Source organism: Dipodomys merriami, unplaced genomic scaffold (genome assembly GCF_024711535.1).
Source record: "Dipodomys merriami isolate MVZ:Mamm:240054 unplaced genomic scaffold, mDipMer1.0.p SCAF_41, whole genome shotgun sequence".
Lineage (NCBI taxonomy): Eukaryota > Metazoa > Chordata > Mammalia > Rodentia > Heteromyidae > Dipodomys > Dipodomys merriami.
The window spans coordinates 5,117,858-5,189,946 of NW_027205715.1; positions in this window are offsets into that span (position 1 = coordinate 5,117,858).

Sequence of the window (72,089 nt, forward strand, 5' to 3'; positions counted from 1 at the left end):
TATTGAGAAAAAATATAGTATATACTAATTGCACATGCACTTTCTGTCTTTGGAGGGAAAGATGATACTGGGGCTTAAACTCAGAGACTAACAATTTCCTGTAGTTTGTTTCACTCAAAGCATGCTCTGCCACTTGAATGTCCAGATTTTTGCTGGCAAATTGGAGGTAAGAGTCTCTAGGATGTGTCTGCCTGGGCTGGCTTTGAAGTACATTCTCTCTGATATCAGCCTCCAGCCTAGCTAGGATTATAGGTGTGAGCCACCAGTGTCTTGCTGTCTGCCTCTTTCTGTGTGTGCGTTTGTGTGTGCGCACGTGTGCTCTCCCCCTCCTTCTGTATGTGTGTGTGCTGCCCCCATCTCTTTCTCTCTCACACACATATACATGCTCTTATGATTACAAACACATAGGGACGTCGCCAGCTTTTCAATACTATTCCCATGACCTAAGATGTTTCACTTAGGTTTATTTATGCTCACTGTTTTGGAGGTCTGTGATTGGCTGGTCCCATTTCTTTGGCCTTGTGGCAGGAGCATGTGGTGGAAGGAGACTGCTTGTTTTATGGTCAGGAAGAGGTAAAGATGAAGCAGAGGGGGCTGAGGGTTTCTTATACCATTCATGGGCATACCTCCCATGTCCTGAAGGCCTCTACTAGGCCTTACCCTTAAAGATTCCACCTCCCATTATTTCAAAGCCGAAGACCAAGCCTTTACTCCTGGATCTTTGGGGGACACTTTATATCCAAACTACAGTACATATATATATATACTGATTTTTTTTCCATTATGAAAAGTTGAAGTAGTAATTTCTATGTTTATGCATATTTTATGAACATAGAGGAAATTATAAAACTTCCTGACACCAGGTCAGCTGGTGTGAACTCTGGCACTTATAAAACAGGAGGTGTTTCTAGTGTAAGAAAAAAATAAACCTTAAAATAGTACTTAAAGAGCTAAGAATGATGGATCATGAGAATATTACCAGCTACTTGGGAAGCAGAAATCACAAGGATTCTGGGCAAAAGTTAATGCAACTCCTTTCAACTGAGAGTGGCAGTGTTGTGCTATTACTCAGATACCTGGGACACATGAAATGTGTCAGTCTGATCCCAGATAAAACACGACATCCTGTGTCCAAAATAACAAAAACAAAAACAAACAAGCAAAAAAAGAACTGGGGCTGTAACTCAAGTGGTAGGGAAAATACCTAATAAGTTTGAGGCCTTCAGTTCAACCCCTACTACTGCCAAACCAAAAAAAAAAAAAAAAGAGTATTTAAGTGTATTTTCCAGATTTATAAAAATAGAAGTAGAGTTGAGACTAAAATATTAGTCCAATCTACAGGGCTACCTACAAGTAATTCTTCTTCTGTGTATGTGTATCTGTGAAATGATACAATATGTCATTTCATAGTACGAAGAAAAGAGGTTGTCTTCAAGTGTCAAAAAATCTGGGCTTAAGTCTCTGGCACACTCTACTGTCTCTTTGATGTGACATATTTACTTAAAATTTCTGAGCCATTATTTCTTCAACTCTGAAAATAGATGATAATTCCAGCCTACATTTCTATAGTAGATCATTGTGAGAGTTAACTATGATAATGCTGAAGATATATATATATATATGAAAAGCTACAGCCTTCCAAAAGTGAACTACCCACATTTCTCTTCCCATTCAGCACATAGCACACAGACTGAAGGAAGCATAATTCTTTCATGTCCTTTATTTTGATATAAATTACTATTTTTTGTCAGTTATGGGGCTTGAACTCTGGCCTGGGTGCTGTCCCTCAGCTGCTCAGCTCAAGGCTAGCACTCTACCACTTGAGCCATAGCACCACTTCCGGCTTTTTCTGCTTATGTGATGCTGAGGAATCGAACCCAGGACCTCATGCATGCAAGGCAAGCACTCTACCACTGAGCTACCTTCCCAGCTCCATCAATTAATGTTTTTTAAACAAGGGGGTTTCAATTCAACATTTCAGCTTATGAGTACACTGCATCTTGATTCGTGTCTCCCTTTCCATCGATCTCCCCATCTCTCCTAACCCCACTCTGCCCCTCAATTTACCTAGTTCCATTTTCTCATATTTACATTGAGTACTATGACTTTAATTTCCCACATTTTGATGGCACTGGGGTTTGAACTCAGGGTCTCATACTTGCTTGTAGTTGCTCTACTACTTGAGCTATGACTTGCATCTATTTTTTGCTTTAGTTTTTTTTTTTTTTTTCAGGTAGAGTCTCAGGGTTTTGCCCTTGACTAGCGTGGGATTATAGTCTTCCTATCTATACCGCCCTCAAAGCTGGCATAACAGCCACACACTGCCACCATCCTCACTTTATTCAGATGAGGTTCTAGGTAACTTTTTATCCAAGTAGGCCTCAGAACATGATCTTTCTCTGTCTTTGCATAGCTGGGATTATAGGCATGAAACACCATGTCAGGCTAGATATACATTTTATTGAGGCACAATTTCCATATCATAAAACTCATGAAATCTAAATATAAAATAGATAATTACTGACAAATCTTTTTTTAATTGTGAAAATACCGTACAGAGGGGTTACAATTACATGAGCAAGGTAATGAGTACATTTCTTATAAGCATTGTTGCCTCCACCTTTGTTTCCCTTTCCCTTCCCTTCCCATCTCCTCCCCCCCCACCGCATCCCTCTCCAGCGCCAAAGTTCTAAAGTTCGTTTTTTGACATAACGTCTTGTACATCTCATTGTTGTAATGGGTCCACCTGTATCCCTATTTGAACAATTTGTTTTTTCCCTTGCCCTCCACAAATTATGCCAACATCAAATACAGTGAAAACAGGTGTTATACCGTGGGGGAGGAACATACAATGCAACAAATAAATGATCTTATAAATGTGTTAGAAACAATAGCAAGAAAGAAAAAACATTTGAATCCTTATCTTAGGGTTCATTTTGCCTAACATCAACTTATCTGACCGTTTCTGCTTGTCTCAGACATATACTAGTTATTGCAAATAAGGGAAACCATGGGACCTATGTTTCTTTGGGCCTGGCTTACTTCACTTAATATAATTTTTTCTAAGTCTTTCCATTTCCTAACAAATGGGGCAATGTCATTCTTTCTGATGGAGGAATAGAATTCCATTGTGTATATATACCACATTTTGTTGATCCATTCATCTACTGAGGGGCATCTGGGTTGGTTCCATATCCTAACTATGGTAAATAATGCTGCAATAAACATACTTGTGCTGGTAGCTTTAGTATGGTCTTGTTTGTGATCATTTGGGTAAATGCCCAAAAGTAGGATTGCTGGGTCATAGGGGAGCTCTATGTGGAGTCTTTTGAGGAACCTCCATACTACTTTACAAAGTGGTTGAACAAGTTTATATTCCCACCAACAATGCAGTAAGGTTCCCTTCTGGCCATATCCCCTCCAGCATCTGTTGTTATTAGAGTTCTTGATTATAGCCATTCTAACTGGGGTGAGGTGGCATCTCAATGTTGTTTTGATTTGCATTTCTTTTATGGCTAGGGAGGTTGAGCATTTCTTCATGTGTCTATTGGCCATCCTTCTTTCCTCTTCAGAGAAGTTTCTCTTTAAGTCTTTAGCCCACTTATTTATTGGCCAGTTGTTTCTTTGAGGCTTTGTTGTTGGGGAATTTAATTTTTTGAGTTCCAGGTATATTTTAGATATGAGACCCTTATCTGTTGTATGGCTAGTGAAGATCTTCTCCCAATCTGTGGGATTTCTATTGATCTTGCTATGTCCTTAGCCATGCAGAAGCTCTGCAATTTCATGCAATCCCATTTGTCCAACCTTTCTTTGATTTGTTGTGTTTCTGGGTCTCTTTTAAGACAATTTCAGCCTGTACCAAGGAGACCTAGGGTTTCTCCTATTCCATCCTGTAATGTTTTCAGAGTGTCTGCTTTGACTCTGAGGTCTTTGATCCATTTGGAGTTGATTCTGGTGCAGGGTGATATATAAGGGTCTTTGCTGACAAATATTTACATTTCATCACTTCTTTATAATAAATAACATTGTGATCATCCATGAAAGGCTCATCCTACCTGCCTCTCTTGATCACCTCTGGTCAGATTTCTGTCACTGAAGAGAAATTTTCTCTATTCTAAAATTTAATCTGTTACATTTTAAAAAAGCAAAGGTTTTCCTTTTTGGCAAACTCTGATTTGTATATTTATTTACTTATTAGTCCTATAAAATAATAATTATCTGTGCTGTTTTGCCCTTTGAAAAATTTCCAAAGCAGCTACCTTATTTCCCATTCCTAACAGCACATTGCTTTGCAGAGCAGTCTGTATTTTTCCTTCAAAATTTACCCTAGAGTTATCATCTGACTCAGACATCCCATCCCAACTATAGATGTAGAGAAATAGAAACATACACCCACGATAAAACTTACAAGACTCCTTATAACATCTGTATTCTTTCTAGCCAACAAGGGGAAGCAATTGTTTATGAATTCATAAGAAGACAGATAAATGTGACACATCCACACAATGGGAATATTTTGGGCCTTAGAAAGGAAGAAGACTTCGATGATGCAGATATTTCGAGGACATCACACAGGTGGTGTGTGGTGACCACGTATCATGTGCTTCTTCTTATGAAATGTCAGAGTAAGCATCTCCACAAGAGACAGCAGGACCATTCAAGTTGCCTGAGGCTAGTGGGGAGGACATGTTGGAGTAGATAGAATGGCTTTGAATGCTCTCAGCTTTGTTGTGGGGATGGATGATAAAAATGTTGTAAGACTGTGTTAATGGTAGTATGGCTTTATGAATATACTGAAAATCACTTAACTGTATAATTTAAAGGGATGAAAGACGTTTCATTTTGTTTTCTGCTTTTCCCAAATCAAACCTACAGCCCTATACATGTTAGGCTAGTGCTCTACCACTGAGCAACATTCACAGCCACGAATTATTTATAGTAGCTCAATAAAGACTGTTTTTAAAGTGCATGTGATTCTACTCCTGGATTATTCATTTATCTCCACATATATCCTTAAGTTGTAGCATAATCACACAATTACTATAAGGGTAAAGCTCTTATACCTTATTGTCTACAAAAGTGATTGCTGGAATTTCCAATGTATTTTCATTGAATCTATACTTTAGGGTGAGGAAAATGGTTGTCTTTATTTTTTTTTTTAGTCAGTCGTGGGGCTTCAACTTTGGGCCTGGGCACTGTCCCTGAGCTCTTCAGCTCAAGGCCAGCGGTCTACCACTTGAGCCATAGTGCCACTTCTGGTTTTCTGGTGGTTAATTTGAGATATTACTCACTTGGACTTTCATGCCTGGCACTGGTTTCAAACTGCTATCTTTAGACTTCAACTAGCTAGGCTAACAGGTGTGATCCACCAGCACCTACCTGGCTGAATAAAACTTTTAAGAATGAATATTCATATTTTGATCACAATTTTAGGGAGACAAGGTGATCTTTGACTATTATGTCTAATCTGTGTTTCCAAACAAAGTTGAATGGGTTAGATATCCTGCAAGAGGGCAGTGTTCTTTGGGACTATCTAGTGTTCTTCTGCTTTCTTTTCTTTAAGATACCTTAATCTTCATTTGGAAATGACTATTTTCTTCTTTTGAATTCCTTTTCTAGAACTGTCCATTGTTGGGTTGTAATTATTTGCTTTTGCTTTAAAGTTGGGCAAATGTCATCAGCCTACTTTATAGTACTACCTACCCTAACAGTTCACCCCAACACAAGATTTTGGGGCACATTTTTTAGAGGTGAGCTCTGGAGTTTCCAGCTTTATCAGCCAAGTCATTTCTTTTTATTTATGTTAATTGATTTTCTTGTATTTCCCTAGTGAACTCCTTCCTGGAGGTAAATTTCTGATGATGATATTACTACTTTCTTCACACTTATATTTTGTTCCAGCCCAGATCATAGTCTTGGAACATAGTTGACTCTCAGAAAATGTCAATACATTTAAAGGAATTTATTGAAATACAGATGTTGACTTCTTCAGGACAGAAAACTAGTCATTTGAATGGTCAGTGGGCTGATTGGCAGGTACCACTGAAACTTCTTCCCCCTACCACACCACACTAACTCCAGCATGGTCAACTAAAACACTGATCAATGAATATTACCCACTTGTTCCAACATTAAAATGAAAGTGCTCTTCTCTTTCACCAACTGCTACTGTGCAAGGATATATGAGTTGCTCAGAGAAAAAAAGCCTACAATTTTTTTCTTAATATAATTACTTTGAAGAGTCAGCATCTGGCCGAGGAGGGGCCTACCTAAGCTATAATGGGTGCTAAGTGATGACTAGGTGTGTTCTTCACATTTCTAATACTTTCAGTTCTCCGAGGGAGGGAGGAAGAAGGGAAAGCATCACCCGACCACTGAATATTTTAAGGCTGATGAACAAATGACTTCATTATGAAGAAGATTGCTGCTCCTCTTGTGTAAAGCTGTAACTTTTGGTATAATTCAGCTTTTAAGGGCTCTGTGGGGAAGGCAGAATCTCAGAACAAACTGCCATTAATATTTAACACACACTCCAAAAAATATTGGCCCCTTAAGCCTTTATGACGTCTTTATGGGGGAGAAAAGACAAAACTACAAGGGAAGTCACACTTTCAAATAAAAAGCAGCAGGCTTAACTACAGCAACTGTGGAGAGAATTAAGAAACAAATTCCAACTTGGAGTTCTTCTGTCTGCAGTAAATAACTATTTAGGTCCTTAGGAAAAGGCACTGGGCCCTTGTTTTGTATTCTATTTATTTGGTTGTGGGTGAGGCTACAGAATTCTGAACTGGTGATGTGACATCTGTAATGGCTATTACATATCATCCTGCAATATCTAGGCCCCTTTGTATAAACAGTGAACCATTTCTAGTATTTTAATTAGAATCCTGTTAAGGTAGCACTCTGGAAATCGTCTTCCTTTCTCTCCCACCCTTTAACCCAATTGACAATGTTGTCCTGCTAGATTTCCAGATACCACAATGATACCAAATGTCCTCTGTACCAGTCTCTGCGCCCTGGGCATCTTTGTATTCACTCTTGGCACAAGTCAGTCATATCCACACTGGTTCAACAGGGACAGGGAGTTAAATTTTAGATAACTGGTTTGGACTTTTATACCTGTACATGTAAAATTGTGTTAGGCAGAAAAGACAGTTTTGCTGAAGTATTGAAGGTTAAAATAAAGAGTGTTTTGTAAGAACTTATGCTCTGAGTCCCACTACTCAGGCACAAAGGGCCAAATCAGAGTGGAAGGAAGAAAGAACTCAGAAAACGTTCTAACGTTCACTATTCAAAATCTTCGGGGTAGAAGGTAGAGACAGATGGAAGATGAAGCAGCAGCAGATGGTAGTGGCTGAATCACCAAAGCAGGTGTCAAACCTGGACATGACCATTTTCTTTCTATCTCCTTTTATTATTTTTTAGGACTTGTGAAGTTGTTAGGAGCTTTTTATAGTGGATTGGTAATTTCCACTCCATTTATTACTGTTTCTTAATTTCTTCACCTGAATTGAGGATGGTCCAGCTGTGTGATTTCTTGATTCTGCAATAGTGGGAAAGCCATATAGATTTAGCAGAAGCCATACTTTAGGTTTAGATCGCTTCGTGGGCTAGTGAAATGATTGTCTCTTGCAATGCTGGGCACCAGCAAGGAGCCCCGGCTTCTAGTCAGCCTCAGGAACTCCAGAGGGAAATAATGAATACTTCACAGTGTACTGAACGACCAGTACATACTCCTGTATGTTAGAAGATTTGCTTAACTGTGGGCTACTTGTTAGTGTTCTGAGCATGTTTAAGGTATTGTAGATCAACCTATATGTGGCAGTTCAGGTGTATTAACTGCCTTTCTGACTTAGAATATTTTCAACTTACCATAGGTTTAATGGAATATAATTGCATTATAAGCCAAAGGGCATCTGTACAATGATATATACATCATTTAATTTTAAAACTCGTTCTTTATATACATGTTTCTTTTTGCCTTTTCGTAGACACATGATTCTGTTGTCTCCTTGATAGACCCCTCCTAATTGTCAAAATTATTATTTCCCCTTTTATAGATAATATTGAATACTACTATTATTTTTATATGTTTTTATTGTAAAAATACTGTACAGAGGGGTTACAGTTACATGAGTAAGGTAATAATTACCTTTCCTATCGAGCATTGTTACCTCCTCTTTTTTTTCCCCTGCCTATTATGAAAGCAAAATAAAATAAAAATGATCACAGAATGATTGCTGAGCACTTCTAAAGTATATAGCTAAGAACTTAAAGTTAAAATTAGGTAACATAATCTCCACTTCAATTTTGTGAGCTAGAGACTCACTTTCCTCTGGCTACAAAGGGGGCTAAGAAGTTGGCTCAGTGGTACAGTGCTTGCATTGCATGCATGAGGCTCTGGGTTCAATTACTCAACACCACATAAGCAGAAAAGGCCAGAAGTGGTGCTGTGGCTCAAGTGGTGGAGCGCTAGCCTTGAGCTGAGGAACTGAGGAACAGCACTCAGTCTAAGGAAAGAAAAAAGGCTACTCAGGATAATCAAAAACGTAACCAGGACCTAAGGATATGAGCTAGAGGGGTTACTCAGCCTGTGAGAGGCCTTGGGCTCATTCTTTAACACCATATTAAAGAAATCAATCAATAAGAATGTTACAGAAAAAGAACTTAACCAAATACCAGCAAAGCTATAGATATCAGGGCCAGGATTAAAATGTCAGTCCATGCATATGTCTTAGGAGTGAAGCCTTAACTATTACATCATATTTAATATTTAAGAGCTGATGCCTCTACCGCTATCCTCATTCTGCTGGATCAAGTACGTGTCTCTACACTTCATTTATCACAATCTATGTCACAATTATCGTTTCATTTTATTTTAATGTTTTAAACTCATTCAAGTCACTGAGGATGCAGGCTTAAGACAAAGCTCCCTTAAAAAAGTCTCATGTAAAGTCTCATGTTTCTTCTCAAGTTTCTTCAGCTACCTCTGAACTGATCTTACTTCCACTCTTTCCCTCTTTCAGACTGCTTTTTACACGGTGGCCAAAGGAATCATTTGAAAATGCAGGTCAAATTGTGTTGCTCTTTGGGAATGTCACATCATCTTTGGGAATGTCACATCCTCTTCCTTTCTAGCACGTCCCAGGTAGGTGTTTCATATTTTGTGTTGTGACTGATGCATGAATGTAGGTGCCATTGTACAGTCTAAGCCCCGAGAAGATGAGAACAGCATCTTTAAAAAAAATTTTAACCAATCATAGGTTAGCATGGTAACCACTCACTATGTAGATAGCAACCACATGGTTGGGCACATTCCAGAGGAGGGGTGTGGGATGTGGAGGGGTGCCGAGGTATAGGGACACACAGAGGAAATTCATTCTATGATTGACAACTTCTCAAGGGATGGCCCCTTGTCTTTTCTTATCTATCACATCCTTTTAAATATGAGAATAATTTTAAAGTCCTCTACTTAACATCCCATGGCTATTTGAAATTCAAGTGCTGTCATAGTTCTTTGATTAATCTTGGTAACTTTGATTTCATTGAGGCGGATAACCCACAGCCAAAGCACAGGAAAAGGACCTTTGACCCCCTCTGATTTTCCCACCATACCACTGTGACCTGGCTTAATGCCTGATGTCCTCATGGATAGTTCTGCTCTCATTATTTCATGCAGGACTGACATTACGATATAATTCATCACTTAAGAAAGCCGTGCGAGAACTGCAAGGCATTTGCTGTGAAGGAAGTCATTTGTGACATGAAGAAACAGATGTCACTGTGAGTGAGAAACTGGTAAAAATGTACTCACTTGATCCGTAGAGAAGACAGAGCTGAATACAAGGGCATATCTTTCCCGTGGAAACCTTTGGCTAAGAATATGTTGATCATTCTGCCTTGCATTTGCTAACCCTACAATCTTAAGCCTTCCACAGCTCTGCTCTGTTATTAGTTTCAAAGAACTTGTAAGTTGCAGTGATACATGGGTGTGCACCCATGTGTACATGTATGTGCATGTCTATTTAAATTATATTTCCTAGTTATAAATGCTAACAATATAATTTGTGGAAGTCATTATTGTGATTGTCTAATAGCTGCCTTCCCTGTAGGTACTGTGCCTGCTTGGTGGCTATCTTAATCGCCATTTGAGGAACCTAAATATTTCATTTGTGCTGTATCTTCTCCTGAAATCCAGTATGCTTCTCAGAGCTGAGGGAACTTGGAAGCTCAGCTTCCATAGCCCTGTGCAACAAATTCAGTTCCAGTAACTTTTAGTTCTGGCTGCATGAGCCTCAGTGTTCTCCTACCTGTAAAATGGAAATAATCTTTAACCTACATGCTTAGTTTTAAAAACTAAATGGAGGACTGTAAATAAAATACTCTGTTTTTGAGCTTTCTCTAAATGCTAGACTGTTTAATTGTACATGAACAAACTAATAATAAATTTAATGGTAATTGTTATAAAATGATACTATTCCCAATGATCAGATCGAATACATAGGAATGAGTTAGCAATGGATTCTTCACACCCTTGATTCTGAGTAGTTTTCAGTGTAGCATTTGTAGTGGTCTATTTATACAAACTAGGCATGCATCTGTACTAATGACACAGAAAGCCAAATTTAGATTGCTGCCCAAGTAGTTTTCACTATCATTGAAGGTTCCAATTCTGAAGAAGACTTAATAGATTGATGTATTTCACCAGGGCAGAAGAAGTGACTTGAGGCCTTGGTTAAATGGACAGGAAAGAATAACTCCTGGTATCCTGGTAGCTGGAAGCTCATTACTATTCATGGGTCTCACTGTCCCTTTGTTCGCTCACTTTCTAAGGCCCCAGGCATTTCTGTTTGGGTTCTGTTTTCATTTCATTAATATTCCAAGTTTCCCCCTAAGCCTGGAGACCTGTACAAAATTTTGCCTTGGTCCTTGCAAAACAAGGGGCAAAATTCTGCACTCTGATAGAATGGAGACAATATTCCTGTTTGTTTGTCTTTTAACCCTGTTTCTAAAGAGGTTTTGGGCAACTGTTAGCAAGATATTCATAAGCCACTTGCGCAGATAAGTCAAGATCAAGTAATTAAAGAGGCAAAGAGGAAAACTACACAATGAAATGAAGTCTGAAAATGCTAGTGTTCACAAATAAAGCCTGGCATGCTGAATGATGAGAATCATTTTCTCTGCCTCCTTTGTGTGTGTGTGTGTGTGTGTGTGTGTGTGTGTGTGTGTGTGTGTGTGTGTGTGTGTGTGTGTGTGTGTGTGTGTGTGTGTGTGTGTGTGTGTGTGTGTGTGTGTGTGTGTGTGTGTGTGTGTGTGTGTGTGTGTGTGTGTGCCAGAGAGGTTAAAAATAATAAAAATTTAAGGAATACATAAAAATGTTTTTAAAATTTAAAATATAGTTAAAAAGAGTGTAGACATTTAGTTGGGCATATTCTTGTTAGACTGTTACAGCTTTGTATCTTGCAAGCATTTTGCTAGGAATGTCCTTTAGGGGTCAATTGTAGGAAAAGCCTTAAGGAACTAAGGGGGAGAGTCCCCTTTCTGAAGTACTCCTTGTATGAACTACCACATCCCCCCTTTTCCTTTGGCCTTCCAGAAGCTCAGAAGCAAAGTTCAGTTATAGTCACTGTAATTGTATGGTTGGTCTGGTGAACATTTCCTGTACCTTGGAGTTTTAATTCTTTTGATAATTCCCAATTTTCCTTGTAAACTACATAAAGTCTTTTAGGGAAAGATGATGTATTTTAAACGTCAAGTTGTCTTCCTTGCTAAGATGCAAATAACAACTCAGATCTATTAGGTGACTGACATTTTGGAAGAAACTCTACAGCTTTCATTTTCGATGCTGCTACTACTCTTAGTAAATGATGCCAGATTGTTAGGACTATGGTAATATTGTTTTTGTTTTTTAGCCTATAGTCCTACAGAAACTTACAACTCTGTTTCTATAGGTTATTGTTCACTATTTATAAATAAGTCTGTGTCCTGAGAATAATTTTCCAAAATGTCTGAGAAGGTGCCAGAAGCATCCACATACTGAGAAGAGATTTAAAGTTGACTAGAGCTCTTTATTTGCTATTCTGATGGAAGTATTGAGGAGACAGCACAATCCAGTTCTAATAGCTGTAGGAACTTGAAACTTCTGGAGTGAATAGTTGAGAATTTTATTGAGTTCTCCCCAGTGCATAGAGGTATATTGTTGTTTCTTTCTTAAAAGAAAAATGACCAGCCATGGTTTTTTTCCATTGATCACTTTTCAAAATAATTTTGATTTCATATCATCTTTCCAGAATAATCAATAAGATTTGTTCTTTATGACTAAGAATTCATGAACTGAAATACCTATGCATTTCAGTCCATTGATTCTATTAACTTATTGATGCATAAATTGTCCTATTTTTTGATTGATGATACTATATGCAAGTTGGCTTCACACCAGCCCATTTTCTTAGAAAGATTTTATCCTTTGATCCATGACTAACTTTCATATCTCTTATTCTAGAGCAAAAATGAGCTTCTTCTCCAAGTAAAGTTTGTTCTTTGGAATTAGCAATGGTATCTCTCAACCAAACTAAGATTTTAGAGCTGGACACAGATACTGGATTATTCACTGTTTCTAGAACTTTTCAGCAGGAAGAATTAGAATATGTATTTTAATTTTTCTGAAATAAAATACAAACTGGGTATATTGGCATATACCTGTAGCCTCTGTACTCAAAAAACTAGAAATTGGGGAGTTTGCCACTAACTCCTATATAATAAGAATAAATGAAATAGTTATCAAAAGATAGAACATTTCAGAGGTCACTATGAACTCCTAGTGAATTCTGCTTCAAGGCTATGATATTTTCTTTAACTATATTGATTTTTCTCATAATTTGAAAGATTGGTTTCCAGTGATAAAACACCTTATTGCTAGTGGCTCACACCTATAATCCTAGCCTTTCAGGAGGCTGAGATCTGAGGATCACGGTTCAAAGCCAGCCCAGGCAGGAAAGTCCATGAGACTCTTATCTCCAATAAAATCACTAGAAAACTGGAAGTGGCGCTGTGGCTCAAGCAGTAGAACACTCGCCTTGAGCTGAAGAGCACAAGGACAGCGCCCAAGCCCAGAGTTCAAGCCTCACGACCAAAAACAAACAAACAAAAAACAAACAAACAAACAAAAAAAAACACCTTCATATTCATTTCTTTGGTCCTATCATACATACTTCTCACAAAATAATGTGAAGAATGACAAAACCTGGAGAAATTATTTTAAGTAAAGTCAGGTCCAGAGAAATAAAGGAGACATGTTTTTCTCTCATGTGCGGAAGCTTGACCTAATTTACACATGCATAAGTAAACACATATGGGGTTGTAGGAAGTATACACAAAAGTATTGATTAACAAAAGTATGGTATGAACAGAGAAGTCAAATAGTGTAATTCCTTGGAAAAAAAGATCTCATAGTCGAACAAAATAAATACTAGGAAAGTGACACTCAAAAGGTGTTGGAGGATGGTCAAGAGGCAGAGAGTAGATGAATGAAGAGAGGAAGAGGTGAAGAATGCAATCATAATATTCCATGCCTAGCCTATAAAATTAGGAAAATTGAGAGGAAGGGTGGATTTGGAAGGGACTGGGGAAAAAGATCAAGAGTGACATCAATCAAGATGCATTGTACTTATAAACTAATTTGTTGAGTGGTAAGTCCTTTATACAACCACTTAAATATAATAATAATGTAAGTAAAAATAAATATACATTAAAAATCAAAACTAAAAAAGGAGTGACAATACCTGCACTACCATTTCTGAATACTAAAATAATACTGAGGACACAGAAGGTCAAAGTATGTGACATATATAGATATAGATCTATACATACATGTATGTATGTGCATGTATACATATATAAGTATATATGTATATGTGTAAATGCATATGTGTATATGTATATTTGTGTGTATATCCATGTGGCTATATTCAAATATATGTATAAAATATATGTGTATATACACACACATATATATGTATATATGTGTATGTATGTAGATATATGAGGACAGAATAATGAAATCCACCAAACACTGAAAAGGGGATAGGGGTAGGAATATAAAGGTATGTCCAAAGTACACTCTGTGTATCAAATTATCACAACAAATTCCTCTTATTATTAATATATGCTAATTCAAAAAATGAAATAAGCGAGCACTCTGATGGTGAATGCTGTAATCTCATCCCTTCAGAGTCTGAGATGACACAAGGGTCACTTAAATCTCAGGAGACAAGACCAGCCTGGGCATTGTAGCAAAGTCCCATCTCAAGGGAAAAAAACAAACAAACAAAAGGCACTTTGAGATTTTGTTTTTTTGCCTGAGGGTGTCTTCCACCAGGAAAAAGTGTTATAAAATTCTTTGTCTGAAATACCACTGAAAGAACTCCTCCTTGTTGCCAGAATTAGAATAGATCATTATATATTTCTTTTGTTTTCTTTTACTTCTGATTGTTTTGGGGAATTTTTAATAATTAAATTATGTTTTATAGTTATGTTTTAAAATGAAATGTTTCACAGTCAGATGTATTGAACAGGCATATTCACAGTATTCCCAACTAGACCACCCTTATTCTCTATCCTGCCCTTTTCCATGTCACGTGCCATTGTGTGACCTATATTTCCATTTAAAAGAACAACCATGTGAACACTTTTATTAATAATTGTTATTGTTATATTGTCCTTTTTACTACTGTAAGCACCTTGTATTTTGCAGAAAGTTAATCTATACTACTCCATCCAGTTCTGCAAGTATGCCAATGTGTAAATGTATAGAGGTATATAGAAGGAGGTCTTCTATTGATGGAATTTCCCTCAGTCTTTGCCTTTAATAAATGTTGCTGAAGGAAATGGTTTCATTCATATGTCTACAGCATTTTTGCCTGTACATCTTTTAGTAAATCCTTATAAATGAGATTTTTGGATCCAAGAGTTAATGCGCATTTCATTTTATATATTGCTGAATTCTCCCCATAGGGCTTGCTCCATTTTGCATTATCATTGTCAGTACGTGAGAAACTAGATGTTTTCTTCTTTCTTCTTGACACAATTATTTGGTGACAGTCTTCAGTGAGTCACAAAGGCAGATGGACTTTGTATTGCCTAAAAGAAGGTGCATGCTATGAGTGAATTACAAAGACATACCCCTTCAAGACTCCTTCTAAACTGGGTTATCTAGATTTAGTACTTATGACCTGACTCTTCAGTAATAAGCTGTGCTTAGCTCTGCAATAACACTGTAATTCCATACCATCGTTACAATCCTGTTCTAGACCAGGAGCTCATTTTCCTTTATAACACCAGTGTCTAATATGGAGGAAGTTCGATATATGATCAGTTGGCAACTTACATTGGTCTTTTGAGCGATCTTAGCTCAAAAGATTCTTATTTCAGTTTTGTACATCTCTTTCCAATGCGTGTCTGAAAGATGGTTTGATTTTACTCCTAGATATTACACATTGACTATAAAATGTAAAGGAAACCTCAGATTCTTGATAGAGTAAAAAAATCTTGACACCAATTTGGGTCAGTGTTAGGACTGTGTCATTGTTGTTGTCACAAACAATTGAAATGAATCTTATGCAGTCCTCAACCGACTGAAATCCAACATGATCTTCTAAGCTTCTCACTATGAGTAAAAGTACAGTCTAGTTACTGAAGAAGAGGCAGACTAAGCATTGCCGATAGATCTCTCAAGGCATTGTGGATTTATTGTAACAGATGGTCTGTACGCTAGACCCTTCTTAAAATTCTATGACTTGGTGTATACATGGGACTCATTAAATGACTCAATTGCTGAATCATGGAACAATTACAGCAAAGCAATACACTGCTTTTGTCCTGTCCCTTAATAGACTTGTGCTAGGCTAACCCTTACCTCAGCTGCAGAGTTGCTAAAGAGAAGGCTGCAGTGGCTTCCATCTGCTGATTTCAGTCATGGAATTCTTAATGTGCTAAGGCAATTTACTACACTCTCATGTGATAAGGTTTTATATAGATCAACTAAATTAAAGCCGAGTTTTCATATTTAAATCCAGAAGCATATGAGATATTGCATATCTGTTGCCTGAGATTGGAGTATAAGGGAATAAAATAAAACCTAGGTAAGGAGTAAAAATGAATTTTTTAAAAAAATCCCAAAAGAACAGTTACAAAAGCTGCTATCTACCTTGTAGCATTGGGTAACAGAATAGATTAGGCTTTGTATACTACAGACTTGCTTGGGAGCTGCTATATGAACTTTGGCAGGTTACACAATATCTCTAGGTCTCAGTTTATTTCTGAAAGTAAAGGTATTCATGGCATTTAAGTCATTGTAAGGCTAAATGTATTTAGGTATATGAGGAATCAAAAAACAAAATATAAACTGGGTGCTGGTGGCTCATACCTCTAATCTTAAGTACTCAGGAAGCTGAGATCTCAGGATTGTGGTTCAAAGCCAGCCTGGGCAGGAAAATCAGTGAGACTTTTATCAACAATTAACTACCAGAAATCCAGAAATAGAGCTGTGGCTCAAAGTGATAGAGCATTAGTCTTGAGCAAAAAAGCTCAGGGACAGTGCTCAGGCCCTGAGTTCAAACTCCATGTCCAGCAACAACAACAATCAAAAAAAAAAAAAAAAAAAAAGGACTTAAAGCCTACTTCATGTGGGTAGACCAGTTGTCTTCCAATCTCAGCTCCAAAAAGGAAAAAAGATCATATTAGGTTTCTTTTATGTTAAGTGTCTTAATCCGTTTTCTCAGATAAATTAGAGTGGTATTTCTTAAACATTACTAAGTTTTGTGTGAAACATGTAACTCAGAAGACAGAAGGACCTGAATTTAGATTTTGTCAGATGGTCAGGCCAGTACAAGGAAATTAAAACAAACAAACTAAAACAGCCCACAAACTTTGAGTTTTCAAAAAAAATCTCAAATGATAGATTCATTAATAGTATTATTGATGATGCCACAGTCCCTAAGTGTCTTCAGTCCAGTATGAATGATAGACACGATCCTTCAGAATAAAAGTTGCATATTAACTAGTCACAAAACTAGTATTTGGAAATGTCAACTTTGTCAGAAAATTCTAAACTCATGTTGATAATAGCAATTAAAATCCAATCAAGGAAAATAGTTCATCTTGGAACACCTGTGGGAAAAAAATAGAACTTAATTAAAGAATAAATGTCTTAATATTTGGGAAATGAACAAAATTCCATTTTCATGATTTAAAAAATACTCCCTTTATTTGTTTGCATGTTTATACAGCTTCCAGAGTTCTCAAAAACTGCTAGAGATTAATTCCAGAAGACTTGTTTTGATCATCTAAATACCTCATAAAAGCTGTTTTTTTTTCCAAAAAAAATCTAAAAAAAATACACAAGCAAAACAAAAAATGAACAAAAAAATCCCAACCTCCATTCTACTGTACTGATTTTTCTTTGGAAACAGACACTTATTTAGCCCTAGATTTAAGCCAAATAATAGAACAAATAATTCTAATGAACATAAGAAAACCCTTTACCATTTGTACTGAATTTCTTAAGAACAGCTAATTTGCCCTCACAACTGTCTCTTGAGATTATTTGCATTGTTTACATGAAATCTACAAGGAAAGGGTCATAGGAAGTTTAGAAAGAGAGCGTCACATCTAAGTTCACCAATCTAGTGCTGATTTTTGATTGTTTGAAGAGCAAAGTACCCTAAACTCAAGACAAGTTTGTGTTTTTATATCTTCTACTGGTCATTCTCCAACCAGGCTTTTTTCTTTCTTAAAGGTTGGTAACTTTGCTTACTTTGAAGAAAGGAGAATGCGTTCTAATTATTCTCACAATGAATGGTGAATATTTCTCCAAAAATCATTCAGTATTTGTGTCTGCCCTCAATCCCCTCAACTGACAGCTGTTTATAACTGATCAGAGACCTGGGAGGCTTTCTAGTTGCATCTCAGTGTCTGTTGTTTGATAGCTTATCTGCCTAACCCTTTCAAAATCTGTTTATGTGCAAAATCATCAGATGTAGTTGCTTTCTGAATGAATTACACTTTTGACTTTGTTTTGGTCAGTTGGCAAATGCCTTTCTGGAACTATAATCTCCTCTGTATAATTTATGTCAGAAAAGATTATATCTTATTTTGTATGCTAGGATTTCTTTAAAATTATTTATTATTCATGTTACATCTTAAACTGGTGCTGGGCTATGCAGATTTTAAATGTGTTTGTCATATACCATTAGTCACTGTGTGAAATCTCTCAGTAATAGTTAGCCCTTGAATTTTCTGCAGCTAAGGAGAATTTAACACTGATTGATGGCAGATCACTTAGCTGGTTGGCAGACTTTCCAATTTACGGTGAGGAAATTGCTCTTTTCTTTTTGTTCATTCCTTCTGCTGCTTGTGCTGAGCAGTGAGACATATGTGCCAGACGGCCTGCGAGGAACAGCAATGGATTGGCAAGACGGTGTGCCTTTTTTAACATTATGATTTTATCAGTTTCTCAAACTGTACAGGGAATGTCAAATATCTTTGATGACATTCTTCCACTATTGTTAGGGACTTTATTTATGTATTTCTTCCACTTTAGCTTCCCATCTCCAGGGCCTAGCTATCACCTATTGTATGATAGACTGGCCCTGAGCCAAGAAGAAAGAGAAGTCTCAGGTATTTTGCTTATGAGCTGCAGATCAGTTCTACAATCAATTTTACCTTCCTCTCTGCCACACATGCTGAGGAAAAACAGCTCTCCATCATGTTGTTTTAGGTACATTAGTTAGAAAACATATTGGTTTCAAGTAATACAAAATTCAACCTCAAGTACCTTGAACAAATCATGGATTTTTCTTCTCACATAACAAGAAACCCTGGAATGGATCATTTCTGTCATTGATTCAGCTACTCAGTGATACCTGCTTTTATTGTCTTTACCTGCTGCCATGGTTAGAACATTGGTCTTGCATACAGGGGGTGTAGAATGACCATTGACCATTCCAACTTTAAGATTCACACTAGAAAGACAGAGTGGGGGTTAAAAGGTGATGCTGGTTTCCTTAGAAGATTTTGTCTATATGTGGAGAGGAATATTCCCAAGAAAATTTCCTTCAAGGCCTCATTGGCCAGGTAAATGATATCTTTCCATTCTTAGACCAATAGATGGCAAAGAATGAGGTTATTATAATTTCTGTCTTGCAGGAAAACAAGAGTACCCATTACCTATTCATTTGTCCCTTGAGATCTTCTAAAATTGTATATACTGAACTAAGTTTGCTGAATTTCTGCCTCCATTTGATGTGTGTGTTTTTACTCATAGAACCTTATCTAAACAATAATATGACATCATAGAAGAGAGACTGTTGGAGAAGGGTCCAGCAGGTGGGATTTGGGGAAAGAAGAGACTGATGGGGATCAGTATCACAGAATTATATCATATGTAGGTATGAAAAGAGCAAAATGAAGTTTAAGAACAACTGGCAATAAAGATAAAAGGAAGGTGAAGAAAGTAATAGGATGGAGTGAATTTCTAAGTACATTATATGCATGTTTTAAATACCACAATGAAACTCTTTTGTGCTACTGAGTATGCTAATAAAATTAGCATGACTCAAATTGAGGTTTTGCTTTCTTTCTCTAGAAGCCCACCTACTGCTATTGGCAAGTCAATATTTGACAGTTGAAGTCTAGCAAGAGCTAGATAAGAGGGGAAAAAAATGGAAGTGATTTACATTGGCCAATCAGAGGTTTAGTGCTTGAAAGAGGAGAAACTGTTTTCCAGCCAGAAATGGGAAGAAGGACATTCTACACAGAGAAAATGTTTGCACAGAGCCCAAGGTTTTGTCTAGCCAGGTGAGTGTGCAAATATGCTAAGGACACTTGTTGGGGAGAGTGGAGATAAGACAGTATAGATAATCCAGTACTCAACCAAAAAAGATTGGCTTCATATCTTTGCATCCTTAAACCTAGCTTGCAGCATAAAGGTTACTTAGAACATAAATATTTGCTGAATACAGTGCTAAGAAATTTGGGATTGACTTTCCTGGCAATGAGAAACCAGTACCCATTCTTGTAGTTTATCTGTTTGTCACAAGGGGTTATTTTACCCTTAAAAATCAGGCTGTGTTTATGTCGAAAAATGAACTTTACAACTTTGGCCAGATTGGGGGGGTGGGGGTCGTGTGGGAGATGGGAAGGGATGGGAAGGGGAAACAAAGGAGGAGGCAACAATACTTGATAAGAAATGTACTCATTACTTTGCCCATGTAATTACAACCCCTCTGTATGGTATTTTCACACTAAAAAAAAAGAAAGAGAAAAAAATCAGGCTGTGTTCCTTCTTAGCAGAGGTTCTACTTTAATATCTTTGCTGAACACATCATTTGAAACATATCTGGTATTCAGAGAAATTTTTAACTTTCATCCAACTTCATTGCCTATGATAGTAGTCTTAAAGAAATACTTCAACCAGGCTAGTGGTCTGGTTTGGATGTGGTTTAAAATGGACTTCCAGAGTTTGTGTGTCAGAAGTGCGGTCCAAAGTGTGGCAGTATGGTAGGTTTCTGGAAATTCATAGGGGATTCTGCCTTCAGAAAAGACTAGGTTAGTGCTGTGGTACCCTACTCAGATTTCTTGAAGAAGTTGATATAAAAGAGCAGGCTGACCCCTCACTAGTCTATCTTCTGGCTTTGCCATGGGATCTCACATGCAGACAATGCTTCTGTATCATCCATCATATGTCACATTCCGTAAAGTCTTCACCAGAGCTAAGTTGATGTCAGCTAAATAAACTTCTTTGCTTTGTAAGTTACCTATGTGGTGGTATGTAGTTATAGCATTGGAAAATATACTGTAAAGTCCTTATTTCCATTGACAGAACTGCTCAAGGAAATATCATTATTATCTATATGGAAGTTTTTCTATAACCTTCCATTTGGAATAAGGAAACACTGATAGCTCTCTGAAATAGGGAGTGTCAATCATGAAAGCACAAAATGTGCTAAGTTCCCTTTTGGAAATAATGCAGCTGTTGGGTCTATGAGAGAAATTATTAGGATTTCTGAAAGATGATCATGGAAACTCTAAAGCCATTTGGTCAGCAATGGAAGTTCTGGGAAAGGAGAGAGAGTAGAAAAGCCAATTAAGACATTCTTAGGAGAGGATTACAAAGGCTCAATAGCTATGTCATATGATCATATAAAATGATGTTTATTGAGATGAACTCCAAGAAAAGCAAACAAGTGATTTTTGTTATTTTGCCTGTTGTTTATGTTTATTCTCCTTTATTATGTTTTTTTTTTTGTTTTCTGTACCTTTTGTCTTATATGTAGCTATCTGTTTTGGAGAGAGTAAGGTGGAACACAAATGATGGGAAAAAGGGTGGATGAATGCAGCAATGATACTCATTAGATAATGCATTGAAAATGAACTATACAATTTGTAGAAGAGGTAGGGTTGGGAGGGAAAAACTAGGAGAAAATGAGGGAAGAGATGACACTGTTCCAAAAGAAATGTAGCTGGGTATGAGTGGCTCATGTCTATAATCTTAGCTACTCAAGAGACTGAGATCTGAGGATCATGGATCAAAGCCAACCCGGCTGAAAAGTCGGGAGACTCTTCTGTCCAATTAGCCACCAGAAAACAAAGTGGTGCTGTGGCTCAAAGAAGTTGAGCACTAGCCTGAAGTGAAAAGTCTCAGGGAGAGCACTCATGCTCTGAGTTCAAGCCCCACCGCTGATCAAAAAAAAAAAAAGAAAAAGAAAAAAAAAGAAAAAGAAAAAAATGCACTTATGACTTATGCAACTGTAACTCCTTTATACATCATGTTTACAATAATACAAAAAAGAAAAGCCAATTAATATTATTTAATACTAGTTTGTTAAACTCCAGGAAGGACAATGGGAGAATTAACTCTTGGTCCACAAGCATTTGCCAATGTGAGGTTATCCATATCTGAACCAGATTCACAATTCATCCACCTGATTATCATGTGGCTAATGACAAAGTCTATTTTCCAAAAAGAAAGCATCTAACTTAACCAGAATTTAATTAATTTCATACTGAATGTCAGGTGCTTTGTAGGAAGGAATTGAAGTAGTTTCTGTGGTTCAGAACATTCTACAGGAATGGACACATGGGATTTCTCTCGAAACATGACTATATTGTCCTTCTGCTTTTTTTTCATTGATCACAAGTTTGATGATTATGAGCTGCCACCCCAACCTCCCTTCCAGTACACTCATGTACCTTAGGCCTGTTGTGTCTGAGTTGATGAGAGCACTGTGGAGCCTGTAGGAATGAATGAAATCCCAGGGAAGCCTTTTGGAAGGAGGCAGCTAGCTGGCCCTTTCTGGAGACCCTCCTCTCCATTAAAGAAGAACCTTTCAGGTGGAAGCTGTGGCATTTTTACAAATTGGGGATAGGATAAAACAGTATATAAATTAATTGAGTTTGAGATAGTTTGTGACTGCTTAAAAAGAAAAACTATAGTATCTGCGATAGGTTACTTTAAATTCTTCTTTGCTATTGGCTTACTTTTTCTTCCAAGTAGCTTCTGGAAAAAAAATTACTAAATGAGCAATGTAGTAATATTCCATTTTATGAGCACCTGTGCAGCTATTTCTTAGAAGAGTTTCTGGTCTCAGGTTTACTTCATTGAATCCAACACATTGTATTTATTTGTCAATATTATTCTCAAAGAAGCAAAATCTCCTTATCTAATATAATTCATCACTAAGTTTAATCCTCAACCCTGCTTAATTTTTTTCAGCATGTTTGTACATTACAATTCCATGTATTGACAGCCATTAGTCAATTTGTTTTCTGTTTTGTGTCTCAGCAAGTAAGCTCCTTGAAGACAGGGCTTAATTTTTCTGTTTCCAACTTCACTATGTGCAGTCACTTTTAGAATGTATTTGGTTTACTAACACCTCTTTAAGTTTATCTGGTTGAAAGCAAATTTTGAATTCATCCATAGTTATAAAGATTCCTATTCAAACTAATCTATGGAAAACGCATATTTTCTTCTCAGAAAGGTGTTGTAGGGGCATGCTAGGACCTCAGAACTGCAAGTCTGGTTACGGTGGTGATCCTCACCTCATATTCCTACATGAGTATAATTCAGTATCTCATACAACTATTCTGTTGGTATTTGGGAATGCTATTTTCCCTCCCTTAGAACTCTCCCTTCCTACTTTGTCAGTTCATTGTGGAAAACCAAGTGAAATAGTGTATTTGAAACATTTGGAGAAGTTGAAAATGCTAAGTTATTAGAACACCAGGACGGATATTCCTGAATTAAACTAAATAACAAATGCTTTTCCTTGACAGGCAGCGCCTGTTCCTAGAACATACATTAGGCTCTATGTGATGGCTGTGACAATATAGTTCTTATTTCAATCATACCTTAGTCCTATTGCTGCTATTTAGAAGTGATTCTTTTACAGTGTGTACTTCTGTCGTGCCCTCATAAAACCTGGGAACATATATACTGTCATAGAAGAAAGAACACCAAGTTAGTGGATAATAAGTTTTTGATGTGTTTCCCTTATGTGAAACAGTGTTTTTACCTCCCTAAGTGGAGACTTATTTCTCAACCTCAGAGATTTCCCGCCAGGTGTTTATTATGGCTTCGCACTTGTTCCAAGCCCAAATGAGAGATGCAAATTGAAGTATTTATGTCATTGGTTTGTGGGGCAGAGAAATAAGAATGTGTTTGTAAACTCTGAACATAGGTGGGCATTTTTTGAAAGCCTTGAGATCTGACAGAATGATTTCCAACTAAGAGTGCGGTATTGTTTATTATAACTTTGACTGGCAGCCTAATATATTAAATCAGTTCAGAAGATTGTAAAATGCATTAGCATTAGCAATTTAATACCTTCAACAAATTTAACTGTCACTCAGAAGCATATCTGTTCTTGTTGTAAAACAAAACAAAACAAAAATACCCTCAAGTGGAACTCCCTTCTTGATGGACAATAATGTGCAAGAGACAAGACCTTCCTACATACATCCTCACACATAGGAAGCATATATTACATTTAGAAGAATTAAGTGGCACAAAAGAAATAATGGAATTTGTTTTGGTTAGACAATTTGAAGTTCTGGTACACAATTTGACAAACATGAACTAGCACCTCAGGCCATCCAAGAAATCTTACTCATGAACATGGATTTCTCCAGCAAAACTAATTGTCCTGTCATTTCTGGGACATTGCTGTCATTACTGGGAAGTACTAATAGCAGGTAAATGTTATTGCTCTGATACTAATTGAAGGAACAGAGTGCAAAACTTCATCTATAATACAATACTAACCATATTAGGAAATTATTCCTGAAGATCTTTAAAGGGTGAATCATGGTAATTAAGTACTGTTTACCAGACTTCAAAATAAGCACTCTTATCTCATGAATGCCTTTTGATCAAGTTTATGAGATAGTGATTTTTTTAGGTGAAGAAACTAAAGCCTGGAAGGTAACTTGTTTATGATCCTCCAGTTCATAAATGGCAGACCCAGTTTTGACACGGTGTCTGTTAGTTCTATTGGTTATAAATATGTGAACAGGTAGCCTGACCATGTAACTTTTTGTGCAATCATCAGAAACATTAATTGTTCACAAGCATCAGAGACATTAATTCTCACAAGCTTGCTGCATCAAGAAATTCTTTCCATTGAACAAATGAGATATCTATGTCTTCTGAAAAATAACTAGCCAGATTCTCACAAAGCCTCAGCATTCTCTAATTATATCATCTCTCAACAATAAATGTAACATACGGCAAACTGTTATGTGAGGTTCATTTAGAAGCAAGATTAGATGAGATGAAGATTAAAACTAAAAAATTAACCACTGAAAATGTAGACAAAGAGAGAGAAACAGAGAGACAGAGAGACAAAGCAAAAGAGACAGAGACAGAGAGATATCAGTCATAAGCAATGGCTAAATGGCAAATAGGGAAAACAATTCTTGTATATGCCTGCCCATCACCTACCACTTGAAATGCTTTGTTTTATCTTGTGTTCCTCTTTCTAAACATGTTCTGGATCTTGTGGATTTGTTCCACATTTTACTTCCCACTATTTTGGATGTCCATAAGAATTCTGATATTTTTATATGCCAGAAATATCTATATATCTATATTGAATCACATTTTTAAAGTGCAAAAAATACTGCTTTCCATTTAAATATAATTGAGTAATCATATTTTCATTAATGCACAATTTATTTTATGAACTTAACTAAATATAATGATCAAAAACTAAAACAATGTCCAACTTGAGTTAACACATGCAAGTTTCTAAGTAGTTTCAGGCATCCAATTATAGTTCTTTCTACTTGATTCACAAAAGTACCCAGTCAGGAAAATGTTAGAAATTGTAAAAGAAAATTTTCTCTGTAAGTAGGTGGGCAAAAATATAAACCTTTGTTATCCTTACTAAGTAATTTATAAGAAATTCCTTGAACAAAATAAGAAGAAAGTCTAATAAACTTTATGGAGTCATACCATCTTGCTTTATGTTTCTTTTCTACTAATGTAGACCCTTGTCCTGGCAGGCAAAACTTTATCACTGAGTTACAACCTTACCCCCAAATTTATTTCAAAGCAAATAATTTATTGAAAATTTTAGTATATATTTCTAAGGCAGGAAGTTCATGAGACTGTTATCTCCAATTAATTACTAACAAACAAACAAACTGGAAGTGGAGCTGTGGCTCAAGTGGTAGAGTTCTAGCTTTGAACACAAAAGCTCAGGGACAGTACACAGGCCCTGATTTCAAGCCTTAGGACAGGCACAAAAATTTAAAAAAATACTTACTCATTTCATTTTATTCATTACCTAATAAAGTTTCCATGTTATAATTATTGATGCTTTCTGTCATTTATTCTCTTTATTCATGCTTTCCACATTATTCATCATGCTTGTCAATATTTGCAACAGAATTTGGGCTTCTGTCTTGTAGATTTTTTATTTCACAATCCCTACACTTAATGTTTACATTCCTGTGGTATACTTAATATAATTCTCTATACCTTGGATTAGTCCTAACATATGAAATTTCTGGTAAGCAGGCTGGCTTTGATTTATGAAATGGAAATTTTGTATAGTTCAACCTGGTCTTTCCTGTAAATTGGCCGTAGATCTAGAGTAGATCTAGCGTGGCTTTGACAGCTCGCCTGCTCGCAGATCTGAGAGGCTGTCCCAGACTCATCGTCTGTATTTCTGCCACCGACTGATAATCGGTATTTCTCCACATTCTGATTTCTTTTGCTAGAAAATTGTAGTTAGAGATTATATCCTAGATAGCATGGGTGGCTATTGAGATTTTAGATTGGTTGTTAGTTCTAAAACTTTAGAATGCACAAGGATAGTATATTTTAGCTTTATAAAGATAAAATACTTCAAGACCTCAAAATGACTCTTCTAACTCATTTTATATTTCTACTTACTATTATCCATCTGATATCCTGTTGCTATGGAAGCATGGTGACAATTCCAATTAATCCAATTTAGTAACTTTCTTTACAGTAGATCATGTACAACCATGCCAAAATTACCTCTAAAACATTTTGATTAATGAGAGACTTTGTATTATTGCATTACTAGCATATTTACTTTCAGTTCTGTGTATCCAAAAGATGATATGCTATTTGTACAGAGAAATTAGCATTTTTAAGTTAAAGCTATTTGAAAAAAAGATGAATGTTTGAGAAGAGTTATATATTTAATCTAATTTAAACATTATACAATGCATTAGAAGTGTATTTTACCCCATTAAAAATGATATGTTTTACATTTTTATGAATCAGATAAAACAAATTTAAGTTAAATTTTAAGAAGTCATTCAGAATAACTTTTTTTCCACATGGAAAAGGTGTTTCTGTTTTTGATTCTTAAGATTTGAATCTTATGTGTGGGAAACTAATTCATGTCCAGTTCCACATTCCAATTTATGAAGCAATATATATATATATATATATATATATATATATATATATATATTTCTGGCTTCTGTTCTTGTTGTCTCTATCTTTGCTTAAAGATAACCCTTCTTTTTTAAAAAAATATTCTTCCATTGACTTTTCTTGAGATAAGATATACTTCAGGAGTGAAAATGGTCATAATTTCATGTATACTCTTAATATTTTTCACTTATCAATATATCTTAAATAATCCTTCATTGTTTGATCCAGTCTGCCTCCAGGCACATAATATTAGGTATTCTGGTCTCTCTTCATATATTGGCTGCCACAAATAACCTTGTTTATATTTCTGTTTTCTATGTTGCCGCTATATTTTTGGGAGAGATTCCTAGAAGTGTAATTGTTTCATCAAATCATAACTGATTATGTGATTTTTTTCTAAATATTGCCAAACTTCTTTCCCCCAAGAGTTTTAGCACTTTGCATTTGTATCAGCCATGCATGAGGAGTCAATTTCCCCCCAGCTTTGTCGCAGAGCATGCTGTCAAGTTTCTTTGGACTTTTGCCAAACTAATAGGTGAGGAAAAACTACCCTGGAAGAGTGCTACTTTGCATCTCTCTTCCTCCAGGTAGTTGCATATCTTTTCAAATGGCTGAGAGTTAGTTTTTGTAGCTTTGTTCCTTTTCATTTGAACTGCCCCCGTTTATCTATGATTTCCCAACACCACTCTTTTTTTAAATTTAATTTAATTTTATTTGTGAACATACTGTACAGAGGAGTTACAATTACATGGGCAGGATAATGCGTACATTTCTTACCAAACATTGTAGCCTCCTCCTTTGTTTACCCTTCACATCCCTTCCCAGCCTCCCCCCTCCCCCCCAATCCCAATCCCAATCCTTCTCCTCCCCCCTCCCCCCCCCCCCCCCCCCCGCACCGACGTTGTAAAGCTCGTTTTGGACATGACAACTTGTACTTTTCATTGTTGTAACAGGTCCACCTGTATCCTTAAACAACTGGTTTTTCCCCATCTCCTCCACAAGTTATACTGACATCAAATATAGTGAAAGCAGGGGTTATACTGTGGGGGAGGGACATACAAAGCAACAAAGAGATAATCTTATAAATGCGTTAGAAACACATGCATGAAAGAAAAAAACATTAAAATATATATCTAAGGGTTCATTTTCCTGACATCACATTATCTGACCTTTTCCACTTGACTCATACATCTACTAGATATTACAAATAAGGGAAACCATGGGACCTATGTTTCTTTGGGCCTGGCTTACTTCACTTAATATAATTTTTTCCAAGTTTTTCCATTTCCTAAGAAATGGGGCAATGTCATTCTTTCTGATGGAGGCATAGAATTCCATTGCCCAACACCACTCTTGCTCAGCTTATTTTCAGCTAATGGGTTGTGCTCTACCACTTGGGCCATGCCTTCACTCTGTTGTTTTTTGTTTATCATTTTGTTAGTTAATGGGATCTAGAGTCTTGACTTTTTCTACCTGGATGGCTTCAAACCACAATCCTCTCCCCTCTGCTTTTCCTTTCCCCCTTTCCCTCCCCTCTCCTTTTCACTTCCTCTCTCCTTTCTCTTGTCTTTCCTTTCCCTCTTTTCCTCTTCTCTTTCATTTTGTGAAGCTGGGGATCAAATCATGGGGTATTGCATGTGCTAGCTAAGCCCTTTATAATTGTGTTCTCTGCTGCTGAACTGTACCCTGTGGCCTTACACGTGTCCCTCAATCAGTGTATATATGTCAACAATGATGTCCTGGCATTAAGATAGTATCGATAATGAGATATTTTTAAAAGCATTTGATTAAAGTTCCAACTCCTTTGTACAACTTCTTAAAGATAGTAAAATATTCAAAAAATCAACTAAGGATAAAAAATTAATGCTAATTTTAGTTATTATGTTGGAAGCTGGCAGCCTCACTTAGTATCTTTTTTATTTAACATTTTATTTTTTATTGTTATTATAAAGAAGATATACATAGGGGTCATAGTTATGTAAGTCAGGTCATGAGTACATTTCTTTTTGGACAATGTCACTTTATTTAGTATCTCAATGAATTGTTCAAGGGTACCTCATTTGACATGCCCCATTATGCAGACAATCTTTTTTGATCAATTTCATCCCTCCCATCACTCTCCCTTCTCCTCACTCTCGTCCTCCTCAACCAATCTTCACAAGAGTTGCTGCTTCATGTACACACATACTTGACCTCCTTTACTCTCCGTTTGCTCGTTCCTTTCCCACTACCACCTGCACACCAGACAGGACATGGTTCACCTTCTTAATATTCATTTCTGAATGATTTATTTCATTGATTCTTATAAAAACTAATTTCTCAATCTCTCGAGACACTCCTTTATGGATTGGCTTCCAGTCCTCCTGACAATGATTTGCTTTGTGTCCATATTCAATGAGAGTGAACTGAAACTGACTTGAGTATTTTCCACTTTAGTTACTTGGTGTTTCTACAGACTTCATTAAAAGTGTTTGTGCTACCTTCTCAAACTCTATGCAAACAAAGTGGTATCATTGCCATCTGACAGTTTATGGGTTCAGCGCTAATTATTCAGTCTTCTCTGAAATGTGTTATCACTATGGGCAATAATTTTGCCTTAAAGAAAAGTGTGATGTCATATAGAGGATTTGTTTCTGGGAGTGTGTGTTGTTGAACAGTGTGGGCACAGAGCTGCAGAGAGAGAGTCACCTCAGGGAGTCCTGGGCCTTGCGACTAATCCTGAGCAAAGAATCAACCTCCATATTTCCTTCTCCCTTGGCTGGGTGTATTTTTCTTGTTAATTATCTTTGTAATGCCATACTCTCAGGGCACCGAGTTTCACATTTTGTTTTTCCTTTGCAAACAACTTTTTCTAGTTATAATTAAGTATGCAGCTGAAGGAGTCACAATTAATTGATCACATATACACATATATGCCTTTTAGTGTGAGAAAATAATTTTCTTGGACTCACTGTCACCATCAACATAACTTGTAGTCTTAGTTTGAGAGACAGGCAAATAATATATACTGGTTTGGGTTATATGTATTCAAACATATAAATGAATAACCACAAAGATATGTTGACTATTTCCAAATATCGTGAAAATATTACAATATTTTTAATATTTTTAATATTACATATTTTTAATATTACAGTTTTTATGAATATATCACCCCAGATGGAAATACAATAAGAAAACATGTATGTTTTGCTTCAGCTTGAAAATAATGATAAAAATTATTTTTAAAATCCATGGTTTTTGTGAAGGCACTTTATGTATTCGACCATATTTTCCTACAACAGAGTGATAAACCATGGAAACAGCTTTGTTTACATAGCCTGGAACATTCACAGATAAGAGTACATTCCACATTCATGATTTTTAAGAGAAAATACATTTTTAATATCTTGCTATGATTATGGGTGAATGCTAAAAAATATCAACAGGAATATGAAGCACATCAGTTAGAAATTTCATTTGTTCTGAACTTGGTAGTTTATTTGCTTGATCTGAGGAAAAAATTGGATGTTTGATAAATGACTTTTTAGTTTTGTGGTTCATCCATCCAGGTAAAGTGTGTTTGTGTTTATTCCACTTAACCTCATGCTAACTTTTTATTTTTTCAATATATTCTTAATATTTTATTATAAAGGTCATGTACAGAGGGGTTAACGTTACATAAGTAAGGAAATTGTACATAGGTTTTCAAGCAGTGATACGCTCTCCCTTGTTTTCTCCTGCTTTCTCTCCCACCAACTCCCTCCCTCCAAAGTTGTAAAGTTCATTTACAATATAGTGTGAACATAGTGTCAGCATAATGTCTAATGAGTATTTCCTTTGTCCCACCGTTTCTGTGATTCTCCTTCCTTTCCCCAAATCAGATGAATTTATATAGAAGGTAAAGGGAACTGAAATCAGAAACAGTGACAATAGGGAATAAACCAGAGGAGAAAAAATGAAACACAAAAGAAACAACTGCAAACTGTCCACTAGAGAGAGGGGGAGGGGGAGAGAAAACAAAAAACCTCATATCATGGAGATCATTTCGAATAGCATCATTTTATGTGGTCATAGGACACAGCTATTGAGCCTATGTTTCTTTGGGTCTGGCTTACTTCACTTAGTATGATTTTTTCCAAGTCTTTCCATTTCCTTATGAATGGGGCGTTGTCATTCTTTCTGTTAGAATCATAGAACTGCATTGTGTATATACACCACAGTTTCTTCTTAATAAAATTCTGGCCAACAGACTTCATGTTAACTTTTTAAAAGTGTAATATTATCATCTTGTTGTGGTATCCTTTGATTTATTTTTTTATATCATCTTGAATTTAACTAATAAGCTATCATGGAATTACTTGACTTCTTCATTGTTTGATAAGATAGGCATAGGTAATAGGACTTTGTGATCCCTATCATTTCTACTAGGCTAATAATTAATAAATACCAATACTATTCTAAAAATAGCAGCATAGAGTAAAATAAACACCTATATTCTGAGCATTTGGGCTATAGTATAAATTCTATCCTATTGAACCTTTCCACCTTCCATATGCATGGAGTATGTATCAGAAATTTTTTTCAATTTTCACACTTCTAATAAATAGGCAACCTAGGAATTGACTACATGAATCTTTAAATCCAAAGTCTATAACTTAAATGGTACACAAACTATATTACCTTACTTTGAATCAACTGTACTGTTAACCCATTAGCTTTGAAATGAAATGTGAGTTTAAATTGAAACAGAGTTTTTGAAGTAGTAGGTATTATATTAAAATTGTTCATCAAAGTCAATCAAGCAGCTAATCTATTGATAACCACTGTGGTCCTGACCAGAATAAATTAAGGTCTACATGCTGCAGGATATATTTCCCCAGAATTAATTCCACCAGAATGAATTTTTAATAAGTAGAAAGTTGGGGGTGGGCTCATTTATAGGCTTACAGGAAATAGACTCCAAGTCTCAAGAAATTCCACTGTTAATACCAGATTTCAATAGGGAAAAACGTTTTCTAGTATATCCATTCAACTCACTATTTTGATATGAGGTTAACAGGGAATAAAAATTCCACAGGAAATTACTCATATTCAACTATTAGAATAGTGAAAACTTCGGAAATAACATTAGTGTGTGCATTTTCTATTGTTCTCCACAATAGCTGCGCTGATATAACATCTTGGGTTGAATTTAAATAAGTAATTAATTATTTATTATTAATCATTATTCTCAATTCCATTCTAGAAGCTACTTTGTTCGTAGCCATCCTTACCAAGGCTTTTTGTTACTCATGCTTTTCCATTCCTTGGGTTATCCCAATATTCCCGTCAAATTGTCTCTTTGGAGGATCCGAAACCTGGACCTTTTTTTTTTTTCTTTTCTGGTCATGAGGCTTGAACTCTGGCCCTGGGCACTGTCCCTGAACTCTTCAGCTCAAGTTAAATGCTCTACCATTTGAGCCACAGCACCACTCCCGGTGGTTAATTGGAGATAAGAGTCTCTTAACTGCCTGAGCTGGCTTTGAACTGTGATCCTCAGATCTCAGCCTCTTGAGTAGCTAGGATTACAGGCGTGAGCCACCAGTGTGCCAGACAAATCTGGACTTTGACACGCTTTTCTTCCTACCTGGAAATCCCAGGGAGGAAGTCTCAGAAGGGACCTTGATGTTAGTCCATAGCCCTACCAAGTTTGCCCCTTCAATGTATCAGAAATGTCAGGGAGATCCTATAACTGTTAATACCACAAGGAATATCCATCCACACACCAGAAAGTCTGCTGCTGGTCTTCATTGCTCTCTGTGTGTGTTTTCTGTAACTCAGGAAAGCCTTATTTAATAGAGGTAAATGACACTACTTAACTTATGGTGAGGTGTATTGATTTTCTCAGTTTCCTCAAAGGTGACCTCCAGGCAATTGTAGACTCTAAATTATACGAAGGCAAACAAATATTATAGATTTAACACAGCAGTTTGAAATCTATCAGCCAGTTAATTCCCACCTCCCTTTACAGTCCATTAAATTCTCTATTTTTAATTGAAGTTATAATATTTATTTTCACATTCTCACCTGCTTGGGTATGCTACATTTCTTTGGTAATTTCTCTAGAGATATGTGCCTGGATTAATTTTTGTTTCTATTGTCTTCGGTGCATTTGTTCTTTAAGTGTATTGGAATCTGTTTTAAACAGATTTTCTAAATTTTGGGATGCATTTTCTTGAGAAGGTGGGAAAGGCCTCATAACTTTTATTTTAATTTTTTTATTGTTAAAATAGTGTACAGAGGGGTTACAGTTACAGGAGTAAGGTAATGAGTATATTTCCTATCAAGCATTGTTACCTCTTCCTTTGATTTTCCCCTACCCTCCCTTTCCTCCCCACCTCCTCAACCTCCCCCTTTCCCCCCCAAGTTGTAAAGTTCGTTTTCTACATCGTGTCTTGTACATCTCATTGTTACAATGGGTCAACCTGTATCCTTGTTTCAAGCATTTTGTTATTTCCCTTCCCCTCCTTAAATTAGAAAAATACATATACAAGATGCAAGGCATTCAAATACAGTGCAAACAGGGGTTATACCATGGGGGAAGAACATACAAGAGAAATGAAAAATCACATAGTACATTTTAGATATGTTAAAAACAATAGCAAGAAAGAAAAAAACAAGTTGTGTCCCTATCTTGGGGTTCATTTCATTTAACATCATTTTATAAGATCATATGTACACAGCTTTTGACGTTTTCTGCTTGTCTTCAACTTATACTAGCTATTGCAAATAGAGGAAACCATGCAGCCTATGTTTTTTTGGGCCTGGCTTACTTCACTTAATATAATTTTTTCCAAGTCTTTCCATTTCCTAACAAATGGGGCTCATAACTTTTAAGTTAGGCAAACAAATAAAGATCCTTCCTTGCTCAGGAAATGAGATAGATATACCATCAAAATCTGACCCAAGGTTGATTTACATAATTGAAATATTGGGAATTACTTGTTCGAGTTGTTAAAATTGAGTTGTCAGATTGCTGTTAAGCAAAAAAATATGCAAGTGATATCTAAATTTTTATAAAATAGACTCTACACTTGTCTTTAATTATAGGTTAAGTATTTAATTTCTACTTCCAAGGATTGTCAAAGTAAGTAGTTTTGTTTCAATGTGAGCTGTATTTTCAGCTTTGAGTGTAATTTATGGCCACAGAGAAGAAATTACTGTTAGGTTGATTTTTTTATTATAATAAGATCAATATTTAGCTCATGGATTTAATCCAGTTTCTACACTGAGAATCACACAATATCCCGAATGAATGCCAAGTCAGCACTAGTGGCATTAGTCACATGTTTATTAAGCCTTTCTTCAGTCTCTTGGTAAATTATGACCTCACTTTTGCCCTTTATCTCTTACCATTCAATGTAGCTCTTGCTTTCAAAGTTGCGGCATTTTTTTTGTAATCAGGCATTTACTTCTAATATTTATTGTGAATTTGCACCTTTTTCTCATTAATTTATTAGCATGCAGCATTTAAATGTGTTTACATAGGTTATTACTAAATAAAATGCTGCATGGTTGGTTGGCATAGGTCAAACGTAAAAAGGTGAGTAATCATACCAAAGAATGCATGAATAATTGACCAGAATAGTCTCTTGTGACAACTCAGAAGTATTGAACAGATCCCTTGGATTTTTCCTACTTTAAAATTTTCAGAAATTTCAAAATAAGAAATTTCATTTATATTGACATAGAGTTGCCTTTCTTTTTGGTCGTTTGGGGGCTTGACCTCAGGGCCTGCACACTGTCTCTGTCTGAGCTTTTCACTCAAGGCTAGCGCTCTGGGAGGACGTGGGGGGAGTATGGGAAGGGATGGGAAGGGGAAACAAAGAGGAGGCAAAAATGCTTGATAAGAAATGTACTCGTTGTCTTGCCCATGTAATTGTAACCCCTCTGTATGGTATTGTCACAATAAAAACAAAAACAAAAACAAAAAAACTTTGAGCCACTGTGCCACTTCTAGTTTTTTCAGGTGGTTAATTGGAGATAAGAGTCTTGTTCAACAAGAAATGTACTCGTTGCCTTACCTGTCACCCATCTGAATCACCTTTACAATAAAATAAAATAAAAATTTAAAAAGACTCTCATGGACATTGCTGCCCCAGCTGACTTCAAACAGCGATCCTCAGATCTCAGCCTCCAGAGTAGCTAGGACTATAAGCATAAACTATCAGTGCCTGGTGAATTGATCATTTTTCTTCCATGCAACAGACCTTACTTACATATTATATTCAATTCTATACTCTTAATATTAAATACTATGCTTTTTGGAGAGTTGCCAACACAGACATATCAATTTGCTTAGAACTTCTTATTTTTATTTCTTTTCATTGACATCACTCTGTCCTTCATTTTTGAAAGAATTCATAGAAAATAAGTCTTTGAAAGATTCATTATATTATGAATGAGGGAAGCAATTAATGTTTAATCTTTTACATATATGAATCATAATTTTGGCAGGATTTCCTTTATTCTATAATATTTCAGCACATTATATTAATTATTATCCAGTGTCTTAATTAGGGCTATTTAAAATCAAATACTACTGAGATATCCATGTTTGACAGCTTATATCTGAATGTTTAATACACATATTGGAAAAATTTGAATCCAAGATGAGCCTAGTTTCAAAACAAATATTCTTCAGGAATAATTAATTTTTATAAAAGACTATGTAATACATATAAACTATGTCAATTGTAAGTACATTCCCATGATAGGGACAAGGATAAATACATTAAAATATATGCTAGATATGAATATGAATATAAAAAATAAGTTCTTAATACCAGTACAGCTATAGTATTTGCTAAACAGTGGGCTAGACTAGCTGTCAAGATCTGATTTCTAAGACTCATTCAGTCACTGAACATAGGCAAGTCAAAAGAGTACCTTAACATCAGTTTTTATCTGAAAATTAGGGTTTAGTAAATACACTGTAATTCGTACCAATTTATATCAATGTATGAGTCATTGATTGCCATGTTAAATATTAAGTGGCAGTTAGCTGTTATAGTAGCACATTCCCATGGAAAAGTTATTTTGAGAAAATTAATGGAGTAGTAGATCAAAAACACATGGAGCACTAGATCATTAATGCTAAATGCTAAAATTATAGAAGACTGAAGAAATAACTTTAAATTCCTCTCTGAGTATTAATACTTTTGCAATGTGATTTTTTTTCTGACCTTTCTTTAACTCTTGAACTTGAGCTGGCCGTGTTACTTTTTTTTTTTTTGTCAATTGGATGCAATAGGAACAGTGGCACACAAATAGATTTAGGCTCCAAGAGACTTGGAAGACTTCTACTCTTTATAATCACCTTCTGCTATCCATTCGTGTCCTCTTTGCCTTCGGTAAGTATCTTCATTCCCGAAGAGTCTAAATCATTGTAGTCCTTCTAGATTGGGCTGTCAGAGTTTTCTGTTGCCTGTGGTTACAGGGCATTGTAATCATAAAGGACCTCCTGTGGGATTTCCTGTATTACAGATACACTCTTCCCCACATAACTTAGAAGATTTAAGTAGCAACTCTCCGTGCTCCACTTTTAAGGGCCTGCTGGGACCCATTGCATTCATTGATATAGTTTGTTATTGCCATGCAATGTGTTCCAGGTTTGTTTGAAAAAGTGTAATCATTGCAAGTTGACTAATATAGAACATGAAGGTGAAGCCATTGAAGGGAAATGTTTTTTCAATAAAGATGTGAAGAGGCGACAAGATATTTAAACCCGAAGTTTAGAAATTAGTTCCTGTGGGTCATGGGGCTTGACCTTTGGGTCTGGGCACTGTCCCTGAGCTCTTCAGCTCAAGGTTAGCTCTCTACCACTTGAGCCACAGCACCATTTCCGGCTTTTGGGTGGTTAATTGGAGACTTTCCTGCCCTTACTGGCTTTGAACCATGATCCTCACATCTCAGCCTCCTGAGTAGCTAGGATTCCATGAATGAGACATTGGCGCCAGGCAGGATGTGGTTTTTAAATAAGTTCTTGGTTTGTTTTCTTTAAAAGGTAGAAGTCATCAGTTCTCGGTGCTCCTGGTCGAATTTCCTTGTCACTCTTGGCAGTGCACTGAGCCATAGACAGGACTGTATGAGTCCTCTCAGGAACCCTCCAGCACACTGTATAGTATCAGCCTAAGAAACAAAATGTCCCTCTCCAGTAAAACCAATAACCAGGAAGCCTTTATAGTCATCAGTCCTTTTCACCCTACATATTGAAAAAGACCATTATTCTTTGTTTTGTTTTTCAGTTTTTCCATTTTTCTTCTTGCGAAAATAATTGCCTTTGTTAGGTGGCAATTAAAGAAGTATTCTTAATTTAATCTAACGTGCTTTGTTGTGTGGGTTATTGAATACTTTTAGATTGCGGCTACAGCAAATGATTACCTCAGGGTTGTTTTTTTTATATCATCAAAAGTGGTGTGAATCTAGGGGAAGAGAGAAAAGAAAGAGACCAACCACAAAGAAATCAGGTGTCTTTTTGATACCGGTGATCAAAGGCTGTGTTTTGACACGTTTGAAAATATGAATTGTTATTACTCATTTTCTCCTAGTTGATATTTTTGCTCCACAGGATGTCTGCTGTTCTTGGACATAACACAAACATTTTCTAGACTATTTGAACATTATGAATTAAAGTGACCCATTTGGCCTGAAAACATAGAACCCATTCTTTTTTAAAAAAAAATATTCTCCCCTTTCATTTTTTTGACAATCTGTAACTTTGATTCTTGATTTTAAATGATCTCAGCTCTATTTTCCAGTGCTGGGTCTTAGACCCAGGGTCTTCACTACCCCAGCCCTAGGCTCCTTGCTAAAATCTTATTTACTTCCTTTTTTGGATACTTTGGCCTTTAAAATGTATGTTTTAATAGACAAAAATGATCATGATTATAAGTTGTTTTCACTGAAGAAAGCCTTACAAAAAGCCACTAGCTTTTCCTCAGCTTACCATTGCTTTGGCCACTACCTAACATTAAAGAAACCTGCCAACCTAGCCTTGGGAACCCTGCGTGTTTGGCAGCCTCTCCCTTGAACATGGGATAATGAAGTCTGTAAGGAGCTTGTGTCATTGAAATCTTGTCTTCTGCTTTTTATTCTGAAATTCTTCCTAGAATGGCAATACACTCATCTTTCCCAAGATTTATACATGACATACACTCTATACTTTTCTTCTCCACCAACTCTCTTCATTTTTTTCCCTCTCCCCTATCAAGAAGGGACAGGCAATCCATTTTAGCAAGAGCAGATTTTTATATGGAGTGAAATGGACAGAATTGTTACTGTTTTAGACTCATATAATTTTTTTAATTTAATTTAATTTTATTTGTGAACATAATGTACAGAGGAGTTACAATTACGTGGGCAGGATAATGCGTACATTTCTTACCAAGCATTGCAGCCTCCTCCTTTGTTTACCCTTCACATCCCTTCCCAGCCTCCCCCCTCCCCCCCAATCCCAATCCTTCTTTAGACTCATATAATTTTAAAAAATTTTTTTCAGCACTGAAGTTTGACCTCAGGATTTTTTGTTGGCTAGGCAGGCACTCTATTACTTGAGTCATGTCCCTAGCCCTTTAACATTTATATTTTTAAACTAGGATCTTGCTTGGACTTTGATCCTACTATTTATGTTGCCTGTATACAGGTATGCATCACCATTATTTTATTTTTGTGAAAGGAGAGTCTCATGAACTCTTTTCCCCAGTCTGGCCTTGAACTGTTGTCTTCAAATCTCCAATTCCTGAGTAATTGGGATTACAGGTGTGAGTACAGCATTTAGCTTCAAAGAGCTTAAAATCAAAGGAAAACTCATATATATAGGAAATATTATACAACATTATATTGATACAGGGAAGGATAAGTCAGTACAGAAAATTCCTTCCTTCTTTCCTGCCTTCCTACCTTCCTGCCTTCCTGCCTCCCTCCCTCCCTCCCTCCCTCCCTTCTTCCTTCCTTCCCTGTCTCTGTCATCTCTGTCTCTGTCTCTCTCTGTACCTCTCTGTCTGTCTGTCTGTCTGTCTGTCTGTCTGTTTGTCTCTGTCTCTGTCTCTGTCTCTCTCTGTCTCTGTCTCTGTCTCTCTCTGTCTCTCTGTCTCTGTCTCTCTCTGTCTCTCTGTCTCTGTCTCTGTCTCTGTCTCTGTCTCTGTCTCTGTCTCTGTCTCTGTCTCTGTCTCTCTCTCTCTCTCTCTCTCTCTCTCAGTCTTGAGGCTTCAACTCTGGGTGCACTTTTTGCTCAAGGTTAGTACTCTACCACTTGAGCCACAGCAGCACATTCAACTTTTTCTGTGTTAATTGGAGATAAGAATCTCACAGACTTTCCTGCCTGGTTGGTTTTGAATGGTTATCCTCAGATCTCAGCTTCCTGAGTAGCTAGAATTATAGGTGTGAACCACCAGCACCCAGGTAGAAAAATATATTCAGCAACGTGGATTAATTTTCTTAGATGCAAGTAGTTGCACTCACAAAGAACAATGTGACCTTGAGTGAATCATTTCACTTTCTTCTATAAATTCACCTGACTTTACTATTTTCTGTACACTCCATGGCATACCTGCAGATTACTACATCATCTTCATCATTTCATTACTGACAATGACAAGTTGGTATAAATCCTTAGTCCTCAAAACTCTGGAATGAAAAGCTCCAAATTAAAACAACAAGCTGTTATTAAAAAATGGTGCAGAGTTCCTCAGGGTCTCAGAAGTAGTGATGAAAAAGCAGAGATAATACTTGAATCTTTAGCACACATGCAATAAAATGTGTCAGGAATTAATACACTGTCTCCTTTGCAGTTCTCTTTATCTTGTGTTTTTACATCTCAAAAACAAAAACCTCTGCTTAGCTTGTGTGCATACTAATTAGACAATTTTTCCATTATTACTCATTTTGGGAGCACTGCATTAACAACTAACCCAGTTAGCAGCCTAAGATGAAGGTGATGTCTTTTTATACTTGTATTTCTGAACTTGAATAGGGACATTGGAGCTGTTTTGTTATATAGTAGATAAAATATTTTGTGCTTTTTTATATAAAGGATTCCCGTTAGTGCTACTATACTCTTTCTGAGGAGCCTAGAATAAGAGTTCTGATTTTATTTTACCCAACGATCTTTCATCTCCTTTTATTGGAAAATGTCACCTCATCAATCCCTTAGCAATAAACTCCTGCCATGGCTTGACCTCTCTCTGTAACTTTTGTGACTTTACAATTCATCCTTTAAGTGGAACTGTCATTTTGGTATGATCCTTGGTTTAATCCTGTTAAACTTCTGCAAGCATCCCATTTTATATACGCTGAACACTTAGTAGAAATGTAAGATGCTTTAACAATCCATTTTTCATTTCTGAAAGCTCGCTGCTATGGAGTAGGATTCGCCATTCATTCTTTCTGGAACTGGGCTTCTCCAATAGATTGACATGTCTAAAACTGTCTCATTATTTCCTCCCAGCACTGAAACTGCCATCTCCTTTTCTGCTCCTGATCCCTATGGTCCTCATTGTGTCCCACAACTCACCTACGTTTCTTCTAAGAGATCAAAATTCAACCCCATTTGTAATGGATGCAAAAAGATCTTCCTTTCACATCTGAAATTCAGAGAGCTTGTTTTGATTTTTATTCTGGCCCCATCACCTAACAGCTATATCGCTCCTGAAACCACTTCAAGTTGCTTTACTAATCACTAATATCACCCACTTGAACTAATTGGTAATGAGTCAGTGAACCCCATGGGAAAATGCTTAGTGACATGGCCATCATTTGTTCATCACACTGATCTATTTGATAAATGATAAGAGAACAAAACTGTATTGAGCACCTAATATGTTTGTCCCAGCACTGCACTTGGTGTTTTACATTTATTAAAAAATATTGCAATTAACATTGCTTCAGAGGAAAAAATGTGGATTAGTCTTTCTCATATGCTGTGTAAATCTATGCCGGAATAAACATAAAAGAGCACAGTTAGTCGTTCAACCTTTACAGATTTTAGTGTCCTTATCTGAAGATGAAGAGACTAATATTGCTAAATTTTAGGATTATGGGGATCTCACTGAGGATTAACGAGATCATATAAAAATCTTAGCAAAATATCTCATAGAAAGCAACCTTTCCATAAAACTTGATTAGCAGTAGTGGTAGTCACAGCACTATAGTGGTAGGAGAGGTAACAGGCAGAAATTTTCCTGCCTATGAATAATTCATTTACCCCAAATGTTTGTAATATTTCTAATGTGATATACATATAAAACCTGTTTCATTTTAATATTTTCATAAGACAGAGCTATGATTTGATGTCCAGGAAGGCCTGCGAAGTCTATTTAACTGGCAAAGAGCTAGACCGGTTTATTTTCAGGACTACATATTTCTCTCATCCTGAAGTGCTATCTCATGAATATTTGTGAATTTATCACTTAGAGTTTCAAATCATTCCAAGGAAACCCAAATGAGTCAGTTTTGATAATATCCAAAAAAGCTACTAAGATGTTTATCTTGAAGTATTGAGAGTTCCTGGTGTAACTTACTGCCCTAGGGAAGTAATTCTGAGATCTGACTGGCAATGCTGTCCCTCTACCCCTGACACAGGGCCAAGGGAAAACCATGGAGCAGTACGCGTACGCCAAGGTGGGAAATGCAAAGCAAAAGTAATTTTCAGTTATTTTGTTTTCTCAAACTATCACTGGAAATATAATTTCTCGAAAACCACAATACCATAGCCTAAGTATTTTGTTTTTGTTTTTTGGGTTTTTTTTTTGTATTTTCTTATCTTCCTGCCCACATTACTATCTTTATTTCAGGGCATTTATAATTACTTCCAAGACAAAATCAGATAACTTATTATCAAACCATTTCTGAAAATACAAGTGATTGAAAAATCCAGTTTTGTTGGTGTCTGGAAATGGAAAGACAGTCTTGAGGGTGGGCCTTAATAGTGGTCAGAATAAGAGAACAAAGAGGAGTATCAGTACATGATTTAACACCCAATAAGCATACGAACAAACTGGAATGATCATGAGTTAATGGTTTATAAACTAAGTCAGAGCAAATTTCTTTTTTACAGGTTTTCTTGACCCTGTTATGTGCAGTGAAAATCAGTTACAGTGAAAATCACCTGTATGTGGATAAAATGCAATCCATTTCCTAGATTAATTTGGTTAGCAAGCCCTCTTCTTCAAAATTTCCTATTAATAGTTTGTGGAAAAATTCAGGGCAACAACAACAACAAGTGTAGTGTTTTAGAAAAACACATGTAATTAACTTGTTTCAAGCTTTTCAATTTTAAAAAGTAATTTTTATCTGTCTTCATGTTTCCAGTGCCAGAATGTAGCAGCTCTCAAAAATACAATGTAAAAGAATAACTCTGATAATATGGGAGATATGCAATAAATATTAGATGAACAATAGTGAAAAATTTATAACTATTTGTATAAAATCCTTCACTCATTTCTTTTGAACATGGTCCCCAAAGTATGGGGTATATAAATAAAATGAGCAAAATGTAACAGTATGTGGATGTAATTTGGGGCTATCCATGTAAATGATAGTAATGTAACTTTCAGAATAGTATAAATTAATTATTGGTGCTTTATTAAAATAAATTAATGGTATTGATTTTGTTTGCATGCGGTATTACATTTATTAATTTATGTACATTGAACCATCTTTGCATATCTGGAATGAAACTAATTTGACCATGATGTATGTTCTTTTTTATGTCTTGATAAATAAGGATTAGAAGTATTTTACTGAGATTACTTGCATCTATTCTCATCAAAGAGATCAGTCTATAATTATCTATTTTTGTCTAATTTTGGGATTAGTATATTGCTGGAATCATAACTGAATTTGTTAGTATTCCTTTCCTTTTTGCTTTATAATGGAATCTGAGGAGTATGGATTTGCTTCTTCTGTAAAGGTTTGGTGTTTTTCAGCATTGAATCCATCTAGTCGTGGACTTTTTTTTTTGTTTTTTTTTGCTGAGAGACATGTTGCTTCAATTTCATTGCTTGTGACAGATGTGTTTAATTAGTTTATATTCTCTTGGCTCAATTTTGGTGGGTCAAATGCATCTAGAAATGTATTCATTTTTTCAAGCTTTTCTTTTTTATTTGAATACAGGTCCTCAATATATTCTTTCATGATCATCAGGATTTTATTTGTATTAGCTGTGATTTCCTCTCTTGTCATCTGTGAGTTTGCTAATTTGGCTAAGAGCCTATCAATCTTAAATATCTTTTCAGATACCAACATTACTTTTTCTTTTCTTTTTTTTTTTCGTTTTTGTTGGTTGTAGTGTTTGAACTCTGGGCCTGGATGCTGTCCCTCAGCTATTCAGCTCAAGGCTAGTGCTCTACCACTTGAGCCATAGTGCCACTTCCAGTTTTGTAGTGGTTAATTGAAGATAAGAGTCTCATTGCCCAGACTGGCTTTGAACTGTGATCCTCAGATCTCAGCCTCCTGAGTAGCTAGGATTACAGGTGTGAGCCAGCAGCACCCAGATTACCAACATTTTTTAAATTGCTTCTTTGTGTAGTTTTTAGTTTTCATTTTATTTATTCATGTCCTGATTTCTATCATTTCATTCCATGTGCTGGTTTTGGGTTTGGCTTTTCTTTGTTTTTCTAAGAGCTGGAGATGCAGCATGAGATTATTCATTTGAGTTTTTTTTTAAATGTAGGTGCTCATAGCTATAAACTTTCTTCTTACCATTGTCTTTGCTGTATTTGAATTCTGGTAGATTGTGTTCTTATTTTAACTTAGTTTCTATAAACTTTCTGTAAACTATAAAATATAGGTACATCATGTACATCATGGTGATATAACTGTCAGAATAGTATGAAATAATTATTGGTGCTTATTAAAATAAGGTGCTTAATGATTGATATTAAGGCATTTTTCCTATTATCTATATATAACATATGTCACACATGTTACATTTATTTCTCATCAGAGCTACAGAGTAGGGTAGCAGATGAGGGCAGGTGCTCATGAACAAAGAGCTCTGGAAATCACAGGTGACACAAGAGAGTTCACTAGTAATGTCAGCAGGACAGGAGATCCAGCTGGGTCTTAACAGAAAGAACCTGATGTTCACAGGGTGCCCATCACGACCGTGAAGCAATCTGTTACTGATGTATGTTGGAGGTAACAGTACACAAGATTTTATCTGTTTATGCAAGGTTCCATGGTTACAAGAGGAAAAAAATGTCAGAATGTGCTGAGCTGGGGAACACTGAGTGTAAGTGACCTGGCATGGTGCCCAAAGGAGATCAGGCTCTGAGCAGAAGTCTGGCAAGGAGCAGTATGATGTATAATTCTTTCAAAATAGTTCAGGCACCTGATGTATGCAAAATATTATACTTAGTGTGATGAAGAATATTTTAGCAAATCATGGGATATCTGAGTTAATGATATCCTACCGTACAATTAAATATATGGTTGGTCCATTTGTCAGACATTTCTTTGGGAATGATGACATGCCCTGCACTAAGACCTTTGATATAGATGTGAATGTGATGACATCTCCCTCACCTTGATGAAATTAAGAGCTTATAGTTTAAAAGAAAGAGAAAAGATGTTCCAAATTTTCGGTAAGCATTTCTGCTAAATTGTAAGTTCTGTGAGAAGAGGGTGTTATCTGATTTATTCACCACTTAAGGCATAGTACCTGGAATGCTGTAGACACTCTATAAATGTTTGATAAAATAACTTGAAAAAAAATGTGCAGACATAAGTCTCAACACATTCAAATATAATAAAGAGCTCTAGATGTAAATTTTTCCTGCAGATAATTTCACTTAATGGGTAATAATGTAGTAGAAAAGTAGAGTTATAAATAGCACTTCATATAATCTATTGGCTATATTTCCTTTAGTTTAGAACAAAACGTTGAGTATGGGAAATAGTGATTGGCCTCACCATTATGAAGTCTGAAAACTTCATAACTTGATATACCTATAAAATACTACCCTATTTCAACCCCAAGTCATTCAAAACAGGTAAGAAGTAGATTCAGTGTGTGAACTTCATCTAAAATCCGCATAATACTTTAGAACCTAAAATGACATAATAGAAATAATAATATACCATACCATAGGAAAAAGAAGTTGAAACCATGTTTTTTGTTAGAGAAATTTATTTCTAAGAATTCTGGGATCTTCTTGAATTTGATTAGAAAATCATCATGGGATTTTTACTTATGAAACTTCATATGGAATTTGCAATAGTTCCTCCAATTCATGAAGGATTTTAGAATATCCTTTTATTCTTCAGTATTTTGGAGGGTGTGTAGAGCAGTATGTTTTGTTTTATTTTGTTTCGTCCTTTCTCCAAACAAATCTCATGTCACTCAGCAGATATGCTGGATGTTAGGTTTCATTACCCCTTGAGGCCAGCTGGAATTACATCCAAAGATTCTGTCTCAAAAAAACAAACCAACCCAAATCCAAGATAAGGGTGGCTTGACAATGGTTCTCAATTTAACTATTGCTTCAGTACCCATAGTTTACAATATTTTGGATTCCTTTCCTTTCCCCATCAAGTTAATTATTCCTGCTGTGCAGTAAATGCTCCACAGGTTATGGGTCCTGTGATCATCTGTGTAAGCCTCAGAGGACATAAGCAGCTATAGCACCTGCTTGGAAGTCCTTGATCCTCAAGGCTGATGGTTCACCTTTGTCAAGATTGTGAGTCAAAAGAACCTTCCTAATGATGAATCCTCAGATATAGAGGAGACCTATAAGAACCTCCAAGCTCTTTTGCATCCTTTAATAGTGTTTTTTAGTCTGTGAATGAGCTTCCTATAACACAACACTTACTACTTCTGAGAAAGTTCATCTAAATATTGGACAGAGACAGTATTTGTGGTCCATCTTTTTGTAATTTCCTAAAATGCTGCCAACAGCTTCATAAATTGGGTAAAGCCAATATCCTTTCATTCAACCTAATCAAATCTGTTTATTTAATTAAGGGCAGGATATCAATGTAAAGATGCATAACTTATAAAGTTCATTTTAAACATAGTGTCTTGTACATCAACTTTGGGGGGGAGGGAGGAGTTGGGGAGGTAGGAAGGAAAGGGATGGTAGGGGAGAAACAAAGGAGGAAGAAACAATGCTCAATAGGAAATGTACTAATGGGTACTTTATTCGTGTAACTGTAACCCTCCTGTACAGTATTTTTACAATAAAAATATATACAAAAAGTAGCATAACTTAGATATTTTGATTTAACTTCAACATACAAATAAATAGTCCACATTCCATGGGCTTTTCCTTGGGCATGCTTCTATATCTGAACTTGTGTTGTCTTTCTTATTATAAGACATCCTCACAGCAAATTGTAATTTTAGTTTCACTTCAAAGAGCTAGGAAGAAATTTGGATACAAAGATATTTTTTCTGGTATCTATCTCATCAGTGTTGGTTTTTCTACCTGGTGGTTCAAAATTGTTGTTTTTCTCTGATGCAGTCACCATTGCTGTAGAAAAATGTCATTTTTCTCCTTGTTGTCAAATTCCAATAGTTTCTGGATATTTAGTTAAATCACATAATACAATTGTTATCATTGTGCTTGTGGAGGGAAAAGAAGATACCTGGATGGCTGGGTGCCAGTGGCTCAAGCCTGTAATCCTGGCCATGCAGGAGACTGAGATCTGAGGATCACATTTCAAAATCAGCCTGGGAATAAAGTCCCTAAGAGACTTATCAGCAATAATCATTCAAACCATGAGAAATGGAGCTATGGCTCAAAGCGGTAGAGTACTAGTCTTGAGCACAAGAGCTCAGGGACAGTGCCCAGACCCTGAGTTCAAGCCCCATGACCTACCCCCCCCCAAAAAAATAGATATCTGGATTCTGTGGAGAGCTGAACTGTGAAGAATATAAGTACGTCATTTATAACGGGTTGGTTTTGTTAGCTACTGCCTCTCAGGGCTTTTACTATAGCTAACACTATATTTTGGAAGGAGATGGATAACTCAAAATCCAGCCAGCCAGTTAGGAGAATTTAATATCACATATTGGATGATGGAGGAATGGAGGGATAAGATGAAAACCCAAGGCTGTCAGACTCCACAGCACATTTCCTAAACATCACACTGCACGGTACTCGCAAGCACATTTCCTAAACATCACATTGCACAGTGCTAGCAAGATTCAGAGTTCACACAGAATTTCTCCATCAATTGTGCTTTTCTCAACCTTTCATAATCGAGTCTCCTTTTCCAGTTGCTTTGATAACTGCCCTTATTATAGATAATAATTTAGTTGCCTTTCTTGGTAAAATTCATCTTCTCTCAGGTTGTTAACTGCTCAGAGAGCCCATGACCTTCTGTAGTTTTAGTAACATCATAAAAATTGCACAATCCTGTTGGTATTGCAAATAGTGACTTCTATTGGTTCTTATATGAACCATAACCCTTATCTGAGAAACACATCTGGAAGAAGACGACTTAGAAACTCTTCATAAATGAACACCAGTCAGTCCACGCAACTTTCTGCCTCTTGCTGCAGTTTTTGTCTTGTTTATTTCCCCATACACTTATATTGACTTTGGTCTCAAGCATCCTTTCCTCTTTTTATCTCCATTATAACTAAACCTATACAAACTTGAATCAAATTGATTTCTATTTTATCTTTTTTCTGTGATCATAGCAACCATTCATTCTGAGCCCCCTTTTTAAAAGACAAAGTCTATGAATGAAAATGATTCTTACATAACTGTTTCTGTAAGATAATTCATATGTATTCAGATAATATATCAATGTATATCTTGTACTGTACAACATGATACTTGGCACATAATAAATGGAAAATGTGCATAGCAAGTTTACTCATCTACCACCAGTACAAAGGGTTTCTTGACTGAAAGTCTTCCAGAATTTTCTGCCCACTCCGGTAACTTTTATGATGTGATTGCTTACTGGTTATGATGAATTTCTGTAAGTCAGCATGGGTTCTGATTATAGTACTGTATTAGGAGAGTAACACATTTATGGCTTTATAGTAACAGAACTTAAAAACAAATTCAGGCAAAAAATACTCAGAAATATTAACAAGTATTTTCTCTGTTTTGCTAATCCATTTAAAAGTATTTAATGTTTCTTCATACTGGCCATCTTAATATCTTTCTACTAGGTAGTTTTCCTTATAGGAAATATGATATAGGTTGATGTATTTCTGTGTACTTTCTTGGCCATTTAAACAATGTCATTTGCTGAATACATAAACATTAAGCCAGCATTACAAAGAATACTAAGAGGGGGAACACAATCTGAAGAAAGCAACCAGGAACGGGGACCTGTACCAGACAGGCATTTATAGAAGTCTAACTGAGCAAGCACAGGAGGAAAGGAAAGAAGAAAACTTAGGAAAACAGGGAATTACAAAGACCACAATGCATCTCTCTATATTATCTCTTAATATTATCAGTCTTAATTCACCAATCAAAAGAAAAATAACTACAGATTGGATCAGAAAACATGACCCATCCATCTCAAGAGACCCACCTCTCAGCCAAACATACAAACAAACTCAGAGTGAAGGGTTGGAAAAGGATCTACCAATCAAATGCCCCCAGACAGAAAGCAGGAGTAGCAATCCTGATATCTGACAAAATAAACTTTTCATTAAAATCAATACAAAAAGACAAGGATGGACACTACATATTAATACAGGGAACAATCCAAATGGAGGATATTACCCTCATCAACTTATATTCCCAAAACATTGGGGCTCCCAAATATGTTAAGCAAATTCTCTCAAACTTACAGAGTAAAATAGATCCCAATATAATAATACTAGGAGACTTTAACACCCCACTCTCACCAAAGGACAGGTCTACCAAACAGAGGATTGACAAAGAAGCTAACGAATTAAGTGAGGCCATACATCAAGTGGAACTAACTGACATCTGCTAAGTATTTCACCCTAAAACAACACAGTACACATTCTTCTCAGCAGATCATGGAACTTTCTCCAAAATAGACCATATCATAGTTCATGCAAGGAAGTTAAGCAAATACAAGGGGATTGATATAATCCCCTGTATCCTATCTGACCACAGTGGAATCAAGCTAGTTCTCAATAACAAAGCATACCATAGAAATTACTCAAATACATGGAAATTGAGCAGCACACTTCTAAGCAACACCTGGGTAACAGAAGAAATTAAAGAAAAAATTTAAAAGTTCCTACAATTCAGTGAAAATGAATACACATCACAAAGAAACTTGTGGGACACAGCAAAAGCAGTCCTGAGGGACAAATTTGTTGCCCTCAGTGCCCACATCAATAAAATAGAGACAGACCAAGTAAATAATCTCATGTTGCAATTAAAACATCTAGAAAAACATGAAAAAATGGAACCTAAAGTTACTAGGCAGAGCCAGATAATCAAACTAAGAGCGGATATTGATGAAATAGAGAATAGGAAAATCATAGATAAAATTAGTGAAAAAAAGCTGGTTCTTTGAACAAATAAATAAAATTGATAGACCATTGGCAAGATTAATTAAGAACACAAGAGAGGAAACCCAAATTAACAAGATCAGGGATGCCACAGGAAAAATCACAACAAGTACCCAAGATATCCAAACAATTATAACTATTTTCAAAAGTTATACTCTCTAAAGAAAGAAAACCTGGCAGAAATGGACACAATTTTAGAGAAATACAAGTTGCCCAAACTGAGCAAAGAAGTAAATCATTTAAATAGGCCAATATCTTACAACGAGATACAGGAAGCAATCAGAAGTCTTCCGACAAGGAAAAGCCCAGGACCAGATGGATTCATAACAGAATTCTATAAAATCTTTAAAAAAGAACTAATATCCATACTCCTCAAGCTCTTCAGAGAAACAGAGAAGGGGGGAACTATCCTAAACTCATTCTACGATGCCAATATCACACTCATCTCCAAACCAGGCAAAGACCCAACCAAAAAAGAGAATTACAGACCAATTTCCTTGATGAACACAGATGCAAAGATCCTTAACAAAATTCTAGCTAACAGAATCCAGAAACACATTAAAAAATCATACCCTACGACCAGATGCAGGGATGGTTTAACATATGTAAATCAATAAGTGTAATCCAACATATCAGCAAGGTCAAGAATCACATGATTATCTCCACAGATGCCGAAAAGGCCTTTGATAAAATACAACATTCATTCATGTTAAAAGCTCTGGAGAAATAGGAATAACAGGAACATTCCTTAAAACAATAAAAGCCATATACGACAGACCAATAGCCAATATTATACTTAATGGGGAAAAACTACAACCAATTCTCCTAAAATCAGGAACAAGGCAAGGATGCCCACTGTCTCTACTCCTCTTCAATATAGTCCTGGAACCCTTAGTCAGGGCAATAAAGGAAGAAAAAGACATTAAAGGGATCCACATAGGGAAAGAAGAAGTTAAACTATCCCTTTTTGCAGATGACATGATACTATACCTTCATGATCTCAAAAACTCCATCCCCAAACTCTTAGAAATTAAAAATCACTTCAGAAAAGTAGCAGGATACAAATCAACCCACAAAAAGCAGTCGCCTTCCTGTACACTGACAATGTACAAGCAGAGAGGGAAATAAGGAAGCAACCCCATTCACAATAACATCCCCCAAAATATTTAGGAATTAACCTAACCAAAGATATAAAAGAACTATTTAATGAAAACTATAAAAAGTTAAAGAAATTACAGAAGACACCACGAAATGGAAAGATCTTCCATGCTCTTGGATAGGCCGACTTAATATAGTGAAAATGGCAATACTGCCAAAATTAATATACAAATTCAACACAATTCCTATTAAAATCCAATGATGTACATTTCTGAAATACAGAAAACAGTCCAAAAATTCATGAACAACAAGAGAACTAGAATAGTCAAAACAATTCTAGGAAAAAAAGACAACATGGGAGGGATCTCAGTGCCGAACTTTAAACTCTACTATAGAGACATAATAACAAAGACAGCATGCTACTGGCACAAAAACAGACCCAAAGACCAATGGAATAGAATAGAAGATCCAGAAATAAAACCACATACCTACCATCAGCTGATATTTGACAAAGGAGCCAAAGACATACAGAGGAAGAAACACAGCCTCTTCAACCACTGCTGCTGGGAAAACTGGGCGGCCACATGCAGAAGACTAAAAGTGGACCCCAGCCTATCACCATGCACCAACATCAACTCAAAATGGATTAAAGACCTTTACATCAAAACTGAATCTCTAAAACTACTCCAGGACAGAGTAGGAGAGAAACTTCCTGAAGAGAGTCCCAGGGTCACAACAAATTGGAGAGAGATTCGACAAATGGGACTACCTTAAAATAAAAAGTTTCTGCACAGCTAACGCTATAGCAACCAAGCTAGAAAGACAACCAACAAATTGGAAAAACAATATTTACTAGCAATATATCAGATAAGGGGTTAATATCCAGTATATACAGGGAACTCAAGAAACTAATCCCTCCCAAACCTAACAAACCAATTACTAAATGGGCAAGGGAACTAAAGAGAGACTTCTCAGAAGAGATAAAAATGATAAAGAAACACATGAGGAAATGTGTTGTGAAGGAAATGTAAATAAAGAGAACCCTGAGATACCTCCTTACCCCAGTCAGAATGTCCCACATCCACAAATCAGCCAATGACAAATGCTGGAGGGGATGTGGAGAAAGAGGAACCCTATTACACTGCTGGTGGGAATATACACTTACACAACCACTTTGGAAAGCAGTCTGGAGGGGCCTCAGAAAGCTAAATATTGACCTCCCTTATGACCCAGTCATACCACTCCTAGGCATCTATCCTGAACAACAGGAACCGGTATACAAGGACACGTGCACCTCCATGTTTATTGCAGCACTGTTCACAATAGCTAGGATATGGAAACAACCCAGATGCCCCACCACAGATGAATGGATCCAAAAATTGTGGTATCTATACACAATGGAATATTATGCAGCCATTAGGAAGGACAAAATAATGGCACTTGCAGGGAAATGGATGGAGCTAGAAGAAATCATGTTGAGTGAAGTAAGCCAAGAGCAAAGAGATAAACGGCACATGGTCTCCCTGATAAGTGGATGTTAAATCCAAAATGTTAGGTGATACGACAAAATTAACAGGACTTAAGAAAGGACTTTCACTCATCTGGTGAAATCACTACTAAATAATCCCATGCTGCTGATCACATATATGGTATATATGTACACACCGGAGGGGAACCAGGAAGATGACACAGAACTAGAGGGAATCAGGGAAAAACACAACAGCGGGACCCATCAGCTGCACTGGACATTGACCAAAATGAACTAAGCAACTCAATGGGAGGGAGGGAACTAATGGGAAAGAGGGAACAGCTGATGCTATACAAAATGAAAGAAATGTACATATCACCCAATGTGGAAGAAATAACTGTATTGCAAAGCTCATAGAACTCATAAATGTTATAGACCACGATAGACAATTTGCTCTGTGAAAGTTAGAATGTGTTTGTGACTTTAACTAAACTGCACTATCCCACAATACTGTGAAATTTGGGAAATTATGTAACCACTTAATCACAATAAAAATTTTTAAAAAGTAAACAATGAAAAAAAATTCCATGTGACCATTTAAATTCAGCTATGTTAAGATAGTCCAGTGGCAATGAGATAGAGATTTTGGAATCATTCACATAGACTGGTTGAAATTGTGATGGTGGAAATGCCCACTGAATTTAAAGAAATGCCCAGAATAGAACCTTAGAGAAAGTCCACAATTACTTGGATCATTCAGCTAACAGTAAGATAGATGAGATGTTACATTTATTTGGGTTTTGAGGATTTAAATAGAAAATATACTGATGATTGTAAAGTGTAATAATTTATTAGCTTACTACTATTTTGAGGGGCAAACACCTGAAACATTTTGGTATTTTATGTAATACACTCTGTTATTACACTGGGTTATTACACTTAATTTCAGTTATTGTATAATGGTAGAGCCAGATACCAAAATTATGGGAGATTGGCTTGTATATTATCTGAATGTTATAAGAAGCTTGGCTTAAGAAAATAAAAAACTTTTTGGTGTTTTTCAAAAAAAAATGTCATTTGCCATCTACAGTGAACCAATTTATGGACCTACCTTGTGCTTTTAGCTTGTGCTTGTGCTTTTTAGGCTTGTGCTTTTAGCTTTGTAATATGTGTAGGAAAAAAATCTTTAGATTAGAGGGGAAAAGGGGGACAGAAGTAGAGAGATGCTTGTGTCTGCTAACATTTTATTGACTTTGTAAATTTTACTTCTGAGTGGTTCTGAAAATATCCTTGACTTACTCATTTTAAATAATTATATATATATTTAAAGTTTATTGTGTAATTTGCTATACATTATAACACTATGCTCTCTATATAACTCTCTATATAACAATAATCTACACTTTAAAATATACATATTATGTTATATGTCATAATATGTCTAATATACTATATATTAAATATATAAGATATAATATCTTATATAACTACATATATTACACATAATGTAATATAATTATACATTATATATTATGTAATTTTATATATTGTATTCCATATTATGTAATACATAATATAATATGTTGTAATGTTATGTAATGTATATCATATGATTATGTATATTATATAATAGTACATATTATATAATTTGTAGTTATCAAATAAGAGTAACTAATATTCAGTCTCCTTAAACATGCTTTCAAATTTTAAATTTTTAATATGTAATAATTGCATATATTTATGGGTCACAGTGTCATATTTAAATATATATATGCAACATTTGATCACAAATTGGGGTAATATTTTCATTTCCTTTCCATTACTTTTTGTTTGGAGATTTTGAGCCACTTGCATGTAATCATTAAAACAATATGCAATAATTAATTGTGCACTATAAACTATAGTTTATATAACTATATATAAACTCTATAGATTATAGTATATAGAAACTATAAATGACTAGTTCCCTTTGTTCTTTGATAACTTAAATTTTCCAATTTAGAAGATGTATCTTTCTTTTTATTCTTATATAGTTGTACAGTGGGTTTCAAGTCTTCTAGGCAGTTTATGAGTACAGTGCATCTTGATCAGTGTCACCTCGTCAAGTCCCTTTACTTTTCTGTAGAACATCAGAACATGTTACTTCTGACTGAGTCTGGTACTCAGTACAGACTGATGCTTTTGAAAGTTTGAGGAATTTGACTAGTCTTATCTAGGGAGTTCTTTGTATCCGTTCATTTACTTAATATGATCTTGTAACCTCTAACTCAAATTTATTTCCATAAGAGTTGTGCTCCCCCAAAATCTTAAATGATACATAATTTTTAAATGGGAAGTTAACGCTCAAGTTTGGGACAATGATTAATCATCTATTTCTCTGGAATGCAGCATGTATTTAAATAAAATATACTTGGAAAAAAGCTGAGGACAGCTATCTCTTTTATTTAGGAGTAATTGGTGCTAGAAGTATATCTCTTCTGGTGTCAACATGGTAAAATTTCTCTATTGATCAAGTAACATTCCAGAGGGAAAAAAATTGTTTCCTGAGGATAGATGCTCTGTTATACAAACTGTCACTTTCTTGCTTTCCTGGAGCCAAGAGTAACCCATCTGCTAATTAAACTGGGATGAATTAAGGTAAATTAAATCTGCCTGCACATCTGCTCCAGGACTATGAGGCCAGGCAGACCCAGATCACTTGACAAGAGTCTTCTTCAACTTCCAGAACAGTCCCAAAGAATCTCAGCACTTCAGAGTGTGGAATCTTTAGTCAAGAGTTTAAGAAAGCCAGTCTTCAGTTCTTACATGTCTGGCACTGAAAGGAAGCACGTAAGACAAAAATTCCATATTTCCAGATGGCTTTCAAAGTTGTGACTCTAGAAAATGGACAATGCACATCTATCAAATAAAATCATTATATTAAGATTAAATTGCTTATCCTGGGGCAATTCTTTTAGTCATAACTTGAAGAATTATTCTGTAGTGTTCTTATTATCCTGTAGTATACAGAAAATACCAGTAGGATATGATATCATTTATACAATCTCCTATTCTTGGACAATGCCATGATTTCCACTTTGTTTTCCTTTTTAAATAAAGTAGCAACTGTTTTTATATTTATTTTATCTATGCATAGAACATACATGCGCTTACAAATGGTTATTTACTAGAGCTAAACTTCTAGAGCTAAAAGTTTTAGGATCATATTTTTATGTACAATTTTCCATTTGTGTATATGTCACCAAGTTGACAGGAGGTATTTTACTTACCATATCTTTAAACTGATGCTCACAATTTCTACATTTCCTTTTTCTATGCCTCCCTCCCTCTATATGCCTCCTTGTTTATCTCTTTCTCTTCCCTTCTTCCTTCTTTCCTTCCCTCTATTCATTATTTACTAGAATTTCCCTTCATGGATTTACAGTGATAATATTTAAAATTTGAAAGAAGAGTATATTTGTTGGAAGAATCTCTAATATAAAAATAATTATCCAAACCTCATAGAAAAGCTAACATGTTTTTTTAAATGTTACTTTTTTGCCTCCTTTAAAAAAGATTGTTTTTCATCAATATGAAATAGTCTGAATAATGATGCCAAAAACTTAGTAAGAAATATGGTGAGCAGGCACTGGTGGCTCATGCTTGTATTCCTAGCTACTCAGGACTCTGAGATCTGCAGGTAGCAGTTGGAAACTAGCAGGAGGAGCAGGAAAGTCCATGAGACTCTTATCTCCAATTAACCACCAGAAAACCAGAAGTGGCACTGTGGCTCAAAGTGGTAGAGCACTAGCAAAAAGCTCAGGGACATTGATTAGGGCCTGAGTTCAAGCCCCATGACTAGAAAATAATAGGGTGAGTAAGAATAATCTTGAGCTTGACTCCATCTATAGCTGCATCAGTTGGTTCAAACAGGTATTTTCTAGTAATCAAGTGTTAATGGCTGTGTTAGACTTTGGGATTAACATGAGAAAGACAATGTCTTGTTTACTCCTGTGTCTTGTCTATACTGGAGAAACAGGGTATCAAAAGACACTATGCTTCCACCATAGAGAAGTGAATCCTTGTTCTTGATCCTGTCACCAAATACTACCAATGGATTAATTTGGAGCTTGAGTTTGGAAAGGCGAATGCATTCAAATCATAGCAAGCTATGATACATCTGTAACAAAAATATGACATTATCCCACGTCAGAAGCCATTGAGCAGAGAAACAAGAAATATATCTAAGTTCAAGATCAGATACAGAAGTAAAGACATTAATAAAAATAAGCTGCTAGAAATATGAGAATTTCCAAACTATTTTGAGAGGCTTATCTACCTTTAGATAGTACCTTCTTCCTTTCAACCCCCATCTTACACATCATTCATTGAGAGGTGTCCAGAAAGGAATGGCTAGGGGCTTTTAATATTGGAGAAGAAAAATCCAAGTTGAAGATTCTAAAGCTTATAGAAAAATAATTATAAATGTGAAGTACATTTCAAGAGAACTACTACCCTGAATAGAAATGATAAACCAAAGACTTAACTTCAGGTCAAAGTTGGTAAGATAATTATATGATGAAAAGGAATAGTCTTTTCTTTCAGCCATCTTTAGTTGTGCCTTAGCCCCTAACAAAGCATTACATAGAACTGTGGCACATGGAATCATGGAGATGACTTGAGTATGGCAGACAGAATTGTTGTAGTCAATACACAGAAGGAAGAAGGCAGGCTTCTGTTCACTGTGGCTTTTCCTCACTGCATTTCCAGACTCTTCTAGAATTTTTGTGGCTCCAGGCAGAAGGATGTGAGAAATGCTTTAATTGTCTTATTATTTTTGTAGTTTAAAAATTCAGGATACTATCCCTCCAGCCTCATTCCCCAAATTAGCATGTTTGCAATTTTCATTGTATATTATCTTCAAATAGCAGTATTAACTCTTTTCTTTCTGTTTTTCAAACAGATATATCTTAGGAGTGGAACACAATTTCATGTCTTGGAAGAGAAAATCTAAGACTTAAGGTTCGAGTAAGTTATTAAGATCCCAGAGCCAGGCAGTAGCAGAATTAGGACATAATTATAACTCAAGCTTCTTTGGCTTACAGGACCTTCCCTTGCCCAGCCTTTACCTAGTTTTATACCTGTGTCATTGTTATGTCATTCTCCTGACACATTGGCCTTCCTATTGCATCTCAAATATGTTAAGCATGTTGAGCCTCAGAGATTCTGAGTTTGCTATTCTTCCTAAAACCTTTGGGCCCAGAATTGCATGATATACTCTTCTAACTTCTTTGTGCTTATCCAAGCCTTGGATCAAATGACCCACTATCCCTAACTTTCTCACTCCAAAGCCCTTCTTCTCTTCCTTCTAATTACTATTTCCATTGTGTTTTACATTCTTATCTTCTCATTGAGCCCCCATTTAGTGTGTAAGTTTCTTTTTTTAATAAGTTTTTTTATTGTGAAAATACTGTATAGAGGGGTTACAGTTACATTAGCAAGGTAATGAGTACATTTCTTACCAAGCATTGTTGCCTCCTCCTTTGTTTTTCCCCTACCATTCCAGTCCTCCCATCTCCATGACTACATTCCCCCCCTTCCCCGTCCCTACCCCCAAAGTTGTAAAGTTGTACATCTCATTGTTGCAATGGGTCCACCTGGTGTAAGTTTCTTGAGAGAAGGCCATTTGTCCATTTTACTTGCCATTATTCTCTCAGTATTTAGAAGCCTTTGGCATAGCAAGTATTTGTGTGACCTAACACTTGTTTTCTCTTATCTTTATTCTCATTTTGTTTAATTCTTATCTTGTTTAATTCTCTTATCTTTATTCTCATTTGTTTAATTCTTCCACTTCTTTAACTTTTACAGTTCATTTTTTTCTGTCTCTTCATTACAACAATAAGGTAGTCCACCTCTTAATACTGTATTGAACATTTATGAGAGGCGAGAAATTGGATAAGGTGTAAAAGGGAATATGGAAGGATTCTAACACATGGCAGATATGTTTCAAAGGATAAACAATCTCAGGTAATGCCTGCAAAGCAAGCAATTAGACTTTATATCAATGTTTCCTCCTCTTTTGGTTTCTAATTGCAAATTTATTAGAATTGAGATGAGATAATACACAATTTTATATTAATGAAGACATTTTAAAGATGATTTTGGGTGAAATTGAATTGTATCAGGAACGTGGGCACCTGGGAAATTTCTAAAAATGAATTAATTGATGTCTAAGGTTTATGTCTAGAAACAAGTATAAAAGAAACACAAAAGCCCAGTGCACATATGCCATCTAGTCTTAAGGCTAGTCAAATAAAAGGAATTTCTAAAGTGCTTCCTGCCTCATATCAGCACTGTGAATTTCTTTGCAAAAAGAAAATACAAAAAAAGTGCCTATTTGTTATTAAAATATATTGAATGTATCTGAAAGTCTTTTTTTTTTTTTTTATGGGTTGTGGGGCTTGAACTCTGGGCTTGGGTGCTGCCCCTCAGCTCTTCAACTCAAGGCGAGTACTCTACCGCTTGAGCCACAGCGCCACTTCTGGTTTTCTAGTGGTTTACTGGAGATAAGAGTCTCATGGACTTTCCTGCCTGGGCTGGCTTTGAACCTTGACCCTCAGATGTAAGCCTCCTGATAGCTAGGATTACAAGCGTGAGTCACTGTTGCCTGGCTAAAGTCTTATTTTTTTTTTTTTTTGATCACTGCCTTTCTCCCATTACAACTTGTCAGGAACTTACTTCATGCTCTTCATCTATTTATCTTTAGGTGAATCAATTTTCTCCCACCAAATAGGTAGTTGCCCATTCCCATTCCTCTATGCCTGTGATCACTGACTTATTTGGTAATCCAAAATGTGGAGGTGATCTGTTAATTGCTTTCCTACCCCCTGTTTCTAGAGTTTGGATCTATCCTTTGGATAACACCAGAAATATGCTTCTGAAGCTCCATGTATTCAAGGATCCCCAAAATATATGGGTCAGTCTCTAAACTTCCAAGGAGAATACCTGACATTCTTAATAACTTGCCCCTTTCTGACTCCTCCTGCTCTTCCACAAGTTAAACATTCTGATCTGTCTTTTTTTTAATGTTTTTTATTGTAAAAATAGTGTACAGAGGGATTACAATTACACGAACAAGGTAATGAGTTCATTTCCTATTGAGCATGGTTACCTCCTCCTTTGTTTTCCCCTATTACCCCATCCTTTCCCACCTCCCCAACTCTTTCCTCCATCCCCCTACAAGTTGTAAAATTGTTTTCAACATAGTGTCTTGTACATCATCTTGTTACAATGGGTCAGCCTGTTTCCCTATTTAAGCATTTTGTTTTTTCCCTTCTCCTCCCCAAACTAGAAAAGTATAAACAAGATGCAGGGCACCAGAATCAAATACAGTGAAAACAGTGAGCAATAAAAGATCCCATCTTTTCTTTTAAAAAAGTCTATACGAATCCCTTTTTATGAACATAGTTATCTACTTACAGTTCTCTCAAAGTGTTATGTATTTATTTTTCATTTTCAAGACAACTTGAAAGAAACCTCTTTCATTTTGGGGGAGGGGGACTCCTTCTAGGATGAAGAATAATAGCATCTGTGTCTTTTTTCTTTGTAGATTTGTATTCAAGGACCACATGAATTTTAGCTTTGTTTTCTTCACAATATTTAGAACATTGCTTCCCAGACTTTCAGAACTTTGCAAGCCTTTTTTTTTTTCCTACCGAGTGACAAACATACTTAAATCCAGGAGCTTCAAGCAATTCACTTGTTACACTCTCAGATTCTGAGGTCAGGAAGTCAAGCAGGGCACAGCTTGAGCCCAGTGGTGTTTCCCCGGATCTGGGTGGTCAGCTGGGAAGAGGAAAGCGCTGTGGGGTCCCGTTCAGTCCTATGTTAGGATGCTGGCCGTGTTGACTCAAAGACAGGAGCGCTCAGCCCCGCCTCTCCACTTCACTTAGCTTTCTCACATTGTGGTAGTCTCGGGGAAGTCAGACTTCTTAGTGCCATTCAGGGTACTCAGTGCAAGTGTTCCCACAAACACGAATGGCTTTGAGCACCCTCAACAGAAGCTAATGAGTTCTGGTGAGAGATGGAGGAATATCACAGAAGTTAGCACCCATTTTTGAAAATCCACTGCTAGTATTCTGCATGTGGGAATATCTTTGTGTAAGAAATGACTTTCACGGACGAGAGACTCTGTGCATTCAGAAATTATATATACATACATGTGCATTTGTGTTCTATGTCTTGAGAGTCTAATAATATGTACTTTGGAGTCTTGGTATTAGTAGGTGTCACAAGGGAAAATATTCAAAGTTTTAATATATATTCATAAATAAAGTCTCTCTGCTGACTCAGTTATATGGTCTCAGTTATACAGTGACCATAATTACATCTTAGAGAATTGAGGTAAGATTAAAGAAGACTGCACATAAGGTAAAATGTATTATGTACAGTGAGCACTAAATAAATATTAATGTGTTTTGTTTTCCCCTGTAAATCAAGCCTGCTTCTATCTGGATATAAGACAAAGAGGAGTAAAAATACATCTTGTAGTAAGAAGATGATCACTGAATTTGCTAGAGTAGTCAAGGAAGCCAGGAGGGTTCTAGGCAAAGGGCAGAAAGATGTGACAGAACCTGTAGTTTATGCATCTAGAGAAGAGATTTGAGGCAGGATAAGAAAAAAAATCCGAAGAAGTATCCATGAGTAGATTAAAATTAAGGTTTATATGTTCTTTTAATTTTTAAATTGTCCAATCTTGATCACAGGAGACAATAATTTCAGTTCTGTTTAATGATAATTCCCTTGGTCCTTGCTAGAAGTTATTTAGCTGGGGTTTCTCAGCAGCCAGGATGCCCTATATTGAGTCTTTTCTTTATTTCCTTATCAGATCTAACTCATCATTGTGCCTTGTGAGGAGCAGCTGCAGGGTGTGCTGAATATTAATCTCAGATCAGCAGGGTGAAAGGGAAGGAATGGGCGGTCTACAGACACCCGGGAGGAAAATGACTTCAACTGATGTGGCAGCTTATGATTATTTATATCATTATTTCTGTGTTTTTAAAAACTTGCTTTTAAGGGGATTGATATCTTTGTTATGAAGGCAGAATCAAATAAATTTAACCAATAAGGGGAGAATTAAATAATGGTTTTGGAAGATGCATTTCAAGTGGTGTTAAGATGGTTTTTAATTATGCAGGGCTGGATCTATGAAAGAGAACCCAGAGAGACCCTATTTAACTCCCCACAGGAGAAAGATTACCTCTTAATGGGATTAGTCAACATCTTCCACAAAGTGACATTGTTTACTCATTGTGCTCATGCATATAATTACACTTTGCCTGCACATTATTGAGAAGTATACATGGACAGATTGTGTGGCTGCATGTGGATGGGTGATGTGTGTGTAGTATAGAATGATAGACTACGTGCAAAGATAATGTGGCTGCTGGAGCTTGCTCTGTGCCAGGCTTTATGTGTATTGACACATTAAACCTGTGATCACAATAACTCTATCAGGTAAACACTATTGATATTCCTGTTTCGCAAAGAAAATTTAAATCCAGAGGACTTCAGTGACTTGCTCCAGACCAAACAGACTGTAAGTGGCAGAACTGGGATCCAAACCATGTGCAGTGTGTATATCTCTCTGTGCTCCGTGAATTATGATGCTTCAATTTATAATTTTTGAATAATCGATGGTGGGAAAGTCATATATATATATATATATATGTATGTATATTTAGTAGAAATCATGCTTCGAATGATAAATTTTGATCTTTCCTGGGCTCATGGCAGCAGTACCCTCTGGCAATGGTAGGCAGTGTCAGTGAACCACAGCTGCACTCAGTCATGAGATCACGAAGGGCCACGACTCACACTTTCCTGTGTTTTGTGTTGCCAGTGGTTTAGGACAGAGACATTTGATGAGTAGCATGAGCTACTAAATGCTCTATTATAGAGAAGGCTGTGTGTCAGATACTCTGCCTAGTGGTGGTTAATGAAGTGCTGGTCTGAGCAAGTTCACAGTAGGCGAGGCTGAGCTCTGATACTCAGTAGGTTGAGTCATTCAATATTTGACTTAATGTTATTTTCAACTTACCATGGCTTATTTGTACATGATCTCATCATCAGTGAAAGAAGATTTACATATACGTATATCTGTATATAGGTATACATATATGCATATATAATACATATATACACATTATTACAAATACATACACACATGATGGTCACCTTTGTGGTTTGATTGCCATGGGGATGATAAATAGATAAACAATTTTGACGAAGTCAATTACTTATAAAGTTACAAATATAGGTGTGGCTATGAGATATTTTCCTTCTGTTCCTATGACCTTGATGTCCCAGAGGATCTTAAAAACGGACTTTTGAAATATATCTGTAGATCAGATAATTTATTTTATCTCTGTCAGTCTTGGGGCTTGGGGCCTGGGCGCTGTCCTGAGCCTCTTTGTGCTCAAGGCTAGAGCTCTACCACTTGAGTCACAGTGCCACTTCTGGCTTTTTTTTTGAGTAGTTTGTTGGAAATAAGAATTTCACAGGGATTTTTCTGCCTAGGCTGGCTTTGAACCGCAATCCTCAGATCTCAACCTCCTGAATAGCTAGGATTGAGCCACTGGTGCCTGGTGATCAGCTGATTTTAATGACACCTTTTTGGTCATAAAAGACTCTTTGTCTCTTACCCTTCCACCCTCTGTTCTGTGCTATCAACCATTTAAAACAGTAGAAGAGAAGATCCAGAGATTTTTTTCTTTGATTTTTATTTCAAGAATCACATCATCCCCAGGAAGTTCAGCATTCTGATTTATAGAAGGAAGATGCATACTATTAATTCATCTTTGGCATTAGGTCCACTCATAGGGTCATAAAATGCCATGGTTCATTATCTAGCATGTCCACATTATCTGCATAAAGGCAATGATGCCAGGCACTTGCAAAGGGAGGGCCTGGGGAGAGGGAGTAAGAGTGATTTATTCTGTGCTGCCTTGGAATTCAGCTTTTGAAGCTTATTTGTAGAGAATACAAAAATTCATGGTTCTACCTGAAGAGAGATGAAACTCCGGAGTATTCTTCTATCACCTCTTACCTATTATTGACTGAGAGCGATTCCCTGGGGCTACCAGATCTCATTCTTTTGGTTCCCTGTCCCCAGCCCAGCTTGCCACAGCGTATCCTCAGGTGTGTTCTTTATGAAGGTCCTGGATATATCTGACAGCTGAGTGCTGAGGAGCCCTGTGTAAGGTGCTAACAGCCCTGGCTCTTACAAGATAGGCTGCAGGGAACTTCTATTCCTGCAAAATACACAGCCACCAAAAAGATTAGCTGAAGGACACATGGCTCTGTCTTTGGAGAAATGTTACTGCCTAAGGAATTGTACCACATGCTTTTCTATTAAATGTATTTAATTCTCAAAGGAATAGTTTATTCCTCTTAATGACAGAGGCCATAAATAACTTAAACATGTTTCCCAAAGACAAATAGCAAATCAAACAGCAGTAAAAGTAAGAATATGGAAAGTGAGACGACCCAGCCCTTCGACTCTGGAATCTGAGCTTATGCTGGACTGAGACTTCCCTTTCTTCATCAGCATGACAGGGTGGCCTGTGGTCCCCTCAGAAAGACCTGAAATGTCACTGCTTCCATCCAAGACTACCTTTAAATGTTAGAGAGCTTCTTAATGGAGATCACTCTCAGAAATAACAATAACAAATTTTCTCAGGGAAGTTCCATGGGAAAAAAAACTAATATAACCAACATCTGGTAGAAGGAAATTAAGGACCTCTAGCATAAAGAGGTGATATGGAAATTACACTGGGTTGAGGAAGCAGAGGCCAGGTTTTAATATAGTCTCTGCTATCAGCCAGTTGTGTGACACAGATTAAATCACTTGTCCCCATAGAGCCTCCGGTTCCCAGTCTGTAAATGAGGCTCTTGGCACTTAAAGTATATTTTGAGACTCGAAGGAAAGAAGGGACATTACATTTAAGTAGTAAATTGCTGCACAAATGTAGGTGATTATATGTGTTCTGAGAGAATGGAGCACTTAGTGTTAGTGTAGAATGGCTTGAGTGCTCAGGCGTTCATACACTGGATTGAACCTCATTAAAGGCCAAGTTCATAATCTCTCTCTTTCTCTCTCTTTTCTCACTCTCACTCTGCCTCCTCTGTCGCTTTCTCTCTCTCTTCCTTCACCCTCTACTCTTTGGTTTAATTTCCCTGTCTACTTACTCTGTAGCATTAAAACTACAGTATTACCTTCTCACCCACCTTTGGCTATCACAATGGCTTTTTTTCAAGTAAAATGATTATTCACCCAATTAAAACGAACACTTGGAGGAAATAATAGCCGAAATGCTCTGTAATTTTAGGTTTGCTGGAAAAAAGTATGTGTTGAATCTTTTCCTCAGGTCAGGGTGCTTGCAGTGGAATAATGTATAATGGGTTCAGTCCAAGTTGGTCTGGCAATTTGCCTATACTCTATCGTTATAGAGTAAAATTCAGAAGTAGCTGATCCTCATGCTTGCTCTCCAGGTCAACACAGTGAATCCAATGGAGGGTGGGGGAAATGGAATAACCAAAATATATTTCACATACGTTCTATTCAGAACCATTTTTAACACATTTTCCCCCTAGTTAAGTTTCAATTTACCTAGGAGTCTGTCAGGATGACAGCAACTCATTTAGAATCCATGAAGACAACCGACAGAAAGTGCATTAAAAATTAGATTTTGAATTCAAAGAATGAAAGCTTTAAATCACTACAGTCAAGTCATTGGGACAAGATGGATACCAGATGCTATTTTGCTCACGTTATTAAGGAAGTATTCCAGCCTTGAAGAGACCTTGTCACCACATAGCTTCTGTCTATGTAAATCTATGTAAATAAGAATGAAGTGAATATATCTGTTGTCAAAGATAAAAACCATCCCATACCTCAAAGCAACAGTCTGCATCATGGAAGGAGGACATCAAAATTGAAAATGCCCTTATAGGTCACATAAACCCAATTCCCTTATTGTGTGTTATGGGAGAATGGAAACTTAATAGGAGAAGGAAAGCAGGTATATTTTAAATGCTTGAATTCTTCCATTTAAATCAAGGAGACCAAATAAGATCTCAACCCAACCACTGTTTTAATTGGTGGCCTTAGGAAAATCGCTTGGTAACCTACCAGAACTGTAGGGAACATTCATCGTGTGTGTGTGTGTGTGTGTGTGTGTGTGTGTGTGTGTGTGTGTGTGTGTGTGTGTGTGTGTGTGTGTGTGTGTGTGTGTGTGTGTGTGTGTGTGTGTGTGTGTGTGTGTGTGTGTGTGTGTGTGTGTGTGTGTGTGTGTGTGTGTGTGTGTGTGTGTGTGTGTGTGTTAGTCTTATTCAGCATCCATCTGATCCCTTTCACCTTCCATTACCATCTCTCACTTTGTTCTCTGGGAACTACTTTTTCCTGGTGTTGCATTTTTTCTTTTAGCAGTACTAGAGGTAGAACATAGGGCTTTGTACCTGCTAGGAATGTACTCTACCACTGAGTCACATTCTCAGCCACCTACTGGGTTGGTTCTTGATGAGATTTTTCGATTCAGGTATGCTTCCCTCCTCAGGCATTCTTGATGCAAGACAAGTCCACTAGCTTCTTCCAGACATGGAAATAAGTTACTGACCAAAGTGGTATAGATCTAGAAAAGTTGAGGCCTGATTCATTCCATAGAGTCACGCTGAAGATGCTGTTCATTTGTCCTGGTTGCCTCAAGCTTCCAAACCTCCCTGGGTTTTTCTTCTTTCAATGTGTGATTTTTCTTTGTTTCCTTCAGTTCTATGAGCTGCCTGATAACACTCTCCTAGAACCTGTTATTAAGTTAGTTGCAATAGTCTCTGTTGCTTTCAACCTGAGAATCTCAGCTCATATATTATACATTTATAAAATACAAGTAATTATTCTTTATTCACATGATGGTTTATGATTTAAAAAAATTGTTTTTATGAAGATGTACAGTGGAGCTACAGTTTCATAAGTCATGAGTACAACACTTTTTGGACATTGTTACTCCTTCCTTCTCTCCCAGTTTGATTTTTTTAAAGAATTGATATTAAAGTTACTGCAAAATTATTGTAAAGAGCTCAATATTATTTGCTTGGTTTTTGATACCTTTCCTATGTAATCTCATATCTCCATTTGACTTCTCCTGAGATGTTTGAAGGACTTCAAGAGTCAAAGGCTTAATCATCATGGAATTCTCTGGATGAGAATGTGTTCCCACCATTGATCCTGATCCATTTGGGGCTTTCATAAAATAGTCTTTTGCCTCAGAGCACACCTTCCTCAGAGTGAACCTTTGAGCTTCAGCATCTTTTCAAAACTGGAGAGGCTGAGAATTTCCCGAGACACCAACTTTTGATTCCTTTTCATTTAACAATCCTCCTGGAGTTATTCCTTTCCTCTGGAATTTTATCAAAGCAGCAGAAAGACCGATGGTCACACCTTCCTAATTAAATGCTTGAGGCTATTGTTTACAAGTCCTGCTTCCCACATTTACGATAGGGCAGAATTCAGCGGGGCTTCCTATCCTATTACTCTCTAGCTGCTCATAGTTTCAGTTAACTGTGGCTGACCACAATCCTAAAATAGTAAGTGGCAATTTCTTGGAATAAATAATTTATAAATTTAAAATTATATTACACTCTAAGTTGCGTGATGCAATCTCCCACTTTTCCACCTGTCCTACCATTTTTGGTTTTCCAAGAAACTGCCCTACCTCTGTTGGAGAAGGGGTGACCCAAGCTGGGTGACAGGTGGCTCCTGCCTTTAATTCTAGCTGCTTGGGAAGCTGATATTGAGAGGATCATGGTTCAAAGCCAGTCCTATCAATGAGAGCAGGATGTGACTGTTATCTTAACTAAGATGGAATGCTTTACTAAAGGACATTGTTGGGCAGGAAGCAAGACCCTGCCTTAAAAATAACCAGCAGAAAATAGGCATGGCTTAGAGGTGAGCATGGCTGCTTAGCTAGCACAAGGACCCGAGTTCTGCAAAATACAACACAACAATGTAAAGAGTCCCTGTGTGGTCACTAACCATGATGGGCAGATTAACAAGGGGGCTGTGCACCATGCTGCAGATTATATAGCAGAAAGCAGAATGTGTAAAGAAGTTCGTACCATACATGGTTTCAGACAGCCATTGAGCCACTGGGCGTCTTGCCACAGCTTCCTTCCTCATTAGAAAGTGGAGACTGCCATACTTAACAAGGCTTTCCCCTGTAGTTCTCAAAATCTGCTTCTTTCTTTCAGAGAACTCAGCAGTGGTTCCTTGAACGGTCATATTTCAATCAATCTTTAGTTTATGATAATATACATTATATATATTATATATACATATTATATATACATATATATATATATATATATTAACTTTCTCCTGAGCCCTCAACATCAAAAGCATTTCTACCAATTGCCTGTAGGAAGTAATCCAGGTATTTTCCATCATGTACCTCTTTATTCAACCATTCTAAAGCCACTTCCACAATTTTAGGTACAGTAGTTGTTGCAGAAGTTTTATTTAGGCATTTTTAGTGGTGTCAAGTTTCTGTTTAAATATATAATTTTGAGATATTTGTTACAGCTTTTAGGTATTTAGTTCTCAGGTGCTGAAATCTGCATGCTTCCTGTGGCTGTTGTTTTAAACAGTGGGTATTTGTTGACTTGAGAGTTTAAAACATAGGTGTTTAAAAAAATTAATAGTTATTCTCTCACAAATCAGGAGTCTGGAAGTCTGAGGTATGGGTTCATGAGGCTTCACTGCCTCTGGTAGCTGTAGGTGAGAATCTGTTTCTTGCATCTCACAACTTCTGATCCCTGCCAGCTTTCCTTGGCTCATAGCCACAGACCTCAAATCTCTATCTCTATGGATACATTTTCCACTGCTTTTCTCATGTGTCAAATCTCCTTCTTATGAAGATGCCTAGGATTGTATTTAATACTCAACTCAATTATCCAAGATAATCTCACCATTTCAATATTCTCAACAGGATCAGATCAGCAGGGTTTTTTTTGTCAAACATTCAAAAATGTTCAAGAATTAGAATGCAGACATATTTTGGGAAGATCATTATTCTATTTACCATATGCTTGCTTTCATTGCTTTGTCTACTTTGGTTCCATACAAAATTGTCTTTGTAACTCATTTTAGTATGACATTGTGGAACCTCTAAAATTTAGCTGATTGAAAGAATTTCAATTTTAAATTTTTCTTAGGGGAATTAATTCTCTTTTGTCAATAGCATCTCTCTTAATATAAACCCATGTGGTGATCATACACACACACACACAACAGACACACACCCATGCACACACAGAAATTAAGAGATAGAGGAAACAGTAAGATATTATCTCAGCTGAGATAATATAAATCTTTTCTAATTTTCTACATTAGAACAACCAGTTAAGGATCTGATTCAATCTATAGTAAAGATTAAACATTTCCAGAGTTCCTGAATATAAGGTTTTATATAAAGATGAAAATATTTAATTTGAAGTTCATCAAACCAGTGTGTACAGTGAAAACTATGTACGTTTTTACTATTTATCATTAAACATTATTATATTCAAATATTATAAGAGTTAATTTTTTCAGTATTTAATGAATTTAAACATTTTTCTAATTTGTTTCTTTCTAGATAGTTGTCATAAATTCTTAGTCAATTTTAGCTATTCAGTTTTGCTTATTTATTTGCCTTATGATGGATTTGTTTTCATATCTTTTGATTTGTGACCTGCAGCATCTGATTTCTTGTTGCAGAATTTTCAGTATGAGGAATATTAGGTTCCTGTTGCTGAAACAAAGCATCACATAATGAGCTTAAACAACAATAACAAAATGATATTTTTCTTGTGGTTCTGGAGGTTAGAAATCTAGAATGAGCTGATAGGCCTGTTCTCCTACAAGCTTAGGTGAAGAACTCATTCCCTTGTCTTTACCAGCTTCCAGAGGTGGCAGCATTTATTTGCTTCTAGTCCCATTCCATTTTCTGTCTCTTTCTCTCTCTTTCTCTCTCTGCTTCTGACATCGCAATGATTTTTCAGACTGTTTCATCTTGCTCTGATAAGGATACTATAATTTTTTGGTGCCTGATCATGTGGATTATGTAATCTAGGATGAACTCATCTCAAGACTTTTAACTTAATGGCACCTGAAAATTTTCCTTTTATCATGACTGTATTTATCCTGGGGATTAGGATCTAGCTGCATTTGGAGAAGAGACACTATTCAGGATATCATATTAATTTTTTGAGTATTAAGTATTATCAGAGACTCACTATTTGAGTCATATTCTTATTCCATTTGTTTTTAGTTGTTGGGTTTTTTGTTTTATTTTGGTTTGAGTATTAAGTATTATCAGAGACTCACTATTTGAGTCATATTCTTATTCCATTTGTTTTTAGTTGTTGGGTTTTTTGTTTTATTTTGGTTTTTGGTTGTGGGGTTGAACTCAAGGACCTAGGCACTGTTCCTGAGGCTCTCTGTGCTCAAGGCTAGCGTGTTCTCTACCATTTGAGCCACAACACCATTTCTGGTTTTTGAGTGGTTAACTGGAGATAGTCTCACAGGGACTTTTCTGCCCAGGCTGGCTACCAACTGTAATACTCAAATATCAGCCTCTTGAGTACCTAGGATTGTAGTCATGAGTCACCGATGCCCAATTTATTTTTACTTTATTTTTCAGAGTCTTGCACTTGGCATGATCTAGCCCTGGGCCACCGTCCTTTTATCTTTGCCTCCTGGGTAGCTGGGATTACATTACAGATATATACCACTATGCTCAGCAGAGATTTGCAAATCCCTTAATCCATGTCTTTATTGATATTTGTGGAAATTTCTCAAATGCTATTGGGAAAAGTGGCCAAAACATTTAAATATACATGGGAAATATTTTTAAATGAGTATACTATGAGGAACAACTCCCAATTAGAATATGAAGTACAAAATATGGGTACAAAAGTAGACTACATGATTCTCTTAAGGTAATAAAATGAACCATGATCTTAACTGCAAGAAGTTGACTTCTGTCTTCCCACTGCCTGGTCAGGGTTGTGTGTGCTGTCCATATACCTTTAGTGAGTAGAAGAGAAGAAAATCAAGGACAACATTGTGATCTGAGGAAACTAAATTAAGGAAGATGAACAATAAAAATAGACCAAGATCAAGGAAAGAAGCTCTTTAGATCTTCAACTAGAAGAGGGAAGTCCATTGGAGTAGGATTTGAAAGAATGTTGCATTTGGAAGACAGGGCTGCAGTTCCATGCATACTGTGCATCCAGATGGCAAGTCCATGATGTCAGCCAGCACACTTTACCTTTGTGGCAATAATGAGATTAACATCAACCTTTAAAATCTTGGTCAGTACTAACTCTGAACAATGAATCCTGATATTACTGATTGCTGCCTCTTTAGCTTAATCTCTTACACTTGTAGAAATATTTATTGTAAATTCTGGGAGAATGACTTTAACACCTAACAAAATTCTTACTTCTCAGGAAGTGGTGAAGTATTTATCAAGGCATGTTGCTTAGATTAATAAAAAATGTCATCAGAGAAAAAGCAGTGAATTCAATGGCAAAATATTATGTAATCTGGGCCTGAAAGATGCTGTGTGGGTAACAATATTCCCATTAAGGGAAGTTTTTACTCTTCAAATCTTGTCAGACAACATTACATATCCTGCATAGATTTTCACTACTTCTATGACTATATTTAATGGAAAATACTCAATTATTGAAAAATGCTGAGTGATTTAGGCCTTATTTAAGTGTGTTCTTTGGTTAGTATAAGAAATTTAAAAGCACTACCTTAAACTGTGGAGGAAAATTACTTCAGAGGTTCTAGAGTATCATTTCATAGGACCTAAAATAAACATTTATATGTTGCGTTTCATGCATTCCTTCTTATAATCAACCAGCAAATATTTGTTAAATACTTATGTCATAGGGAACACTAAGCATTTGAAAAAGATACATTGCATTTAATGTGCCATACGAAATAGGAACTTACTGTCTAAAGTGGATAAATAAGATACTCAGTAATAAGTTCAACATTTATTTGTTTCATGAATTGTACAAAAGAAGTGATAGAAGGAGTGGTTCTGATCTGAATATCAGCTCTATTGCCTTGAGTAAGTTCTTTTGACTCTCTCTGCCTTGGTCTTAGTGTTCAGTAGGCTTCATATAAATCACTCAAAGTAATACCTGCCCCTAATTAGTCTATACTTTTAGAAATCAGAACATCAATTACATTTGAGTATGAGGGTGGGGGCAGTAATAGAAAAGAACAGAAAGACAGTCTGAAATCTTGACAGTGTTGTGTTTCTTGCACTGGACTCCAGAGACAAGGGCATATTTCCTTTGCAAAAAATAAACAAGCTGCATACTTATTAACTTTTGCTTTTCTGAATGTATATTGCTTTTTCAATAAAAAAATAGTTGTAGAATATAGTGGCTTCATAGGGCACGCTGAAGACAAATATTAGTTATATTCAAGTCATAAACCTTAGAAAGTCAAAAGTGGAGGCAATAGCTTCTGGCCAGGGTGATGGGCAACTCCTTAGGGAATATGACATTTGAACTGGATTGTCAATGTAGTGTGGAGCTAAGCATACCAAAATAAATGAAGAATATCTACTTCTTTAAAAAAATATCACATTTATTCAGGGAAGCCTGATTCAGCTTGTACACTGTGCAGTCAGTCTTTGATGTTAATATCAGCAAATACTCACCTATCCATGACCTTTGGGATGGACACAAAACCAGAGCCTGTCTGCCAAAATGCCATATCTGTTAGCCACAGGTGACTGGCTCAAAAACAGGTACATAATGTGAGCTTGACAGTTAAGAACCCATTTAAAAGCATTAGCATCATGTTCTTAAGAAACCATCAGACACATTCTTCTATTGTTCTCTCTTTTGAGTGAATAGTCTTATTGTTGTTCTACTTTCAGATTTGGATGAAACACCATAGTAGGGGATATGAGATCTGACTTCCTGAAAATGACAAATGATGGGAAAATGGTAGGCCAGGAGAATCT